This window comes from Ixodes scapularis, unplaced genomic scaffold, assembly GCF_016920785.2.
Source record: "Ixodes scapularis isolate PalLabHiFi unplaced genomic scaffold, ASM1692078v2 PGA_scaffold4__175_contigs__length_147842914, whole genome shotgun sequence".
Taxonomy (NCBI): Eukaryota; Metazoa; Arthropoda; class Arachnida; order Ixodida; family Ixodidae; genus Ixodes; species Ixodes scapularis.
Window position 1 is genome coordinate 76,068,885 of NW_024609879.1, and position 72,089 is coordinate 76,140,973.

General features: G+C 45.1%; 1 protein-coding gene across 1 annotated transcript; it reads left to right on the forward strand.

The window, feature by feature from the left end:
* The first annotated feature begins 1,653 nt into the window (after positions 1-1,653).
* Positions 1,654-59,398, forward strand: LOC120839979. The gene is given in 14 exon segments (XM_042293609.1): positions 1,654-1,792; positions 6,401-6,573; positions 13,019-13,121; positions 13,221-13,346; positions 14,566-14,604; positions 20,154-20,198; positions 25,612-25,721; positions 36,221-36,286; positions 38,326-38,474; positions 40,010-40,057; positions 42,301-42,408; positions 51,404-51,547; positions 55,588-55,720; positions 59,378-59,398. Coding segments are annotated over 14 exon segments (1,326 nt in total). The 5' UTR covers positions 1,654-1,731.
* The last annotated feature ends 12,691 nt before the right edge of the window (positions 59,399-72,089 follow it).

Genomic DNA, 72,089 nt, shown 5'->3' on the forward strand with positions numbered 1-72,089 from the left:
GGATCCGGGGAAATATAACTTATGAAAACTTGGAGAGTCAGCTACTACCAACGTTACTAAAACACTCAGTTGGGAAACTCCCATAGAGACAGCTTTAAAAAAGTGGCCCCAATCTGTCTCCGAGCACCGAGCTAGTGACGAACACAACGCCATCTCAACACCATCTCTCCCGCAGCGGCCACTCGAGGAACTGTACGTGACTACTACTTGGGCTTCAAGAACAGATACAGCGGATGAGGTTACAGGGGTGCCACCCCTATTTCCCCGGCGGTCGCGCCGCGTCGAACTACCGAAGTTAAAATGCACCTACGTCAGGACGCGCTACCTGAAAGGACCGGTGAGACATGGTTGTATAAAAACAATATTAATTGTTCCGCAAAACCCTGCAAACTAAAGATATTTAAAACATAACGCGCCCCTCTTTTTGTACTAAACTCCAATAAATTTAATACAAAAAGAATCTTTTCCGTTTGTTTTTACGCAAAAACAGGCTTTCAAAAAGCTCAAGGTGACCACAGTACAGACAAGCGATAAAGAGTGGCGCTGTTGTCGCATTTAGCTCGGTCTCGGTGGACGCCAGCGGCCCAGGTTTCGACGGCGAGTTTCCGGACTGAGTGTTTTAGTAACGTTGGCTACTGCTTAAGTGCAATGGCTATTGAGGAAAAAAAAATAAAGAAAGCATGAAAAAAAATTAGCTGCGCATTCGGTTGTCAAAATAACAAGAAAAGTAACTCAGTGCAAGTACCGCGTCTCTTTTGAGAATCGGTGACGAGTAACGTATTTAGCTACTTTCTTGGGTAACGTTCACATGTCTGCATTTTAACCAGATAGCGGTGAACTACGAAACTTTCTCCTCTGGTCCGGACCGCTAGCGCTACATTTAGGTTGAGTCTCAAAGCGTTATTTCGGCAAACAAAAAAAAAATATTAGATGTTTTTTGAGCACCCAAAAGTTTGAATCTATGAATCAGAAAACAAACATAAGAAATTTTACCTTAGGAATTACATAATTAATAACTTTCGATTCATACTCTCAATAGACAAACATTATACTTGCAAGCTCTCAGCAGTCTGACCAGTGACATTTTACGCATATTCGTTCATGTGCCTTAGAAATTATGTCGATACTTTCGAAATTACCAGTGAATGTTTTTTTTGTATGTGTGTTCAGCCCACATTTTAATAATAATAAATTCGTAATAATCTTTTTTTTCCTGTGCCCACAAACAACCTAACAATCAACTGATTGGTGCTAAACCCAAGTGAAAGACTATGTATGCAAAAACGATATACTGGTCATTAATTCAACTAGACAAGAAGCCCATAAGGATGATAACTAATGATACAAACGCATCATCATGCGCTTATAGGAAAGACACCCCTTCGCATGGATGCCAAATAAAATCGCAATTGCAGTTATAAATATCGAAGTTTGTTTCACAAAGGTGACGCATAGGACGTATACAAGCGGGGTAAAAAGTTGATACGTAGCGGCTGTCATGGGTCGGAACATGGCTGTTGTTAATAATACAGCAAGTGCCGCCTGCTGGACAAAGGGGACTGGCAACAGAAAGCAGAAAGAACTCAATACGAATCGATTAATGGGGCTATCGGTAAGGATACCGGGATAACACGACGAAGAATATATGCTTTCCGTCGCCTTCTCGAACGTAGAATTACACATAGTATCGCACGCCAGAAGCCAAGAAGGTTAGAAACTATTTGTGAAGGGATGAACGCATCTAAAGTTGTTCTCGTCGTTATTACATTGACGTTCGGAGTGGTTGCCGACGGTGAGTGTGACATTTCGCTCTGCATTTTCGCCTCAGAAGCGTGCCCCCTTACGTTATTTTCGAACGTACTGAAATATACTTGGCGTTTATGAAAAGAAATAAGCGTGTTTTCCGGCCGCGTCAACAAACTGCAAATCGTAGAAAGCTGGAATTCTATGGGAATAGGACGCTAGCGGTTGTTAGAAAGCTCGAAAATTTCAGAGTATGACGGTACATGAATCAAAAGATAATTGAGAAAGGCGGAATGCCTTAATGAGCCGCAGTTCACCTAAGCCTAGGCAACAACAATAAAATTGTTGTGTGTATGCTTATACAGCCAGAAGACAGTTTGCCTTAGTGAGCGTCTGATGTATACGTCACAGCTGTGGATTAGTAATTTAGCCAGTGCGATACAACCGCTACCCTGGATCTTTAATGTGCGCCACGCAGTAGGGATACACGACCGTGCGCTGGTATACGATGCCCATCCAGAACAAAACGGCCAGGGGTGGGGATTAAACCCAGGATCCCTGGGTTCTGCAGCGCGAGCTTCCGCTCCACGTGATCCCAGCTGGGTCCTAATCTGGACAGTCGGCGAAAAAGTCGGCGAGAAATCTGGCGTCCGTGATTGGCCAACGCCGCGCTTGACCTTGGCGCCGGCCAATTATAGCCAGCGAATTTCTCGCCGACTTTTTCACCGAGTGCCCAGATTAGGGCCCCTGGTGAGCGCTAGCCCACTCGGTCACCGATTCCCCTTATGTTCAAAATTTTAAAAAAAGGAATGACTTCGTGGCTGCATGTAACTGCCATTTTATCGGAAAAAAAACAAACTTGTGAGCATGAAAGAAAATATTATTTTCTACGTTGCTGAAGACCTTTGTTCACTGCAATAGTTCTTAAAGGAGCTGTGCAACGATATTCAGTTGGGATGTTTTTCTCTCCACACGAGCTTACTGGCACACCTGGGACTCAAGGATACCCACACGCAACGCCATTGGCCAAGAAACTCCTTTGTTGAGGTGTAATTTCAAGGACAAAAACGATCATTTTCATTCAATCTCTCCTTTGCAAAATTTGATGACGTAACTCGGGGATCGCAGTACACCCAAGTGACGATATTTGAATGCGGTTCAAAGATTGGACCCGAGCATTGCGTGGGCACTCGACGTGGGCTCGTGACAATTGCTAGCTCGAGAAGCATGTGGGTTGTGACCCGTGTCCAATCGCTGCAACGACGACAACAGCCGAGCCATAACAATGTCTGGAACTCAGCGCGTGTCCTGCGCTTTGCCAACCCCAGCGCGTGGCTATGATCAACACTGGCGGCATATAATCGGCTCCAGATCACGTGGCCGCTTGTTCTGGCTGCGAGTTGAGGGGGTGAACGCTGCTCGTTTTTCTTAAATTTTTTTCTGGGACTTCTATTGCGTGGATGGAAAAACGGACGCGTGTTTCATAGGTCATTAACGTTAGGGATCCGTTTTAAGCGGTATTTGTGCACAGTACAAAAATGGTTGCACAGCTCCTTTAAGAACGCCCAAAACGATGTAATTTTTTTTTGTTTTGATGATATTAGGCAAAGGTAAACGTCGGCTCATAAAAAGAAAAAAAATCTTTTTCTATCTAATTAACGCCATGTTCTCAAGTTTTTGCGCTCTATCCCAACCCCTATTTATAAAGCGCCACATTCTTACGGGGTTTGAGCTTTCTACAAAGCTTTGCCTATTTACGCTGGCCGAAAAACACGTTTTTTTTTTTCCTGATGAGTGCCCGGTACAACAAACTGTCTTTCACAAAAACGTAGTGTTCCGGGTTTTTCTTTTTTTTTTTTTTTTTTTTTTTTAGATATTGAAATTATAGGGGGCAGAAAAAATTTTAAAAAATATCCATCTCTTTCCTCAACGCAATGAATCCCACAAAACCTATATTTGTAATATACCCAGTTTTTACTCTTCCCGGCATCTCATTTATTATCGTTAAATTCAAAATCGCTATTGAGAAAACCGTGACCGAAACATATGCCTTAAACCAACATTGAAATTTCCCCGCACTTTCCAAAGGGTTGTCATCGCATTTTGTAAAACTTGCAGACCGAGCAGGTAGTCTATAGAAACTACACAGCATCGCGGCAAGGTGTTGGGCGAAAAAGGCTTGTTTCTGCGTGAAATGCTTGGTTGTGGCGTCGAGTCAGGCACGTAACCAGGGGGGGAGGGGGGGCCATATGACGCCGCTTTGCTGCGTATGCGCCTCTTTTGTGGTCGGAGGCATGCGGTTTAGAGAAGCTCGTTTTAGCGAACGCGATTTTACCGACCCCAGTTTATTGAATTCCTTTATGGAGGAACCCAGTTTAAAGAAAATGGCGATGAGCCCCCTTTTAGCGAATTCGGCCGCTCTAAATGCGGCGTGTACGGATGGGTGAGGTGAGTTAACATTTTTGTAATGAGCAGCCGCCAAGCGGCGTAAACAAAGGGGATTGGGGGGGTAACACGCGTCCCAGTGACACACGCGCGAAGTAGGAAAGCCTTTTTTAAACAGCGTCCCCTTTTTAATAAACGGCGTTTCTTTAAACTGAGGCTCCTCTTTCTTGAAACCGAGCATCGAGAAAACGTGTCCGTTCCTTAAAACGTGTTTCGATGAAATGGCGTTCGATCAACCGTGTATAGTGAACCCGTTGTGGTCGCGTCTCGCGGACGCCATGGCGCCCCTGACCAACAGAAAGAGGCCTATCCCACCTAGAAGCCGAGGCCTACACATGACGTCATCATTTCTGAATTCCCTATTCACGCCAGACGGAAAGCAGGCTGAAGCCCCACGAGTATCGTCGCACTCGTTGTGACACGTATGCGGAGCACTAGTTCGTCTGCTTCTTGCACACGGATTGAGATGATGTTAGAACGCCGAGCTCTTATTGACTGATGGGAAAAAAATACTGGCTAGACCTCGAGGCGTCTAGCATCGAGGTCTACCCACTATCTTTCCAGTCAAAGCCAATCAGAGCTCGGCATCGTTGTGACGTCACCGCAGCTTTGGCGCAAGAAGCAGACGACTTACTAACCGCATGCGAGACGCGCTGGCGGCGATGCTGACTCAAGCTATAGAAGCGTTGCGTGAATAAACCAGCGATGACGTTTGGGGAAAGACGGGGGAAGGAAGAGAAAAAAAAAAGGTAGGGGGGGGGGGGGCGAAGTCCTAGTCTTCTAGGTGGCATTGGCCTGATTCACTCGATGAATATTGATTACTTGATCTATACGCCTTGCTTCTTCTGCTGCTTTACAGACTCAGACAAACCCGTCGCATATCGTCGTCATCTATTACATTCTCTACCGCATTTTTTTTTCAGCCTCAGGGAGTTGCAAATTCTCCGTCCCTGAGCCGTAAAGTTCAGAACGTTAGGAGACTGATTGCAATAAGGTCGTATTTAATTACACTTCAGTGTCGATCCCATGCATGAAGCAGAAACTTTTTTTCTTTCTTGATGAAATCCTAGCGAACAACCCTAAAGGGGCGAAGCAACGATTTTTGTACTTCGCGCAAATACCAGTTAGAACGGATCCCTGATGTTAATGACCTATAAAACAGGCGTGCGTTCTTCACCCCACGCAATGGAAGTCCCAGAAAAAAATTAAAGAAAAACGAGCAGCGTTCACCCCCTCAATTCGGAGCCAGAACAAGCGGCCACGTGATCTGGAGCCGATTATATGCCGCCAATTTCGATCATAGCCACGCGCTGGGGTCGGCAGAGCACAAGACACGAGCTGAGTTCCAGACATTGTTATGGCTCGGCTCTTGTCGTCGTCATTGCAGCGATTGGACACGGCCACTACCCGAATGCTTCTCGAGCTAGTAATTATCACGAGCCCAGATCGAGTGCCCACGCAATGCTCGGTTCGAATCTATGAACCGCATTCAAATATCGTCATTGGGGTGTACTACGGTCCCCATGTTACGTCATCAAATTTTGCAAAGGAGAGGTTGCATGAAAATGATCGCTTTTGTCCTTGAATTTACACCGCAACAAAGGAGTTTCTTGGCCAGTGGCTTTGCGTGTGTGTATCCTTGAGTCCCACTAGTACCAGTAAGCTTGTGTAAAGTGAAAAACATTCCAAATGAATATCGTTGCACGGCTCCTTTAAAGCCTCGGTCACATATTCTACCGCATCATAAAAAAAACAGCCCAAAGACACAGTCTGAGGCCTGTTTATTCCTCGTATGAAGTCATAAAACAGAGCCTGTAGACAAGTTCGAAGCACTATTTATAAAGCAACACTGCTTCGACCATGCTCGCTTGTCCGCGGGTATTTCTGTCCTCATGTCTGCGGCAAAAACCCTGTCGTTTGTGTGGTGTTATGACCAGTACGTTTGATGCTTGAAGCGTTCGGGTTATGAGCGTGTACCAATACCATCATTGTTCGTTTGTTTGTTTTCTCTTCCTCTCGCGAACGCACTGTTTAGATGAGCTCGTACTAGTGAGCAGTTCACATGTGGATCCACGTCTCGAAGGGGGGAAGAAAACTCTCTTGAACCGATCCTTCTTCGATTTCCAAGAAAAGTCCCGACCGAACTGCTGTCGCGAACGCGACCAATGGATCCGATTCGTCCCTTAAATAAAAGCCGACACTCCCTTTGCAGCTTCCAAAGAAACCCGGATAGTGTATCCTATGCTCATTGAAGAAAGGTTGTTGGATGCCAGGAAAGTGGTCCGGGTCGACGAGCATTTAAGTCTACACCTCATGAAGAGTTCGGTCGTCTCCGATGAACTTTACGTGTCTTTGAATCGAAACAGAAGAAAAATAGAGCAATGGGTAACAACATCTCCACGACCTTCTAAAAGGGCGCAGCTCTTGGATGATTCTTCTGACATTACACGACGTAGATGATCTGATACTCAAATTGACACAATCAGAAAAGGACCTTTAGCTAAGGGATTTTTATGATCGTCGGCGATTCAGTTCACGATCCCCCGCGCGTGGCATGTGCTCGCGACCCAAGAGCCCAGGCTGATTCGCCGATCGCGAAGGGGCCTCCGTAAATTTTTACTCGGGGGAATGCACCCTTCTCCGCTCATTTGTATTAGATGGCGTGCCTACTGTATCAATTCTTCCCCTCGCAGTTTAAACGCCTCGCCACGCTGAAAAAAAAAAACTAAAAATGTTTCGAGAATATGCTACAGCACGTATTGTGCAAACACTTGCATCGACCGAACGGCCTGCGGCGCTCCCCTTGCCCACCGGTATCCTGATAAACCGACTTTTAAGGCGATAGGTGACGCCTCCCACCACCCCCAAATTCAATGCGGAAAAACCCTGGGGTTACTGGCCATCCAGCCATTCAAACTACACCAAACTACACCCAACGTGCCAAGGCCATTGTATTATCGGGCGGACGGGATGTATTCCCCCTAGTAAAATATATTTAGACGCTTTCACGTGTCCCTCGCGCGTTTGCTTTCCCACCTCGTGCACGCACGTGTCTTCGCTTCCACGACCCCAACAAATAATAAGGCACTCTTGGCTTACTCGTCATCGTGAGCTGTCTGCGCGTTCTCTCTGCTTACCTCTGATTCGCGTTCACTCCATGCACTACGATGCGCCGATGACGCACTGGCCAATGAGAGCGCTCCATCGGCCGATAATAATTCCAACGAGGCAAATCACGAAGCAATGGAGCGCAAGTTCGTCTGCTTCTTTTGCGAGAGTTGTGTCGGCGTCAGCACGCCGAGCTCTGACTAACTCTGACTGAAGGATAGTTGATAGACCTTAGGGCAGCTTACTTTGGGCTACACCCGGTATCCCTCAATCAGAGCCAACCCGGGCTCACCGTTTTCACGTCGTCGCAACCCCTGCAAAGAAAGCAGACGAACTTGCGCTCCGCATCTGCCTGAGCACATATAGTCGGTCAAGCCCCGCGTTTGTCAAGCGACTGGTGACTCTCGTTGTAATCTCGAGGATTTATCCTTGTGCTATTCAATTAGATGTCGTGCTACAAAGATAATATATTTGGCGCTGTTTTTATCAGGAAAAAGGTCATTCCAAACGAGTGGCTTGCATATAGTCATTTCTCCAGCTAAGCTGGAGTCACTAAATAAGCTACGCTTCAGAGTAACGGCCCTTCAGCTATCTTGGTCCTTAAAGTCACGGTTGCCAGTTATCTGAAAGTTTATCTGAAATCCTAGGAAATGCTTTTCTGTCCTTCAGAAATGTAAAAAAAAAATATTTGCAAAAGAGAGAAACAATAGCACCTGAGTTTTCTAACACCGCATCTAAAGCTGAGAAAGTCGCATTTGCGAATTGTGACGATCGACAGTTGCGTCTGCTCCGCAGCACCAGGATGGCAGTGCCCACGAGCAGATCGAGAAACGGAGTGCCAATACTCTAAGCGTAGCTCATTTGCTGCCTCTATAGGCTAAGCTATACTCGAAAGACAAAACTCTTAAGGCCGGTTCAGACACTTGCGTTTGAGTGCGTTTGACTGCGTTGCGTCGAGTGCGGAAAGCTAGTCACCGGCACATCTGTGCTTCGTGTGAAGCGTGGCATCCAATCCAAGGAATCATCTTGGCACGCGATATAAACAGCAGGGATGTCCTGGTTTCTCGCTGCCGCAACGCAGTCAAACGCAGTCAAACGCAAGTGTCTGAACCAGGCTTTAGCCTTCGAGTGTAGCCTCTCAGAATCGTTTCAAAATACTTTTCTTGGGTTCTTTCTGTGCGTGTTGGTAAAGGCGCTACAAAAGACCCCCTTTCAAAAGTGCTCGCCGTCTTAGTAGCCGCTTCACCAATTGTCCGAGTCCGCCATTGTTTGGGCACGTGTATTTCCGAGCATATGTGTGTTGGACACGAATAGGACGTCAGCGCATAGCGTAATATACACAAGGTAAAGAGCGGACACTGCCCTAGGCCCCAGCGGCCCACATAGACCAGTGACAGGTAGCGCTCCTAGCGGGCGGTATTAAGCATAATCTGATTCCGTTTCTGGTCAAATTAGTTTCGGTTTCGGTTTGGGCGTTTTTGCTCTGCTTCTCCGGTACCCTTCTCTCTCTCTTTCCTCCCCGCCTCGCTCGGCTCTAGCTCCTTAACTCCCGAAGCCGCTGTTTTTTTTTTGTTTTTTTTTTTAATATTGACGCACTTTTGCTTTATTTTTTACGATAGAGTCCGTGCAATATGTGTCAAACAATATTTCAACTTACTTCACAAAGCAGAAGTATATGTATGTCTTGTTCTTTTTCTATTTTAAAGCATTGAAGTTACACAATTGGCGCATTGAATCCTGGCTGGTGGAGCATTTTGGGGTCAACAACAGTAAGTGGTTCGAACACATTTTATTGGACCACATTCATGTATACATGATTTACTTCAGAAGCTGTGTATTTTTTATACGAAAGAGATCGATACTCACAAGAATAAATGAATATGAAGGACTTGGGCGTATCGTACACTTCGTAATAGATCCTTAGCGGAACCAAGTTAACAAAACCTTTCCACGGAGAACATGCTGTATGATGCATTCACCACATTCACTTTCACGCCGACTCGGGTACGGGAAGTAAGTCCAAAAATAAATAAGACATCGCTATCATTACCAGTCATAAGAGTATTATAACAGTGCGAAGCACATGCCGGATAGTACAAATTCCCGATTTCCGGCAAATATAAAAAAACACCAATTTGCATAGCCTCAAACTCACTGCGGGCGAGCCATTACCAAACAATGAGAATTGTATTCGAAATCTGACAAGGTTCAACCTCCCTAAACATTCCCCAAAATTGTTCAGAAAAAAATATGGCTTCATAAAAAAGCGGCTAAAAACAATGGACATGCAGTGGATACAAAAGTGGATATATTTTGTTTCAAATATTTTTAGCCTCTATACACTATTTTCTATCAAAATTTTGTAGAAAGTGGACAAATATTTTTGTTAGGGAGCCGTGATACACATTCGCTGGAAAAAGGGGAAACAAATATTGGGAGAGCAAGCTGCACCGCCCACTTAATAAGCGCTTTTTGTTTTTAGCTTGGCAACCGCCTCTGTTAATACACTATTAACAGTTAAACCCGTCTCGTTCTTACTAGCCACTGAAGAGTGCAACCGAACTTTGTCCAAATTCCGGTTAAGAAATCAAACATGTCAACACAAGCGTATTCTGGAAAACAAGTTTAAAAACCATTTGTGGTACTCCTCTGGGCAAAGGCTAAAACCACCCAGACCTCAAAGCGTGCTATTCAAGGCGGCACACACTCCTCGAACATGTGTCACACTCTTTATTATCGAAAGAAAGTGATTTCCTAGTTGCTGAATGAAATGAAAGGCAGCCTGTGATGGTGCTACTAAGTTCCCGAAGAAATTTCCCGACACCTGGTATGCTTTAGAAACAAGACAGTACTGGTGAGGCCTGGTCAAGTTATTAGATTCATCCGATAGCAGCTGAGAACAGCCACAGCTGTAAGTTGTCTGTTCAAGCAAAAGCTTGATCAAATAGCCGTAAACGTAATAAAAAAGTGGACGAGTCATCAATTATGTTTGACCTGATGTCTGATGCCAGCTCAGAAATATCCTCTAGTGGCGGGAAGTTATCAATTGGAAGACATTCCACAATGTCTGAAATTAAACTTTCATGGTGCGAAGATATTTGCAACTCCTTTAGGAGGTCAGCCTTGTCATCCTCTACGTTTTCATTGTCCGACAGTTTGAACAGTTTCTTTATCCAGAGGTGTTAGTCCTGAGGTGAACTGATGCACATTTGGGTTTGTGTTGCAGCCCAGCATTTGTCGTATATAGCTCCAAAAACGCTCTCAAGTGTGTCTTGCTACAGGCGTCGTGTAAGTAAGAACTTAAAGTCATGGCTGCTTGAAAGCTCATCCCAGAGCATGAGGACAGTTTTTATAGTAACTTGCCACCCAATGATGGCTTATGGCTGCCTCCTACTTTGGAACTGCCACGCTGAAATTCATCCGAGTTACTGGTGGAGAAAATAAAATATTTCAGATTCTCCCTTCAGAATGGCATGACACAAATTCTGCCCTGTCTTCTTGAATTTTTCAGCTATTTAAACAATCAAAAAGTATGCACATCCTATCACAGAAATAGGCTGTAGCCATGGCTGCCTCAGGAAGTTCCTTGGCATAAACAAGGGATATGATTGCAAGAAAGAGTGAGGCACTCAGTACCTGTGGGGCACAATTTTCTTCCATGTTACAGAAAGGTTCTTGAAACAATGTGTCTCTCAGTAAGCTTCGGAGCCAATTGCCAGCTCATCTCATGAATAGAACAATAAAGTTGAACAATAGAAGACCACTCAATGACCTCATTTCCAATGCAAAGTTTGTGGGCTTGGAGATTGCTCTTGGTTGTTTTGGGAAGGCGCGGAACATCAAAGACAAAGTAAACGTGTTCGTTGTCAACTTCAAAAAAATGACTTATTACCACATACACCAAGCTTACGTTTGAAGCCCCCAACCATAGACCACAGCCTTTACTGTGAAGCCAACAGTCTTAAAGGGGCGATGCACTGCTATTTGTATTTTGCACAAATACCGCTTAGAAAAAATCCCTGACGTTAATGATCTGTGAAATACCCGTTCATTTTCACCACACGCAATCGATGTCGCAGAAAAAAATAAAGAAAAACGAGCAGAGTTCACCCCCTCAACTCGCAGCCAGAACAAGCGGCCCCGTGATATGGAGCCAAATATATACCGCCAATGTTGATCATAGCCATGCGCTAAGGTTGGCAGGACACGCGCTGAGTTCCAGACATTGTTATGGTTTGACGTTCGGCTGTTGTCGTCATTGCAGCGATTGGACACAGGACACTACCCGAGTGTTTCTCGAGCTATCGATTATCACGAGCCCAAATCGAGTGTCCACGCCATGCTCGGGTCCAATCTATAAGCCGCATTCAAATATCGTCACTGGGCGGTACTGCTACCGCCCAGTTACGTCATCAGGTTTTTCGAAGGAGAGATTGAATGAAAACACTCGGTTTTGTCCTCGAAATTACAGCGCAACAAAAGAGTTTCTTGTTCAGTGGCGTTGTGTGCGAGTATCCTTGAGTCCCACTAGTGCCAGTAAGCTCGTGTAAAGTGAAAAACATTCCAATTGAATATCGTTGCACCGCCCCTTTAAGCTCCCGAATGAGAGAAATGAGGAGACTGCGTTAAACAGAAGACGTTGTTGGAGTGTGCACAACAGTGTATGCAAGGGGCTAAACGCACCCCCTGGAAATTTCAGACAGCATAACAACCAAGGCTCTATCTGCAATGTTAGAGGTTCGTTCAACACCGTCATCTGTAAACCCATGGACAATGTCGTGTGCAGGGTCGTAAGTTAAATTCTTTTTTTTAAAACAATCTCGTCGAAAATCAACATGCACACACCTTCAAGTGCAGCCAGACAGCCCGGCAGAAACAACAGCCCGAGAAGCTCGAACCGATCGGCTCCACGAATTCACGCCGAGCATGCGAGCACGCGGGCGGTCATGCGTCACCTTGATTGATGCAAAGTCGACCGAACATGATGCAGCAGAAAGCACAGATGGACGGCACGCACGGCACAGACGAACGACGCAGGGACAAGCAGAGGCCATGCAGAATGATGCGGAGGAGACGGCGTGCAAGGGGGCAGGCCATGACAGGCGCCATTCATCACGTGGTTTTTGTGACGTATTTGATTTAAACTATTTAGTCGTTTTAAGTACTTTAAACAATTTTAAAGCATTGCCATTTAAAAAATAAATACTTTTCACAGAAAGAGTTTTAATTAATTTCAACCAAATTGCAGAAAAGCGCCACGTAGCGGAGGGTATTAAACGCACTATCTGGGCCGCGAATCGGCTCCTGTGTCCTCTTTTTACGTTTACTATATTACTCTATGGTCAGCGTTCGGCGACGGCTCGGATCCAATCACACGCGCGGTGCTCAAAAAATGGCGGCCGCCAATGTTGCTTGATGGAATTGTCAAAAGGGACTATACTGTAACGTGGAAATATTTTATGTTATCGTCTCCTAAAAACGTAGAGCCCGAGTCACACTGCACATACGTTGTACAAACGACGCGGAGTCCTGTGCAGACATTTATGACAAAATGTTCTGCGGACTCTCCGAAAACAGGCTTGAAGCCTGCTTGCCTCATACATGCACGTATACTTGGAACATGCCTGCAATCTGTCTTGTATGATGTATTAACAGCGTGAATGCGGCTTAACGCTCTCGTTTTTGATTAGTGCAAAGTCATCTCTATTGCTTCACCCAACAGATGTCCGGAAGACTACTTTCAGAGCGGTTGTACGTTGACCGTAGGCACCTTGCCGCAGTATCCTTGGAGCAATCTGGCGGTTTCTATAAAAATGGTAAGATGAGTAATAAGAAAACTCAATATATCCTTTTTTTTTTGTTTTTTAGGCCGTAGTTATTAACATGGGCGCATTTCGTCTTTCTTACTTGTTAGAGTGGACTAGTGAGCTCAACGCACTCTATCCAGCCGCTGGTTGCGATGGCTCGGTCGCGGGCCGGCTCAATGCCTCACGCCGTACGTGCCATACAAAAGCCACGTATAGCTTCAAGGTCCGATGACATCCTAAACGGTTAGTAGTTACTATTGGTCTATTCATTACAAGCACAATAACTATGACAATATATCAAGATACGCGAGGTGGCTGTTGATAGACCCGGGATAAGCAAAATTAAGAGAACACTACGACCTTGTGAGAAATGACATCAGTCGGTTTTAGCTAGCGCTATCTCAAATAGAGGCATTGCTCAATGCGTTGCGCACGAGAGGTAATCACTATGCGCTACACTAGAATTATGAAATTACGCATCGAGTATCGGTACTTTACTGTCCGGTTATACCGGAAGCGCCGCTATTTTAATGCTTTCTGCAGCGCTGGCGTATTTTTTAGAGGCTGCGTGCATTGCACGTTCAAAAGTACAACTCCCATAGAAGGTAAGCATTCTTTTCCCTTGAGGTGGTCGAGATTATTATTTCTATCAGCTTGACGGGAATAAAAAGAAAAGAAATGGTACAGGTCAACCTCTACCATTATTCTAAGTAGCCCCTGAACTCGCGATGGCTACGATTGGAAAATGCGACTCCCACAGCTTCATAGATATGGTGTCAGGAGTTTGAAGCCACGTCGTTTCGCTTTGATGTGGGACTGTTTTAAATATTTATGAAGGATCCAAAATTTTTTCTTAAGACTTCAAATAATGCCCTCCTCCAAAAAAAAAATATATATTTGTCAATAAATATTTTAAGAACAAACAGCCAAAGAGTCTTTACTCAGAAGCATATCCTATATATTGTCTCTACGCTAATCTACATGTGAGCTAGTCAATTGCTAGGACTTATTTTCGGTTTATTTGAAAATGTCTTTAATAATAATAACAGATAAAAGAAACACCGGGGCCCGGTCAGCTGGGAATAAGGCGTAGATTAATTTATGCTTATTTTCGGTTGCGAATTGTTTCGAGTTTTAGTAGAAAATGGTAAAGGTTTCAATAATACGCATTAATTTTTTTTAATGAAACCAGTGAGTTCAGTATTCCGACCAAACATAAACCTCACAACCTGAAGGCCATTTGAGTAAGAAAATAACTACAACGACTCGACACAGCTGTGTGAAGTAAGCTAAGAATGGAAAAACTTGTCTGGAAAGGAAATAGGAAACATTTTTATTGGATTATCTCACAATTTTCTTAAAGAATTTTGTTTTCACGTTTATCTTGTGTTGTATAGTAAGTTTAACTTACTAACAATACTTCATTTATTTCACCTTGACCTTCTTTTAACAATTAACGTAGGAGGCGATTCATGGTTTGATGAAGTCGACATGACTAATGGTAAGACAATTCAAAGTTACTTTTAAAATATTCGTTTAATCAACGATATATTGGAGTAGTGAAGTGTCGACAGCGTGAAAGGCATAACGACACCTGTCTGAAACAAGAATAATTGTGTTGAGTGTATGTTTATACAGCCGGAGGTTAGTCAGTTCCAATGGGCGTCTGGTGTCTCGGATGTGGATAAGCAATTTAGCCAGTGCAGTACAACCGCTAACCTGGTGTCTTTAATGGGCATCACGCAGTAGTGATACACGACCGCACGTCGGTACAAAGCTCATCCAGATCGAAACGGGCAGGGGTGAACTGAACTCAGCATCCTTGGGTTCACCCAGTAAGGGGTATTCACACGAAAGAGAAATTCCTCCCTTTGGTTCCCGTGATGCGCATCACGTGACAAGAACGTCACGCTTTTGCGTGGAGCCGTGGTGGGTGTTAACATCCCAGGGGGATGGAGAGGCTTTTGTTTTAGCTGCACAAACATTACTCCGTCTCGGCATGGGTTATCTTCGAAATTGGAGGTACCTTGTACGCATGCCGGGAAACCTATAGGTTTTGCTTAGCGAAATACCGGTGGTGGTATAGAGATCGCCTGACTTGTTGTTTGCGGTGTCGGGCATCTCGTTTGAGGCATCTGAGCGAGTCTTCGATATTCATCAATGCCGTCCTCAAGCCCCTCCTCACACAACTGGTTTTTAATTCCACGTCCTCTGTTTTGCGTCTACCCATTCAAGGATCATCTTAATTTCTGCAGAAAGCAGTTTCTCCTCTTCCGCACTCAACAGCGCTGCCGCCATAATCGCGTATCGCCGCTTCATGAACGCTTTTCTACACTCGTCAGCGCGCACCGATCGCTGTTGCCTAGAGTGCTACCGCTAAATGCGTCTGATAACACTGACATCCCTCTCGGCTCCCCGCCATTCGTTCAAATTAGGGAGCCTTCATGTGCGCTTTGTTAGGGTGATGCCATTCTCTGTAATACCACTCGCCGACACACCACCAGCTATCTTGTTTCTCGGCAATGATCTGTGGGGCTTATAAAACTCCCGGAAACAAGCCCCTTATCACACAAGTTCGGAGCAGCGTTGTGGAACGCACGGAGGGAGGATTAGCGTTTTCCCCCTCGGATGGGAGGACCGATTGACACAATGGTCACTCTCCAGCGCACGGCGAAACAATGGAGAACCAAATTGGCGCCGGGAGAGGGACTGGGAAAGGGAAACGGGCAGTTGGCATCACCCTAAGCGAAGCGCACATGAAGGCACCCTAGTTTAAATGCTTGAGCCAGGGAGGGAGTGCCGCTGATTCCACCGATCACTAGCGTCACGCACATACGTCTCCAAAAAGCATATCCCTCGTGTGAATAACTCTGCTGGTTGCTTACGGGAGTGAGGTTGTCGTAAAACTCAATAATGCAAGATATTTACATATTTACAGACACTTGCACTGGAGGATGGTCCTCGGGTAGTTAGCCGTTTGGATCTCCTGTAGATGTCTCGTGCCGTGCCTCTTGAGTGTCTCAAAGATGTAGGAACTGCTTCTTCTCCTTCAGCACAGTCTCTGCAGATCCCCCCCCCCCCCCTCCTTAGCGAGGAGGTCGGGTGACGAGCTATGAAATATCCTGTGTGGTCTGGGAAATGAACTTCCTTTTGAACGGTCTTATTCATCGAAGGTGCAGTTAGGAGATTTGAGGATGACGAGCCTCGCGAACACTCCTGAAAGGCCGGCTTCAGTCGATTTATGAATACCGTGTCTGCGCGACCGTTGACGAGAAGAGTCATGTGCTTCGCTTCTCTGTGTGGCACTTCGTAGGGTGCGTCGTACGGAGGTTGAAGAAGTGGGTAGACTCCGCCAAAGCTGGTCTTACAAATATTGAAGGCGGTTGTGTGGCTCTTGGGGGCCAGGGTCCTAGTCATGCCATGTGTAGACGCACAGGGTTGGAGAAATCGAGTACATCGGGGATGGCAGGCTACGTAGGTGGTTCAATAAACTCAACAGGGAGTCGCTAGGTGGTGACATAAACCAGGCCAGTAAGAGTGCAGCGCAGGCCGAGCAATACTAATAGGAGTACTTCGGTCCAGGATGATGAATTCGTGGACTGTGCTCTCAGGGCTACCTAAGCTGGCGATGTAACGTTTCAACCATTCTGTTGGCTTGCGGGTACTACTGCCACGGTGTAAAGGTGGTTCATGCCAGGAATTATAAAAGATGACTGAGAAGAGACGATTCTAGGTGTCGACGAAAGTCAGTAGCGATAGTAGATAGCATACCGAAACGGCTAACCCACGTGGTGTTGAATGCATTGGCGACCTGTTCAGCTGTCATGCGGGCAATGGAAATTGTTTCGGGCTATCTCATTAACCGGTTTACGCATGTCGGTATGTACTGAAAACCCTGCAATGATGGTAATGGCCCCACCATGTCCAGATGTACATGGCTGAAGCGAGTGTCAAGCTGCTTAAAAACGCAGCGAGGTGTGATTGTGTGTCGATGAACTTTCACTGGTTACCATTGAAGGAACGATTGTGACCGACGCCTCACATCTGCTTTGATGCCCGGCCACACAAAGAGTGATGTCACTAAACGCCGGGTAGCACGTACACCAGGGTGTGGCAGCGTATGCCGTGCATCAGAGTGTGTACAAATTTCAGAGGGACGTATACGGTGTGCCCGTAGAGACGCCGCAAACGGTCGTTGTGTTACTGTCAAGAACGTTGACGTCTTCAAAGGTTAGTGATGTTTGAGATGTGCTCAGTCGACTCAACTCGTTGTCCGTCTGTTGAGCTCGAGCGAGAACTGCGAAGTCTAGCACTGGTCGAATTGAAGTGATCTCGTTTATGCGTACTCGAGAGAACTCGTCGGCGACGGGGTTGCCTTTCCCCGACATGAATTTTATGTTTGCTGTAAATTCAGATCCGAATGACATATGAAGGATCCTGCTCGAAGTATGGTTGAAGTTGCTAAATTAAAACTCGTACGCCAAAGGCTTATGATTGGTTCAAATACAAAGTTTTCTACTTTCCAGGAAGTGGCGGAAGTGTTTCACGGCAACTTACAATTGCAAGCATGGCGCCGCTACTGGTGCCCCAGCTATGCAAGCACGTACACCGTGCCCGTGAGCGTAGCTTTGGCAAGCTACCACAGGTCAAAAAACCTGTGGTATAAATGCCATATATTCATAAATTTTTGCACCGACTGAAAAAGATCGCCGAAACGCAGGAGGTCAAAGTAGCCCTATCCGCCCCATTTAAGCTTAAAGGACTGTGCAAAAAGTTAACGAAGAGGAAGGCGACACATCGGGTCAATCGTCGTGTCGGGTAAAGCACAAAAACAAGTTCGTCGAATGCGTAGAAGGGGTCGTCTACAAAATACCATTGACGTGCGGAAACTCATACATCGGGCAGACTGGGAGGTGCTTAAATGACAGACTCAGAGAACATAAACATTCATGCGGGCAATTTCAAGCACCTGGCAACTTAGCAGCGCATTGCGCGAGATGCAGCTGCGAACCGCTATTCGGAAATACAACAGTCATGGACAGATCGAAAAATAGAAACAAGCGAGAACTCATAGAAGCGTTCCACATGGCATCAGGGAAGCACGGCACGTGTGTCAGTGATCCTTCCATTGTACTGAACAAAAAGGAAATTGAACTGCTGAGACAACACATAGCATAACGAGGCGGACACCAGCACCAGCTTCAAGTGCCCCTCTCACACCACAAAAACCGAACGTTTATCAGAAAACGGGAAAAACACCATAAAAAACGAAAGTCCACACATCTTCATGAAGACATTTATCATTATTTCATACCGTTCGCTCCTTTTCAAACTCGCGCATTGGGAAACTCATGCATGAAAAGGAGGAAAAAGAAAAGAATAAACAGTTGTTAGTCTGCGCCCATTTGTGTTCGTTGTGTTTTCTCCTCATCTCAATGTAAACTCATTCTTTTCATTTCAATTTTATTCACGCGTTTGTTCTGTAGAACTTCGCAGCGCAGCACGTCTATCAGTGATGAAGGTGCTCTTTTTGATCAGTGCGGAAAACAAGAATATCGTCCAAATACGCAAAACACAAAGACAATTTACGATGTATCATGTCCATGAACCTCTGAAACGTTTGTGCCAAATTTCTTAGGCCGAAAGGCATTCTGGTATATGCGAACATGCTGAAAGGCGGTATGATAGCAGTTTGCGGTACGCCGCAGGGTTCCACACGAATATGGTGGCAAGCTTTTACCATAGCGATTTTCGTGAACACTCTAGATCCCTGCAAAGCACCTACGAAGTTTTGAATACCGGCCTTGTACTGTGGCGTTGTTTAGAGCTCTGTTGTCACCACATGGCCGCCAATTGCAACATTTGTTTTGGCATCATCTGTAATGCTCATGACCCAGCACCTGTTGAGGGACACACAATACCATGTTCGATCATGTGCTCGAACTCCTCTCGTGCGATTTTGAGTCGTTTAGGAGCAAAGCGTCGGGATCTTGCGAAGACCGGTGGACGGGTTGCTTCTATATGGTGCGTAGTACTGTATTTAATTGGTTCCGTCGCATTGCATGGTCGAAGCAGCTGAAGGAACTTGCCTACGAGAGATTTCAAGGGAGCCTCTAAAACTTTGAGTTGATATGGAGAGGTTGAGGGACTTCGTCTTGGACATCATACCGTGAACGTATGGTTGCGTTCCTGTGTCCAAAAGTACGTTGCAGCACCTGAGATCAATGAGGGCGCCGAAATGACGTAGAAAATCTTTTCTTAGGAAGGATTTTAAACATCTGCTACAATGAATACTGAGCGGAACGTGCTACGCAAACATAAGCCGAGTGTAATCGATCGCAATCAATATATATCTTGATGGAGGAGCCGTTGACAGCTCGTCAAGGAGGTATTTCGTTTGGACATCGCCGATCTTCTTTCGTTGGTGGAATGACGCGGGCTTCAGTGCCAATGTCAACCACGTATTGAAGCTTAGTAGCACGCGCAGTCTCAAAGAACAGACGTCTTGCGAGCCTAAGCTACCTAAAAGCGTAAAAAAAACGTTTTTTTTTTTTTCTGCGCACTGGGGAAAATGGTCGAAAACTGCCCGGTTGACGTATGCTACTCAGAGATGGCACAATATCGAGCAAAACGTAAAAGCTTCTTTGAGATGAAGGTCCGAAAGCAGATCATATAGATTCGATCGTGTGTGACACACTATCTGCGAGTAGCAGCGCCAACCAGATAATCGTTGCAGTTTTCTTCCCTGTCCATAGAAAGAAACAGGTTTGATCGGGCTTAACTTTCCTTTCATCAGGCCCACACTTCTAAAATTTTACTATAATAAATTCACATCCTAAAGACACATTTATTATTAGTTTTAATGCACTCCTTAATTAGTCTATAGAAACGATTTGTGTTTCTACGCCCGTGAAGCGCTCAGGAGCACACTGCGTTAGTACAGTCGTGTCCGTGCCTCCCACTACTCACTGAAGATTACTTGATATGAACTATGGAGAGCCTTCAAAAGGAGTCACTAAAACAAAACCTAATTTATATCGCTTTTTTTAGCTTGGAAACATAGAGGTGATAGCTGGCCCATGGATAAATATTCGGGTGAGTATTGTTTGGTTTGTGAACAACACGATTTATGTCCATTCGCGAGCTTTCACCTGGACATCCCAGAAACGAGCCGCGCGACGGAACACCATTGAAATGAATTTCAAATATTGGAAGTCACCCCTCTACGACATGCTCCTCTGTCTATCTATGCCCGCTCCACTATCCGCTATGGCCCGCTTATTGCTATTTCACGGTGCCCACTCCGATATCCGATGCGTCGCGCGCTGCTATGCGACGCGTCAATAGTGAGTAATAGGCTGGTTTGTGCATCCTTCCTTTCGACAAAAACGCCACAAGACAAGGACAGAGAGCAAGAAACACAGCACAAGCGCTACTCTCAACTGACTGTAGTAGAGTAGACAGTTGGGTGAGTTGGTAGATATTGAACAAAGTTACAGTTGCGCTTAAAGGACAAGGACAGAGAAGAGGAACACGTAGACGACAGACAAGCGCACTTGTCTGACAAGTGCGCTTGTCTGTTGCGCACTTGTCAGTTGCGCCTACACTTGCACACACAACGACAAGTGCACTGTAATGCACTTACAGTTGCGCACACAAGGAAAAGGACAGTGAAGAGGAACACGTAGATGACAGACAAGTGCGCTTGTCTGTCGTCTACGTGTTCCTCTTCCCTGTCCTTGCCCCTGTGTGCGCAACTGTAACTATGTTCAATTTCAACTGACTGTTTATTGAAACAACACAAACTATTTATAGACCCAATCGGGCTTTACAAAGAGGACTTTAAATTCTGTAAAATAAACTCTCGGCGCACTCATGCATCTCTCACCACCTTGCATTCTGATATTGAATGACTCATACAATTCTCTCGAGCTCTTGTTTCTTAAGTTCCCCAGAATTTTTGTTTCTTTCAGTTCAGGGGCGCAAGGGAATGTATCCCTATGAAGAGCCAAATTGTCCGAGGTGGAATTCTTTGCTGACAGCACGCGAATTCGTGCCCTCTCATCGACGCACCTGCTTGTTTGACCTACGTACGCCTTAAACCCGCTAACTAATAGCGAGTTTTAGTAGACCGTGTTCCCCCCTCCACTAAGCTGCTCCGCTACCCGGAACTCTACAGCCAAGGCCATCGGCACGCAGGCGTATAGCGGTTTCTTCTTAGCGGAGGGCTAGTGGAGGGGGAAACACGGTCTACTAAAACTCACTAATGCTTTCCGGGCTACAATCCGCTGCGGCCCGCTCATTTATGCGATGAGGTTCGTTCCGCTCGCTGTCAACTATCGCTTTAGTGCGCCTGATATGCATGGTGGCCCAGCGCTATTAGCATTTAATGAGCGGAAGTGAAGATTAGAATAGAGAGAAACAGTCAGAAAAGGAAGAACAGGGAGGTTCGAATAACGCACTCACTTTTCGTTTCGCTAAACCGTTTTCCAATCAACAGAAAAGCTGCATGAGATTTTTTTTTGTTTTTTTTTATTCTGCATCATTTGTAAATGTTCGATTTATAATTCCCTTTTGTTCTGGCTTGGTCAAAACTATGGTTTTGGTCCGGTCATTCACTCGGGTTTGCGTTCGGTTCGACGGCCTGACAAAAACGTCAAGTTACCTGTCTACGGTATCAAGAAGACTCACCCGCCATGTTCTTTTCGCTGATATTCAACTGCTAAATGACTTGCGGAACAAGCTGACAATTCAGGCATAACAAGAAAAAACTCGATTATTAAATTTTCATTAAACCAGCAAGTAGAGCCTTACCCGACGCACGGGATGAAGTTCTGTACTATTGCTGAACTCCGGTAAAGGGTTAAAGAGATGACTTAAGAATAATGAGGTGGTGAATCGGGCCGGTTGGTTGACGTTACACATGTGAAAAACAGCTAAGAAAACGCGGACTTCATGAATTAAGAGCTTGGGCAAATAGCCAAGTTTGATGCAATAGAACAATGATCAGACGAACAAGAACCTTGAAGGACGACAACAAAATAATAAAACAGGGCAAAAGAACCATGAGAACCATGCATCAACTCTCGAATATAAAGTTGCCTTGGTTTTAAGCCTCATAATTTATTATTTTATGCTTACACGCCTGCCTTATCGGGTGGGCTCACGGAAGAAATAGAGATAAGTTAGGTTTGGGGAGAAGGGGGGGGGGGGCGAGATAATGAAGGAGGATGAACGGTGAGAAAAGGACAATCCACGGTGCCAGGGCAAGACCCGCACAAAAAGGGTAGCCCGAAGACTGAGTACCTTCAGCGATTGATTTTGAACGCTCTTCTTTTGAGTGTGTTCCTATCGTGGTTAGACACAACTGTGAAATAGGCCTTTATAATGAATCTGGTTTCCCAAAAAAATTTGGATCTTTTTCGCGTCATCTTCTTCCTTTCTGTTTTGTTCCACGATGTTAGCGCGTATTGTGCGCAATTGGCGAATTATTTTTTTTTTATCGCTTCAGCACTTTTCACATATAACGCAGCACGCGACCGCAAAAGCAAGCGGACGGCGCAAGGAGAGAGCACCGGTATAACCAAATGCTTTGTAGAACCGTAGCAGGACGGTGAGGGAAGGGACGGGAAAGGAGGGCGGAGATTGGGATCGACGCGCGAGTCTACGCTTTGAAAATGCTTGGAGGTCGATACGCCACGTGTCGCTGAAATCTGGAACTGAAAACCGCTGCCTCCCCGGACCCTGGTCTTGCAACCGATAGCAAGGAAGCGATTCGACCGACTTGGTCTTCTTACTTCACCATCAATTCACCAAGTCGGGTGTGCTCGATTTAGACGATCTTGTCAAAACTATTCGAGCCTTTGAGACTGCAACCCGTTGAATCTGACTTTAAAAAACTGTCTATAGCGGTACTATAAGTCATTTTGTATTTACTTATTTTATATGGGTTATAACTGACGCACGAACAATAAAGGATTTAACCCTTCGTAATCGTTTGTGCGTCAGTAATGTTCTCTTTCGTTCGAGGGCGACCGCCTAGTGATTCCCGGTTGCAAGGCTGCCCTAGAGCAAGCGGCCTTTGATTATTTCTGAGTAATATCATCTGACATTTTCGATTTCGCTTTTTTTTTTATGACAAACGTTATAAATAAAAATTAAAAAAAAAAAAAAATTTTAGAGGTTAGCAGCTGCGGAAAGATCGGTGTCTGGTAGCGAATGGAGCCATCAGGTTGGAGACAATAAGAAAACTGCTGCTTAACCTTTTATATGGAGAAAGCGTGCGTCTTTAACGGCAGAACCGACCGCCAAAGCTGGGAGCGACGGAACAACATGACAGAAAAGGGATAGAAGAGCGGTGGCGACCTCAGAGATTCGTGGCCACATCCCAAAGCACTGTACTGCAAAAAAAAAAAAAAAAAGTGCTTGTTTTTTTTTGTTTTTCTTTTTGCTTTTATTTACGGCGTACTTACTTTCGCTTTTCAGTCCCTCAGCTTATCCTCATACTCGGTAAGCAGCCGGTAGGATTTTGTTTTGTTTTCTTTTTCTTTTCTTTTTCAAATTTTAAAAATGAAAGAGGCGTGGTTCGCCTTACGACACCTGTGTGGCGCTGCCTTCCAGACGCTTTCCATCTTGCCTGTCGCTTCTCCTCCCCCTTTTCCCTCAACCTATATGTATATTTCTTTCGCGCCGATTGCCCCAAAAGTCTGTAGACAAAACACTTCTCTTCATTAATTTTAAAACTAAGAATTTTATATCGCCGCATGCACCTTTTACCGAAACCCAATCAACCACCACCAAAATTTTCACGGTATACAAGAAATCTGCAAAGTGCAAGCAAAGGCTTGAATATTCGGGCGAAATAAGTTAACTGATCACTTAACATTTGAAATGGCCACTGAGCTGCGACACCACTCTGCATTGGGGAAGCTGCCTCGGTCTTAAGCAACAATGACTTCGCGAAAAGCGAAAGTATGCAGTGGACCTGGCTAAGAATTTCCCGAGCAATCTCGTTTTCTTGGGTCTTGAAGATATATAGGGTGACACAAAAGGATGCGACGCACTCAAACGAACCAGAAGCATATACGTCCGCACTTAGAAAGCTCGAACTTTCACCGGGTGCGCAATGGGAAAGTCAGTTTTTGGCCGTATGACATTACATAACGTAGTCCTCTGCATCTAAAAAAAAATTAAAGTAACAAATTTGGAAATGACAACTTGGAGCGCGTTTGCAGACGGTCAAGTAAACAACATTATTAACGAGTGGCGCCATCTTCCGAGAGGCGCCGCGAGCAGACTGCGCACCTCTCTTGTCTGCTTGCTGCGCAATACAAAAATGGGACCCGTTTTCGCCCGTTTTTCGTAACTTCCGCCATTCAGCTCCATGTATTCGAGAGCTCCGATGGCCGTGATTTTTGTATTAGAAGAAAAACAAAAACGCTTCTAACTTTTGAATAAAATACATAAAGGTTACTTTTTTAAAGTTTGGTATCTGCTTCGGGCTAAACTCTAGGTCAGACTGCTAGTGCTACATTTTGGCGTGGAGTGAGCGTTTAGCGACGCGTGGCTTATTTGGCTGTGAAAAAAAGACACCATATATATATATACTTATATATATAGGGTGTTTTGCGAAAGGTGGACAAATTCGATATTGCGAAAACTACGCGTCGCAACAAAAAAAGAGTTGTGTCGTTTTGGTCCTGGGCCAGGGGACTATTTACGAAATTATTAAAGCCCGGGATGATTAGATTGTTAATTATTCTTGCGTAATTAAGTTTACTATTGTGTTTAAGGGCATGGTTTCAATTAGAAAATTTCTCAGCATCGTCCAAAAGTACTAAATCAACAAATTGCAGAACGATAGAAGGCACGCGAAGCATTTTACGGCTTTCTGAGAAACCGCACAAATTCGACGGGTTTTTAAGTTTCGGATTGCTATCGGAGCGCATCTCGGCCATGATGGCACTGCGCCCCGTGGAGAAATAGTGCAACCAACCTCTGCTGCGCTGTCATCGTGCGACGCTGCAGAGGTTGGTTACACTATTTCTACACGGGGCGCCGTGCCGTCGGGGTCGAATTTGTGCGTTTTTTCAGAAAGCCGTAAAATGCTTGCTTCGCGTGCCTTCTATCGTTCTGAAATTTGTTGATTTAGTGTTTTTTGGTGATGTTGGAGCAATTTTCTAATTGAACCCATGCCAACACAATATTAAAAAGTTAATTACGCAAAAATAATTAACAACTTAATTATGTCCGACTTCAATCATTTTTCTAAATACGCCCATGGCCCAAGAGCGAAACGACACAAGTTTTTTTTTTTTTGTTGTTGTTGTTGCAACGCGTAGTTTTCGGAATATCGAATTTTAACACCTTTCATGAAACACCCCGTATATTTAAAACATATATGAGGGGGAAACTTAGTGGTTGACGGTGACTATAAACTGAAAACATTACCACTAAAGCGTGGAATCACTGTTTAATTATAAAAATACTTTTTGTTTTTCATGTATAGCTGTTGCCATGCAGACTATAACCCCCCGCCGAAGCTGATTTGCTCAATACAATTTTTAAAGCTCAGTCCCGGATGACCCGATGACGTACCTGCTGCTCCATGGGGCTTCTGTAAGTTCTCTCTCCTTGTTTGGTGTTAAAGAAAAATCCGGGGCATGATTTTCATGAAACACTTCTGGAAATGTTTTCTGCGTACTACAATAATGTGTTTTATTATTATTATTATTATTATTATTTGAAAGCCTGGGTGCCACACCTACCTGGACCGAAGCTTTCCGAGAATGCGTTACTTGTGACATATTTGCGACGACAACTTCCGGTCCTCGAGACGTCTTGAGATGCCTGCAGCAGACGACGAACGCATGCAGAATAACAGACGTAACGTCGTCTCTAACAGCTTGAGTGAATCCCACAATAGAAACGATTCTGATCTCGTATTTATTATGAGCATGGCAGGTATAACACAAACTAAACAGGTGCATGAAAACGAATCGTATTTCTGCGCGATAGGGATTCCACCTGATGAAAACGATCATACGCATAGTATGATCGTTTCATCGTTTTTCGTATGGTACTTCACCGGCGACAAAAGCATCTGTTTAATACATTTAGTTCGCGATATCAAAGTATTGTACTGACTCCAGGTGATTGATTAGATAGACTTGATGAGGACTCCAGATTGCAGATGCATATTCTACTTTTGGCCTTGCATAAGTTTCATATGCCAACTTTGGGACTTGGGGAGGGGCGTCTCGCAGGTTACGTCTGATGAATCCGAGGGTCTGGGAAGCCTCTGCAGAAACGGCTTCGATGTGAGGTTTCCATGAGAGGTCAGGCGTTAGTCTAAGGCCAAGATATTTATACATTGAAACTGATTCAATCACGTCTTTGTCTAGGGTATAATGGAAGGGTAATTGAGTTTTCTTGCGGGTAAAATGGATAAGCTTACACTTAGATTTGTTAAGCGACATGAGCCATTTTCCGCACCAGTCGTTAATTTTTATGAGATCATTTTGAAACAAAAGATGATCAGTGTCTGTTGAGATGGTATTATAGATGACGCAATCATCGGCGAAAAGTCGTATTTTGCAGGAGATGTCATGTGGGAGGTCGTTAATAAAAATTATAAAAAGCAGTGGACCAAGGACGGAACCCTGAGGTACACCTGAAGTGACGTTTGTTAGCTTTGAATCATACTCGTTAACAACCGTGTATTGCATACGAGACGCGATCCATGAATATGCAAGGGGATCTAAGTTTAGGGATGAGAGTTTAGAAAGCAGACGTTGGTGGGGAACACGGTCAAATGCCTTCGAAACGTCGAGAAATATGGCGTCGGTTCGTATATGGCGTTCTAGGTTAGTCTGCAGTTCATGAACAAATTCACATAGTTGGGTCTTGCAGGAGAACCCCCTACGAAAACCGTGCTGGTGGCTGAATAAAAAATTATTTGACGTTAGGTGAGTCATGATGTTAGAATACAGGTTAGAGAGACGGGACGACAGTTCGAGACGAAAGATCGAGTTCCCTGTTTGTGGACTGGGGCGATCCTCCCAATCTTCTAATCGGAAGGCGACAACTCTCGGAAAAAGATTGATTAAAGATGAGACTGAGAATTTCACCGGAAATATTGGCTGTATTTTTTAAGATCTTTGCATTAATATTGTCTGGGCCTGCTGAGGAAGTGAGCGGTAGTTTTTCTATTTGCGTAACAATACCGGATCAGTTAACAGTAATCAAAGACATGGGATCATAACACTCTTCAGGGACAGTTGGAACATTTTGTGGGGATTCAGTGGTAAACACAGAAGAAAAGTAATCGTTAAGCACTACAGGGCGCTCCCTCTCCGGTACAGGCTCACCAGCAGTATCCTTCAGATTGATATTTACGTGGCCACTTTTAGGTGACATAAGCTTCCATAATTTTTTTGGATTATTTTGCAAGACTGCGGGCAAGTCCTGGGAAAAAATTTAATTTTAGATAGCTTAATGGTTTTGGTATAGTTTTTGAGCGTAGTGTATTAAGCGTCCCAGACAACAGATAAGTTAGTTCGTTTTGCCCTTGCAAACAGTTGTTTTTTCCTATTGCACAATGACCGGAGTGCTTTATTATACCATGGGTTCGAAGAGTCAGTCCTAATACGTAAAGTAGGGACGTATACTCTAACCAGATCACTTATTTTATTCTTGTAAAGTACCCAGTTTTCCTCAACAGATCTTATCGAGAATTCAGATACGAACAAGCTATAAAAAATTTTATAAATCATTGTTCATTGCTACGTAATCGGCTTTTTTATAATCGTGAATAATTTTACAGATTGGATTTTTGACAAATGCCGGGAACGACAGGTCAACGTGAAGGATAGTAAGGTCGCTCAAACCGTTACAATGACTTACTGTTTTTACAATGTCCGGTGATGTAGTTAAAATGAGGTCGAGAATGTTACCAGAGCGTGTCGGTTGGTTAACCACCTGCGTCAGATTGAAGGTTTGACACATGTCAAGAAATTCTGTCGATCTGCGTGACCCATCAGATAATACATTGACCCAATCGATTAGTGGAAAATTTAAATCACCAAAAAGCAACAAGTCAGCTTTTGGGAAACGGTTTTTAATATTAACTAATATGGAGGAAAGAGTGATGGTGAACGATGAATCACAGTCAGGTGGTCTGTAACATACAGCCATAACGATTTCATTGGATGGCGTGCAAACACATACCGCAGAAAATTCGATGCTTCTATTTGAAATCGTAACATCAAAACAAGAAATACTTTTTTTATATAGCTACAAGTACACCGCCCCCTCTTCGAATGGCTCTGTCATGGCGAAAAATGTTCCAGTCATCTTTATGGGAGAAGACTTCTTTGTCATCAATACTAGGATGAAGCCATGTTGCTGTTAGGACTACGATATCGGATTCACTGTCCGCCATGACGGCACAAAGATCATCGCGCTTCGGTATGACACTTAGAATGTTGGTAAAAAGAACATAATGTAGTTGGTTTTTATCGCACGGTTCAATGTGGCGTGAACTGATTATCTTTCTCTTAGCTTTTTGCTTTGTTTGCTATGCATTTAGCTCGACAACAGACTGTGAATCTTGATCAAAGAAATAGCGTTTGTTACCGATGTGTAATTTATCAAAGCGCACCTTAAAAGATACGTTAAGGCTCTTTCCGTACTCTGTCCCTCGAGTAAGATTGTCATAGGAGTGTGCTATAAGCCACCTGACTGTGCTTCATCCTTCCATACCGATTTGTGCTCTCTTCTCGTTGATATTAAAGGTCGTTTTCCTAAAGCCGACATGCTGTTATTTGTCGACTTTATTTTTCCTTTCATTGACTGGTCAAAGTTATCCTCTGGTGGTACAGCAGCATCTAAGCAATTCCTGGAAATGTGTCTCACCTTAAACTTCACACAGTTAGTTGATCAACCGACCCGTGCAGATAATATCCTAGACTTGATACTAACCACGTTACCCGATATCGTAAAATATATTCACTACTGTGAAGGGCTAAGCGACCACAGGCTACTGCATATTACCTTATCACTTCCCGTTATCGTAAATCATCATATTTCTAAGATCATTCAGGATTATAATAAGGCAGACTATGTATCAATAAACCGCGAGTTGACAACTTTTTTTTACTCTTACGTTGATAATTTTTACCTCACATCGGTGGAGGAGAACTGGGTGCTATTTAAAACAAAAATGAATGAACTTGTGAAAATATTTGTTCCTACAATCCGTATTCGTACAGATTCGACTAACCCATGGTTTACAAAAACTTTGCTTTCATTACGAAATAGAAAAAAAGAGACTCTTTGAGAAGGCCAAACGTGTCGACACGATCGAAGTTTGGGAGGCTTACAGTTCTTGCCTCTGAGAGTACACCAGGAGCCTTAAGCTGTCCAAAAATAAATTCTTCCTCCATGACTTACCGACCATTATGCGGACTAACCCAAGGAAGTTCTGGAACTTAGTATCACCAAAAACGAATAACCCTATCGCACATCTTACCTATGAAAATGGCGACCTCATCCCTGAGAGTGAGTACCCTAAAGTACTAAACGACTATTTTTCTTCAAATTTCACAAAAGAGTGCTTAGCCACTATCCCTACTGTCACTGAAGAGCTTTACGAGCGAATGCCCCCAATCAGTATAGACCCTGCCGGTATCGTTAACCTAATAGATAAATTAAAACTCTCATCGTCCGCTGGTCCTGACAACATCAATTCGAAAATTCTCAAAAACACCAGCATTATTTCTAGTGAATATTTGTCGGTCATATATAATCAGTCCTTATCTGAAAGCGTCCTTCCTTCAGTCTGGAAAATTGGCAAGGTTGTCCCGATTTTTAAACAGGGAATTCGCTCTGCTGTCTCTAATGATCGTCCGATGTCTTTAACATCTGTCTCATCCAACCTACTTGAGCACATACTTTACTCTCACATCATGACTCACCTAAAAACAAACAGATTCTTCTTTAAGCATCAACATGGATTTCAAAAAGGACTATCCTGTGAGACGCAGCTCTGTGACTTCATTCATGATCTACACACTAACCTCGAGTGTCATGCCCAGACAGACGCCGTCTTTCTTGATTTCTCCAAAGCTTTCAACCGTGTACCCCATCAACGTCTCCTTTCCAAGCTGTCCTCTCTCCACCTTGATCCTTTAGGGTTTGCATGGATACGCGACTTCCTTTCCTCCCGCGTGCAGTTCACGGTCATCAATGATCACGAGTCCACCTTAGCAAATGTCTCCTCTGGTGTTCCGCAAGGCTCCGTTCTCGGGCCTCTGCTTTTTTTAATATTTATCAATGACCTTCCTTCCACCATTTCCTCTAAAATTCGCCTCTTCGCAGACGACTGCGTAGTCTATAACAAAGTAACATGTGTGCATGATCACAACCAGCTACAAGATGACCTTCTAAAAATTGACCAATGGTGCAACACCTGGTTGATGTCACTAAACAAATCCAAATGTAAATTAATCCGCTTCGCCAGAAAGAAATCTATCCTATATCATCAGTACTTCCTCGACTCCGACCTAATCGAAACCGTTTCAATGTATAAATATCTTGGTGTAAGACTAACATCGGACCTCTCATGGAATAACCACATTGAAGCCATAGATGCTGACTCATCGAGAACTCTAGGCTTCATCCGACGTAACCTGCGCAGTGCTCCTCCACTCGTCCGGAAAATGGCGTACGACACGTTCATCAAACCAAAATTAGAATATGCAGCTTCCATCTGGAGTCCCCATCAGGCCTAGCTCATCAACCACCTGGAAGCAGTGCAAAACCGAGCCGCTCGATTCACCTTGTCTACTTAAGATTTTTCTGTCAGTGTATCCGCGTTAAAAAATCAGCTAAGCTTGTCTTCTTTGCAGCTACGCAGAAAACTCTCTCGCCTCTTTCTTCTTCATAAAGTCTACTATCACTGCCCCGACCTCAAGAACTCTTTGTTATCACCTCCTGACAGAACATCTTCTCGTCTTAACAACTCCTGCACAATCAAACGTGCCTCCGGTTCCACAAACGAATTCAATCAGTCTTTCCTTCCTCAAGCCATCTCCGACTGGAACAGCCTACCATCCTCCATCGTAACCATCGTGGACCCAGAAGTATTTCTGTCAAGCTTACGGATTCATTTTTCTTGTTATTAGTATTTTTTGCCAGTCTGTACGATTAATAAGCTTGACCTGAATGTGTTAATTAGGTTGTGTTTCTTCCTTTTCTTGTTTGTATAACATGTATATACCCCCCCTTATGTAATGCCCTAACCGGGCCCTTAAGGTGAAAATAAATGAAATGAAATGAAAAAAGCTTAGCTCGAGATTGTCGCACTGAAGCGGAAAAATCGTCGCGGACAGCAAAATCGCTTCCTTTCAGCTTAACAACACTATAGATAAATTAACTGTTTAGAGTGTTGGTAAAGTCGGCTGGACACAGAAAGAATCCAACAAACTCGACACAGTGTTCGTCGTCTCATGTTGTGTATTCGTCTCTTGCCCAGAGTTTGTTTTATTATTTCTGTGTCAAGTCAACATCAGGGTAGTTTAAATATGTTGGGGACAGAGTGTGAAGCAACTGCATTCCTGCGTCATTATAACTATGTGAAACGCGCTCTGGCCTGCACTTCGACGTTGATACACTTCACGCACGTACGTGTTCATAAACAAAGGGAACGAAAGCTCGTTTCTCGATCATTCCTTATCTATGAAGGAGTTTATTTCCAGTGGCTCAAGAGGAACGCGTTTCTATTACTTATCTAAGATTAGAATGAGTCGTTACATTAACGTTACATTTGCATATTTTATTAACATAATGCGCTGGGTAATTCCTAGATGAAATGAAGCCAAAGAGTGAAACTATCCGCATCGAACTCCACGTGTCGTGTGGCCACGATCACATTTCTTCCGGTTCTTTGTTTTCTTTTATCTCTCGGACACTTTCCCAACTCTTGAAATCGAAAATCGAAAAAGTCGATAATAAAAAAAAAATGCCTACCAAATTTGGGTAAAATTGCAGATATATAAAACAAACGTAAGAAAGGGACACCTTTCCTCTTGCTGTTTCCTCGAAAGTGCAAAGAGTTGCCGTTCCGGTTCCACTGATGCAAAACGGAAGGGCGGCGTTCCTCTAGTCCTTTTAAAAGGAACGCGTTCCGGGAACGTCGTTCCGTGTAACACTGACTTGACGTCGTCATCGTAACATCTTATAATGGTTACGTGATGACACTTTGTTTTCAGCCTACAAATTGCAGTATCGAAGCCTTTCCAACAGGCGTCCGCGCGTTAGCTCCCGCACCTCGAGCGTCCATCAAGGCTGCGCACGGGCACTCTTCTCTTCTGAAATACTACAAAAAGCTGTCCCCGAAAATAGGTTTGGTCGCTTTTCAGCAACTTCATGCAACACACTCGCGTGCTCCATCAGGAAAGACCACTGAACCCACGAAGCCATTGTGTCGTCTGCAAGCCAACAAAAACAACTGTATTACGGACTTCTATCATCATCGCTATGTGGCACTGAAACTGCAGAAAAAGTGTTAATAAATTGATATTAAGAAAACACAAGGCTCAAAAAAAAATTATTAAATTCTTACAGACAAGTTTTTACCTCGCATCGAGCCCAGATGCATTTGTCCGTAGCAACGGCCCTAGCAAAAGGTTTGTTTGGAGCACACCGCCATGTTGTGATGTCATCACTTAAAGTGTTGCCAGCAATCTGAAGCTTTGTCTGACATCGCAAGAAACAGTTTTTCGTTCTCTAGGAATGCTAAAACAGTCCGTGACTGAGCAAACTTACATCACTTGAACGCCCTGACACCGTGTCCAAAGCTCAAGATGGATTTTTCAATCGCAACAATCACCAGTTGCGTTCCCTCTGCTTTAAGCACCAAAATGGCCGCGCCTGCGGGAAAATACAAGAATAGCTTATGCACTAGCACTAGACATCTAGCGTACCTACACGCTACGGTTGTGTTCCAAATCTTACTCGACTAGACCGAGGTTTTCCTGCTGATCATATAAAGTGACAATACTGATAAGTGGACGCTGAATGCGAGTAGGTTTTTGAACGCCAAGGTAGGAAACCTGCTTTACTCTGGGGTGAGATGGACTAAATTTTGGAAGCCGCCATAAGAAATTGTGCACCCTCAAGGGTGTAAAAGCCGTAAATACACACTTTCGGCAGCCTCATTTTGGCAATTATTACACTCCTTTAATTGTAAAGATTAAAGGGGACTTTTACACCTTCGTCTTGATTGGAGCAAAAAGGGAGCGGAAAAGGTTGCTGCGTTAAATTGTGGCGAACGACCTTTTAACGAGTGCTCGAACATTAGAAAAACCTTGAGCGGAGAATGTCATATTAACATGTCAAATAAGGATAGCCTGTATCAATAACGCTTGATATTGGCGTGAACAAAGCAACATACTCGTAGCCTTCGTAAGTTTGGAGGGTGTCATATGCGAAAAAAAAAATTAAAGAGTGTACAAAGCAGTACATGACTTATTGATACAACACATAGAAAAATACAAATATCTGGGAGTATGGTTAAGTGAAGGAAGACGGTATCTAAAAGACCATGAAGGTATTGTAATAGAGAAGGGGAAGCGAGATTCAGCTGTCATGAAACACAGAGCACTATGGAACTATAATAGATATGAAGTCGTTAGGGGTGTATGGAAGGGAGTCATGGTGCCAGGACTGTCATTTAGGAATGCGGTAATGTGTATGAAGTCAGAAATCCAGGCAGGTTTAGAGATACAGCAAAGGAGTGTGGGTAGGTTGGCCTAGGGGGCACATGGGAATACACCAAATGAGGGAGTACAAGGGGATATGGGTTGGGTATCTTTCGAGAGTTGAAAAGCGATCAGTAAAGTAAAATTTGGACAAAGACTAGCTGAAATTCAGGATACACGGTGGACAGCGAAAGTGTGCAAGTATCTATATATAAAAAAGTCTAAACACTAAGTGGACAAACCGAACCCGCAAGCTAAAATTTAAATACATTCAACGAGATGGAGCCGACCAGAGCATATGAGTAGAAAAGGGAGTAAAGGAAACAGAGAGGAAATTGTGGGAAGAGAGAATGCAGGGGAAATCAGTTTTAACAATATACAGGGCACAAAAACAAGAAACAAAGAGAGAACAGCTGTATGATAATTAAATGGAAAGCTCTTTGCTGTTTGAAGCTAGAACGGGGGTGCTAAGAACGGAAGCGTACAGGGCCGAATTCCAGGAAGTAGACACTCTGTGCGACGTCTGCAACCGCGGAAGGCAAACTATAGAACATGCAATTTTAAGGTGCACGGGGCTTTGTCCCACCCTCTTGGGGGGAATGACTGCGGATTCGGAGGGGGCACTGGGTTTTCCGGACATGGATGGACGAATGAATAGGGAAAGAATTGCGGTAACTAAGAGGAGATTGGAAGATTGATGGAAGAGATCTAGGGAATGACAAAAAAATACAGATAAAAATAAGCAATACAATTTTATTTAAAAGGGGGGGGGCCTGTTATAGCAAAATTCAAACAAAATAAAAAAAGAAAGAAGGAATGACGAAACGTTAGGCTAGGTGGCACAAGCTGCCGCCCGTTACAAAGGATATAGCGATTACCATACATTTATCCAGTTGAGCAGTCAACGAGGTCGTGATTCTTCTCTCCTGCGTGAAACACTGAGTCTGTATTTGCCTGATCTGTTCCTCTGAGAACCGCATGCGGTGTTTACGGCTTGTAAACTTGTTCGTAAGAATATCCCTAAAATATTTTTGTAGAGTGGTCGCATTTCTACGCGTCGCCGAGTCGGCAATTCAGAGCGCAGCTCTTAGGCGCCTGTTTCCGGCTTGAACGGCGTCGGCGTCGCCGTCGGCGTAACCGCGCGGTGCATTATTTTCCGCTAAATCTAGCGGAAAAATTTCCCCGCTAAATTTACCGGAAAAACTTCCCTGCTAAATCTAGCGGGAAAATTTTCCCGCTTAATCTAACGGAAACATTTTCCCGCTAAATCTAGCAGAAAAACTTCCCCGCTAAATCTAGCGTGAAAATGTTCCCGGTAATTCTAGCGGAAAAATTTCCCCGCTAAATCTAGCGGAAACATTTCCCAGCTAAATCTAGCGGAAAACATTTCCCCGCTAAATCTAGCGGAAAACATTCTCTGGGGTCACGTGACCCCTCGAGGTCACGTGACCCCCCGAGGTTACGTGACCCTTGTGGTCACGTGACACTCCCAAGTCACGTGACCCCCACGTGACCTTGGATGTGACCCTACCAAGGTCACGTGACCACGCCCCCCCCCCCCCCCCCCCCCGAGAACACGTGAACCTCGGTACCTTCCCCTCCTCCTCCTCCTCAAGAGGTCCGCTCTAATTCGGCGTTACAGGGAGTTGTAAACGGCTTTCATTTTTTGTTTAAAGAATTTGTTTATATGCCGCAGTACGAGCCGAATCTTGTTTCTCCACCTAAGAAGAGTCGTGCGCACAGATTTTCTCCCGAACCGAGGGCGCAGGTTCCCAGACACGTGAATCCACGCGGCCAGCAAGTCCCCGAAGTGCTCCTGCCAACGACGGCAGGCCGTTTTTATAAACTATACACCCTTGTACCGCCTATCATCCCGAACATGCAACCCCTTCTACACCGTTCACGCATCATATGAAAGACAAGGTGTTCGCTTCAACCATGGTGACAAAATTATCCGTAGACACGCTTCAAGGGTGTGCATGTTTGCTTTATACATGTATAGGCTTCGAAAATGCCTAAAGAGGGTTTCTGCGTGACCGATATGTGGCGAGACCGCCTTACAAAGAAGAAGCAGACAGTGGATAGTGTCTGCGGTTTTTCTTTTGTGTGATGCAGTAGCAGATGTAACCGCAGCTTAAAGGTGCTGCAGTAACACCCTGAGGCATTATAGCTCTCTAGAACTAGAACACGATGATTTACTTTCTTAAAAGTGTACCATTTCTTGGTGTGTACCTCTGAGCCAGAACCTTTTTGTGTTTCAACGAGTATTATTTCTTATTTGGTCCTGGGACGACCTGAATTCTTCACCCTCCAAAGTGTAGATCTTGCATACCCGTGAGCTTTATTTGTTTGCAGGTTGCCCTCCGACTTCAGGCCCTGGAATACCCAGGAATCAACATGATTCTGACTGGCGTCTTCAGCGTGAGTGACTTCATTAGCTCGACTATCTCGAAGGGTGTAGCACGCCTGTGCCATATGCAGTATGGTTGTCTCTAAAGTCTTACGTCATTAGCCCTACACGTTTCGAAAACAACGCGTTCCATTACCCCGTCTCGTGTCCTCCGCGTGCCAAAAGCCCCGTCCTCGCTCTCCCCGTCCCACCCTTTTCGGCCTTCAACCAACATTGCTTCATGTCTTTACACAGCCTGTTGAGGGTCTACAAAGGCTCTTTTAATTTAAAGGAACAATATAAGGTTAATTTGAACCGCCGTAAAACTTAGAATGATGTAGAATTGGCCTATTGCACAAATCTGCATTACCATGCGATGCACTCCGCTGTCATCGAGAGAGTTCAGGCACAGAATTACACACTTCGTCTCTCTAGATGGATACATATATTTTAGAGCGCAGCTCTTAGGGGCCCGTTCCCGGCTTGAGCGGCGTCGGCGTCGGCGTTGCCGTTGGCGTCGGCGTAACCAAGGTCACCTCAAGGTCATCCCAAGGTCACCCCAAGGTCACGTGACCCCCCCCCCCGAGGTCACGTGACCCCCTCCTTCGAGGTCACGTGACCCCCCCAGGGTCACGTGACCCCACCCGCCGAGGTCACGTGACCTCCCCGATGACGTCATCCTCACTGATGACGTCACCGGCATCCGCATCGTCATCGTCATCATCATTGATGACGTCATCAGTGAATCGTCATCGCCATCATCACTGATGACGTCATCAGTGACGTCACTGATGACGTCACCGGCATCCGCATCGTCATCGTTATCATCACGGATGTCGTCATCAGTGACGTCACTGATGACGTCCCCGGCATCCGCATCGTCATCATCACGGATGACGTCATCAGTGACGTCACTGATGACGTCACTGACATCCGCATCGTCATCGTCATCATCGCTGATGACGTCATCAGTGACGTCAATGATGACGTCATCGGAATCCGCATCGTCATCGTCACTGATGACGTCATCAGTGACGTCACTGATGGCATCATCGGCATCGTCACGTGACCCCCCAAGGTCACGTGACCCCCCAGGTCACTTGACCCCCCCCCAGTACCCTTCCCTCCTCCTCCTCAAGAGCTGCGCTCTAATTCGGTGTTACAGGGAGTTGTAAACGGCTTCCACTTTTTTGGAAAAGTGTATAGACCTTTTTAGCACGACATAAGAAGGATGAAACTGCGTGTTTGGAGCTGTGATAAGTATGGAGGGAGCCATAAGCTGCGGGTTAACAAACAGTTTGGACACAATCCACTTCGTTCGACCAGTGAATTCGCACGTGCTTCAGAGCTGACGAAATCATTGGTTCAATGATTATTGATAAACGCCGTATACTTTTAAAAGGTTCGACAGTAACTAATATTTTCTGCTTGTTTTCACTTTTAACGTCGCACGACGGGAATGTGTTTAGCGCACGCCTGAAGAAAGGGAAGGTTTCTTCCTGTGAGAGATGAGACAAACGGAAGCAATCAATGACACAATACACTATACAACAATCGATTCAAAATAGCCATTAGCATTTTGAAAATTCAGGAAAGACCGCACCCGTAAGGCTATCATTAAAATATATTGTAACACATCGTGGTGCCATATCCCTGCGGGCGCAGCAAGCGGACGATGCAGTCTGTCGTCTACATATCGTTTACCTATCGAGGAGGACCCCGGGCAGCTTTCTTTTTTCAGAACAGAGTTTTTTTTTTATTGTTGTTGTTATTGTTGTTTTTATGGGCGGAGTATACTGTACAATCCTGACTTGACCTTGCGTGTACGTCGGCGGTTGTTGTTTTGCCGAGAGTGTCAGTTTGCTATCAAATTTGAACACGTGCATGGCTGTTCAGTAACTGTCCTTCCTGCCCTTCTGAGAATCCTACTAAAAATGAATGTTTAGATTCTTCACTTCCATCGCGATTCACGCCTGGGGGGCAGTATATTTACCCGTTGCTTTATTTGACGCTTTGCTATTAAAATCATACAGTGTTGTCTTTTTTTTTTATGGGCATTATATTTTTACAGGCACCTCAATCTGTTGAGGAACTTATAAGACGTGAAAGTCCGCGAACGGTGCCCGTAATACAAACCACTGATGTACTAGCGTCAATGCTTACGCGGCGTGGGACCCCGCGCAGCATTGCTGATGTGGTCCCGTTTTTCTCACAATGTGAGTATGATTCCGTCGTATTGTGTATCACCATCGTCGTCGGGCAACGCGAGACTCAGCCCGGAGCTTTGGAATCTGCCGTGCGTCTCAAGCGTTCACAGTAATAAATTATTCTGACTACAGACAAAAAAATATAATTTATCTTACAATATGATTAAATTGCGAGAACGTTTCTAGATACAAAGACGCACGTGAAGTTTGACCTCGAGTATGCCACGAACTGACGATTAACATCCGAGCACAACGGTCGTGCCAGCATGATAATAGACAGTTCCAGCCAGAAAAGTAATGGCTCACTCACTCTTGCAGAAAACGTTTTTGCCGCCGACCACATTTGCTTGGTAAAAATAGATCGCGCCGTTTCCATGCCGACGGCCGCGTCCGCGCTACTCCGGCCTGTCGGATGTCGGAGAAGGCAGCCTCTAGCCGGCTCGTACCGCTCCTTCGCACTGGAAGCGGATCCGCGTTCGCAAAGCGGTTGGGAACGCGGTTGTATAAAGATTTAGTACAATTGCACGCGCACTCGATGTCATCGAGTGCGCATGCAATTGCACTGGATTTTTATACAACCGCGTTCGCAACCGCTTTGCGAACGCGGATCCGCTTCCAGTGTGAATGAGCGGGTACGGTGCTCGAAGAACTGAGGTTAACGCTTCACCGCCACGCGATATAAAATAGCTAACAGCCCAGTGCCGAGAGAGTACCCAACAATCTCTTGGCAATCGTCAAAAGACGAAATAGTCGTAAAGATGGGGGCTGACCATGTAGATCGTGCCCTCCCAAAATGGCAACAGCGGAAAGCAAGCTCACGGGAGAGGGCGCACGCGTGCGCAGTGGCTTATTAGAAAAGGGTTCATTAATTGTCGTACTTCGTTTAAAGAAAGTGCCCTTTTTGTATATCCCAAAGACGCTCGAAATCCATAGCACAATGGAAGAAGCGAGAGGTCTGAACGACGCCACCTCGCCGCGGAGCAAGTGTGTCGAAGGTCCGCTCTCATTTCTGACAAACGCCGTGAGATGGCGCAGCATGACAGGAGCTCGAGGAAGCGTCCTGATTCGCGCCCACGCCTTTAAGGGCGCGTGGCGCGCGACCGCGCACGGAGGGGCCCCTAGAGTAACTGCATGCGCTCCGCTTGCAGTTTCTCTCCGCACGGAGGGTAACTGCAAGCGGAACACTACGTTGTTCCGGTATCTCTCACTTCTTCCACCGTTGTGCAGAGCGCTCATATATACCCGCTGTGACAATGTGGTGCTTCCTGACGTTACGGTGCTGCATGATCGCCGGTGACATGACACGATGATTTCACAATGCCATGCGACTTCATGTTGTCCCTTGACGCCAAAGGGGCACGGCACGTCTCGATGTCACGTGACGGCCATCATGCTGACGGCTTTACGTGAACATTGTGACGTCATTATCGTGATGTCACCATGAAGGCTACACGCTCGGGCTTAAGGACTTGACAGCTTTAAATACATATCGAGTTACAATATTGTTATTCACCGGTATCTAACATTTCCTTTGTAACATTCACTTAGGTATGATCTAACTGAATCACAAACTCGTTATACTGACAACGATAAAATTGGTGTTAAAAATTTTTTTTACCCAGTTAATATACGGACCAATGCGCCAAGAAAATGAGAGAGAGAGCAGGAAACGAGAGAGAGCAGGTACGCGAGAACGCCGAGCTCTGATTGTAAGGATTAGTGGGTAGACGTAAAGCTAGCTGCCTTTGTCTCCACTGCAATCGTCGAACGCGTTTGAGTGCGAGAGTCAAACACTGGACACAGGCGTTCCGCGCACTAACGCCTTCCGCGAGCGCACTGGAGGAATGCAGAAAGCGTAAGGTCTACCCACTAATCCTTCCAATCAGAGCTCGGCATCCTGGCGTCCCCTCTCGTCTTTTCCTCTCCCTCACTTTGTCGGCGCAAAGTCTCTTTTCAAAATGTCCGCGCCAACACCTGTCCGCCATTGCTTGCACACAGGGATGTGCAGTATTTCAAATACAAGTATTTGAAATACGAATTTCAAATACTTTGTGTATTTTGCACTTGTATTTATTTACAAATTGGGTAATGTATTTGACGTGTGTATTTATGTACTAAAACGTGGGTGTTTCAGATACAATTGTAATTAAATACAATTTTGTGGGCGAAAATATATGCCTCAAATTTATTTTCACTGTCCAGAGCAGGAAGACAACTACGTTCTGCACCGAATGCAGTGTCTCTCAATCAAGCACAAGCGTTTAGTGACTTTGTGATTACGGTGCTAGTCCAGGGCAAGAGTAGTGACGAAATCGACGTTCACAGGCAGACTGGCTAAATAAGTGCCTGTGACAACTTGTGATGCTTTCCAGCCTGATTTCCATCCATATTTTTGCCTGGAACATTCTAAATGCGCGGGTCGTCCAGATTTTCGCAACTGGTGCGAGTTGCAACAATAAAAAATTCTCTAGCTAGTGCTGCGCCTCTTGGTCGTCTCGGTTGTTTGTTGGTCGATACCAAAATGTAATTCACAAAAAAAAAAAGCTGCTTGAAGCTCTGTACTTTTTTCACCTATTACGTCCAAGCTGATTACATTTTTTTTGTGATTATATTTCTATTACATTACTAGAGCCTCGCACACTAACTCCCGAGTGTGCGATGCAAAATTAAAATGAGATGCCCAGAAACCCTGTGCAGGTGCCCTGAAGTCGCTGATGCAAATTTTGAGGAATTTATTTGGAAAAGTATTTGGAGGAGACCAAATATATTTGTTGTATTCGTATCTTGTACTTAAATGTTTTTTTGGAAATGTAATTAGATTTGTAACTATACATTTTCGACGAAGTATTTTGTATTTGTATTTCGATACATATTTGCATGTATTTTGCCCTTCCCTGCTTGCACACATCCTCTGAGCAAGGTATTGGACACGAGGTCTGCTTCAGCGTTCGGCGTGAACTCGGCTCAGCTCGTATTAAAAAGATGTAATTACGTCATCGCTCGGCGCAGACTCGAATCCAATCACGCGCTTCGTGCCCAAGCAATGGCGACCGCCAATGTTGCTCGATGGACTTTTAAAAAGAGTCTACTTCAGCTGTAGTCACTGCAAACTAAAGAAGCCAGCTGTGTGGCGCACTACCCGCCCGCCTCCCGCCTTTTAAATATTTTGAAAAGAAATAGCTGTTTTCATTTGTTTGGTTTGAACTGATTTTGTATTTTCTGATGCCAATGGTTGTTTAATCGGTGTTTTGTTGTTGTTGTTGTCTTTCACATCCTAATTTGTATTTTTTGCACCGACGAATGTTAATCGGTGGTCTTGGGTTAAAAGCTAAAAGTCTATGGTCTATATAAATAATCCGACGTTTCGAACGGGAGAATAGTATAGCCTGGCCTTCAATCTCTTCTCACATCATCCGACATTGAAACTGACAGTTTGGTGGTCGTTGCATGGGATCACAATAAGCAACATTCGCAACGTCGTGTACTTTGTTTCATTAAGTGCTTGCCCTGTTAACACTTGTTTGGAGCTTCGTGTAGTGTTGTCGCTCCAAAGGTATAGCCCAAGACGCGCGTGACTATCAGTTATCGTGCTCTACTGTCTGCTTCGAGATGACTAGCCGTAGGGGTGCTGCGCACGGCTACCGTCATGTGCCCTGACATGTGTGTATATATGTTGGTGTGGCAATAAACGGGACACTTCTTGGTCTGGGCCACAAGCTGCAAGTATTGCGTTCCTTCCGGCAGCAAACGCGACAGTTTCTTCGACTTTCAGTTTTTTAAGCACTTTTGGTTAGATGTTCGTGACGTTTGTTTTCACGGTTCTGTCTACTTCGACCCACTGGGTATGCTCAACTAGGAGGCGTGTGCATCAAATATAAGCACGCCTTTGTAAAGGATGGCGGCTGCTACGAAGGAGTGGAAGTGGCAGCAGTACTTTCTGCAAGACTGTGAGTGATTTGAACCTGCTTTCCATAGTATCACATAGAACAAACGTTACTGGTAGAAACATCAAGTACCTCTTATCCCCTAGTTTTCAGAGTCACCAGCTTAGGCCACAGCAGAACGTGTTAATGAACAAGCAGCCCCGCCTATCATTGCATGCAGCTGTTGTTGCGGTGCTTCTCTACGTACTACGTCGAAACGCAATACCATTTCGACATTTTTATTGATATGACGGCCACATTAAGACGATATAATTGAAACCAGCCTCGTCTCTTCCTTTAGCCCATGATTGTAGCAGAAAGAGCCCACCACGTTTTTCTGTACATAGCCAAACACTGTTCCCTTGTCTTGGGAGGCATTGCGAAGATGATCAGAAGACTTTTAGCAAACTTGAGTATTCTATCATAGCATGGATGAATGGAATTGACAGCACCTTTCGTATCAAGCTGCAGCTTGCGCCATCTAGCTTAGAATTATGTACAGCCTTCCCCTTCAAGCTTTTTTTATAAATTACGTATCGTGTTAAGTTATCTACCCCACCAATTTTGAGTATTATCACGCTTCTCTAGGCCTTCTCCGCCAATATTATGACCTACTTTCTTTTTGTAATTATGATCCTTTGTTTTTGTTTTCTTCCATTCTCGCTAACACAACCACTACACTCATCAGAGCCGGCACACCTTTAGAAAGGGCAGGACAAAGTCCCGTGCACATCAAAAGCATATGTCCATGCGTCTCGCTGTTACTATGGCAGACGGCACATCTCTTGAAATTGAGCCCTATACGGCTTTGTGCTTGACTCACGGTCTCGCCTCAAACAGTGAAGAGAATCCCTGTGAATTATCAAACACCTGTTCCTTTCTTATGTCCTTTTTTGTGTCTTGTACATCGCACATTGATGAGGTTAATTCTTTTTTTGCATTCTTTCCTCTCACATTTTTCTTTTTACTTTCTTTTTCACTCTCTCTTCCGGTGAACTAATCTTTTCAGCTCCATCACTAGTGCGTAGGTATTTAAATGTCAGCTTCCGCGATATCATTTAATATCGTATCAAAAAGAATCCCGTACTTTAAGCAATTGACATTGAACGAGGGAAGCAATCAAGCTTCAAATTGAGATCTGGATGCCGTGGGCGGAAAACGGTCTGTTGGGGAACCAGCCAAACAACCATGGACATACCGCAGCGAGGTGATGGTGGGTGGGAAGAGTGTATAAGCATTTACATATGCCAAGTCTGACCACTAATATGGACACACTAAACCCGAAAGCTAAAATTTAAGCACTACCTACAAGTAAGTGTTGGGTTAGGACTGACAACCTCTGTGGAAAAGGATATAAAAGACACTGAGAGTAAGATGTGAGATGCAAGAATGCAGAAAAAATCAGCTTTGACCGTGTAAAGTCATGGCTTCTTTTATAACGACGATGCCTGCCCGCGTTATGACTTCCTCGTGCGTGCTTCGGCGCCGTTGCGCCTGCTTCACATAATCACCGCCAGGAGCAGCACCTCTATAAAAATGAGGACAATGCCTGTCCGCAGCGCACTGCTATTACCTCCAACGTACGTGATTCCAATACCTCCAGAACTCATATTTCTACGCGCGTCACCAAGCGAGGGCGTGCGTGCGTGTGGCCGAATGAAAAAGAACAAAGAAAAAAATGAAAAAAGAAAGTGCCTGGCCGAATGGTTACCGCGCTTAACTGTCGCGCGGAACGTCTAAGTTCAAATCCAGTTAGCGGAATGTTTTTATTTATTCTTTCAACTTGGTTTTCTCGTAAGTTCCAGAACATTCTCGTCTGATCGAGTTCCGAATGTACTGCGCGCCGAAAGTTCTACGCGGAATGTTCCAGAAACCCACGCGGGTTTACATAGGGGACCTTCCATGGCGCGCGGAGTCAGTCTCGCCCCAGCGCTCGATCCCGCTGTTTCGCCGACATCGACGCCTCCGATGCTAGCCTTTCTCTATTTTGTTTCGGGCACAAGTTCACCCCATTAAACGTTTAGCTTCCTCAGCTATTCGCCCCCCCCCCCCTCCTCCCTCATTTGTCCTTCGCGATATTTTGGTGGAGCTGCGGCATATTGCATTCTATGCCCGTAAAGCGTACCCCTCTGAAGGCACCCCGTCCGAGCGACGTGCTCAGCCCCGGAAGGCTACCCTTCGCCGTAGACGCCGAAGCCCGAACAAGCCGCCGTACTAGACGTCAGTCCCCAGACCTTGGTCTCTTGTCCGAGAACCGGAAAAAGAAGATCCTGACCATGATCACCTTGCCTGCCGTCGTGCTGCCCGTCGATCCGCGGACACTTGGGGGCTATGTTTGGCTTTTTGCACTCCTTGGAGACTAGGGTGAACGAAGTGACGTCAACAACGCAGCAAATGCAGATTGGATGTTGATTTTGTTTTCTTCTGTCAACATCCAACCTGCGTTTGCTCTAGTCGTTGACGTCACTTCCTTCTTCCAAGTCTCCTGGGAGTTCAAAAAGCGCAACATAGCACCCCTGCTCCCTTCCTCGGCGAGATCTACGAGGACGTCGAAGTCTGGATCAACCAGTACCAATCTCACTCGGAGGAACTGCAAGGCGCTGCTTCAAAAACCATGGCTTCGTTGATCTCGTGGGACATTTGCAAGAACGAGCTCACGCGTACATTCGCCAGTCAACACCGAAGAAAGAGGGCCGAATAAATGCTGCAGTTGAGGACCCGGGGCCCCAATAAGAGCGTCACGAGCTTTGTGGAAGACGTCCTTCGCCTGAGCTCCCGCGCCGACCCTCAGAGCACCGAGGAAAAGAAGCTGCGTATTCTGATGCATGGCGTGAAGGACGACATCTTTGGTGGAGTCGTACGCAACCCACCGACGACTGTTCAAGAATTTGTCGCGGAGGCGACGAACATTGAGCGTGCTCTGCAAGCCCGAGCCAGCCACTACCAGAGGCTACGCGCCGTCAACGCGGTTCCGCAGTCCTTTTGCGACTTTACCCACAGCATCCCGGGCATTTAAGAGCTTATTCGCGACGTCGTCCGGGAGGAGCTTTTTGTCGACTGCTGAGCACCCGGCCTCAATCTCCATTGCCGAGGTCGTTCGGGACGAGGTTTGGCGAGCGTTCCTTCCGCATGCCCCTGTCACCGTGGGCGCAGCCAATAAGCCGACGCTGAACTACGCCTCAGTGGCCCAACGACCACCGCGAGCTGCTCAACAATACCCGGTGGCGCCACGACGAGACTCACCAACACAGGCGTACTCCCGACGCAACGACGGAGGACGTCAGTACGACCGCCGAGACCAGAAGCGCCAAGGAAAACCACGTTTGGAGAACAGCTGGATCGAGCGCTGGGGCGAGACTGACTCCGCTTGCCATAGAAAGTCCCCTATGTATACACGCGTGGGTGTCTGGAACATTCGACGTGGAACGTTCGGCGCATAGAATGGTTTGAACTCGATCAGACGAGAATTTTCTCGGACTTACGAGAACGCAAAGTTGAAAGCATAAATAAAAGAACATTCCGCTGACGGGAATCGAACTTAGACCTTTCGCACAACAGTCAAGCGCGGTAACGCTCGTTTGGCAACGCGCGTGGCAATATTTCATAGCGGACGAGCTGCAACATATGTGGTTTCCAATAGTGAATAAATGTAATGGACGATGACCCAGCACGAATTATAGATAGATGACCGAGCTGGTAAACTTTTACAATGTCGAAGCAGCGAACACTGAAAGTTGTATTGCTGAGGCCAAAGATCAAGCGCCAAGATCAGAAGGGGAACGGAAATCACAACGGCCAGGTTCTTCAGGGGTTGCAACCGCTACGAGGCACCCTAAGCCGTGTGGAAGGTGTTAGCTGTGCCGGAGCTTACGTTTCGTACTGACGTTCTGTGCCTGCTGTCAGGCAACCGTCACCCTCTCGAGGTGCGCCAAAGAGAGATGAGCAGTCAAGCAGCACCTAAGAAAGCCGTGGATATAGGCTGAGAGGCTGATCCAGCTTTGAACCAAGCTGTGCTTTGAGGGAAGATTAGCATCCTGCTGAGGCTTCACTCAAAAAGCCATTAATCCAGGCAGGCTTTCCTTAAAGGGAAGCTGAAGATGCTCATGAAAAAAAAAATGAGTTGGAGGTGAATCCTAGAGTATTTTTATCTCGTGAATCTGAAGGCCCGTTCACACTCTTGCGACCGAGTGCGACTGAGAGAGACGATATCTCTTACAACTTCTTAAATGTTTTTAGAATGAGGGAACATACTGACATTGTGGCGCCATCTATGTGGTGACCCTGGAACTGCATTTCACAAGAGCGAAGGTTTTGCCGGATTTTCGAGGTCAAATGTGCGTAATACCCATAGAAAGGCTCGTTTATAACATTGTCAAAAGTTTTTCGAGCCAAGAAAGAAAGGATAATTCTCGAGAAATAAAAAAATATATGCCGGACCGCCGAGTTTACACTGCTTCCCAATAGATGGCGCCAGTGTGTTTTCTTGTTTAACAAGTTTTAAGGAACCCAGGTTTAAGAGGCCGCAAGAGTGTGAACGGGCCTTGAGTATCACGTCAATATTCCCTCGGACTGACACCAGTCGTGACGTCTTTTTTTTTTTTTTTTTTCTTTTTTTTAATCTTTCCGAAAACAAGAAAAGAGTGCGCGTGCTTAGCTTTGGTAGGCGCTGAAGATGCGCAAGAGTGGAGATTCCGAAAACTCCTTTTTTGACGTAACGCTCCGGGGAGGAGGGGCTTCGGCGGTGATTTCAAAAAACATTTTTCTACAACCTCCGCGCAGCAGATAAAAAAAAATCTATATTCGGGTTCCTGGAAGCCAAACGAAGACGATTTAAGTGTTTTTATTTGAGTACAGAACCGCTTCAACTTCCCTTTAATGTCCGTCGGAAAAACGTGTCCACTGCATACTCTTGACTAGACGTACCGGCGTGCGGTCGTGTATCACGATGCACGTTAACGACCCCAGGCTAGCTTTTCTACTGACCTGGCTAAATTTCTTATTTACAGCTAAGACACCAGACGCCCATTGAGGCTGACAAGCTTCGGGTTGTATAAACATACACACAATATATTTAGTAGCAGAAGGTAAACTTTAATACGCAGTCTTTCCATTTTTTTTTTTTTTTTAACGGGTTTTAGTATTTTCTATGGTCCCGAATGTTGCTTGGAGTCTCGGGAAATGACATCCCCGGCACCTTCGTTTGCGAGTCTACCTAAACTGTTGCAAAAAGCGTAATAAAAAAAAAAAATATACATACTAAGTTCGATTTACAGACGCCGTGCCAAATGCCCAAAACAGCACCAAGGATGCAAGAACGCACTAAAGAGGCCTAATCATGTCGTTCACAATTTCTGCCTTGTGTTGGAAAGTGGCGCGCCCTTGTTGTGATAGCTGGCAACCGGCGAATGGGCAGGAATTATCAGTATACAGGAACCTATGGTATAGATATTTGTCGCATAACTAGCAGCGCGCAACTGACGCACCCCCGACCCAGTGCATTTTTGGATGGCCCGCTGGCATAGTGTATGCAACCGCCAAGGGTAAGGGCGAAGAAGCTTAGAGAGGTACACATCGCGACACTGTTAGCGCGAACACGACATCGGCGCATTTTTGCATTTCACTTCTAAATGGTATTAGCAAACACGAAATTTCATCGCTTACATTATAGAACTAAATGAGCTCTTTCCGTAGCGATGATGACTTGGATGACATCCCTTGGTTTCAAAAAGAAAAACTGGAAAAACCGGCGATCGCTTGTTCGCGCTAACAGTGTCGCGCTGTGTACGTAACACGTAAATCAGGTCATAATGTTTTCTATTCTTTTTCTTTTTTTTTTGCTTTGTTTTTGCTGCTTTAGAATTTTTGAAAGTCAACGGTTGTCTGTATTTCACTGCGTCGTCGTCGGATGCAGGAATGATACTACTAAGCATAAGAACAATTGCGGAAAGTGTGCGATGAGGACAAAAAGCTGCTGCGCGAGTGTGGCTGCAATGTCATTAACCTTCACATTAAAAATTAAAACAGCACAAGTACACGGACAAGAACAAGAAGGTAGACAAACATGGCGCTGGACAAGAACAAAAAGGTAGACGAACAACCTTCCTGTTCTTGTCCATGTGCTTGCGCTGTTTTAATTTTTAATCATGAAATACCAACTAGCCCAAACTTATACGTTAGACAACCTTCACATGTTCCCCAAGCATCCTTATTCATGAAGTCAGTCGATTGTGAGCATGAATTGGGAGGTCTTTGCATGTTACTCATTACACGTTTTTGCTCACGACTACTTAGTCCAAGGCAAGGAAACTGATTCCAACCAGGTGCCGGTGCTCCGATTAGGTTATCGCTGCAGTGTATATTTTTACGCCATGGCACGTGAAGGGTATGAAAACGTCTGCGTTCCACCACTCAAAATGAAGCTATCAAATGCCGAGAGCTTGCCAGCATAAACTATATTTAACTGCTCATATAGTTCTTTCTTTGTGGAAATTCAATTAAAACACTTCGCCACCATCGTCCTCGTTCTTTCGAGGAGATAAAGTGATAATCTGTCAATAGGCAGCTCGATTCAGCCGGCCAAGTTCCGGCCGATTTCCAGCCAAGTTATTGTAGACCACTATAGCCAAGTCTAGCCACGTTCCTCCCTACCCAAACCGTTCCCTACCCAGATAGCTGTGCCACCACAACCAACAGGTATTTGCAGAAGTGTTGTAAGTTGGCCGAACTGGTATGATGACGTAGTGAACAGAACAGCGCACAAAAAGAAAACGACAGAGATGAGGAACATGGACGTTCCTTCTTTCTGTCGTCTTTTTGTGCGCTGTTCAGTTCACTGTTTCAACGGGTATTTCAAGTTTTAGGCCGCTAGGCGGTGTCGTCGGTGAAGGGATTGTCAAGATGGCGGCGTGCTTAAAAAAGGTCTGTAAAAGACACAACCAGGACATAAGAAAATATTATTGTTATGATTATTCAGGGGGGAGTTCGTTATTACTTGATGCTGGAACAGGAGCATTGAGGACTAGTAAAAGTAATTATGCTGTGTGTATGTTTGTACGACCGGAAGTCGGTCAGCCCCAGTGAGCGTACTGGTGCAGTTGTAAATGAGACATTTAGCGGATGTTGCTCCCGCCCTCTGGTAGGGTCACGGATTTGGCTGGAAGGTTTGCATACTAGACTGGAGTTTAACAAACCGGAGCTTAAAAATCTGCTAGTAATTATGAAAAGAAATTTGAATGACGTACAGCCAACTAGAACATCTGAGGACAGGCGGGCAGAAAAAACTTTAAACTCCCTCCCACGTGGCTCCGGTCACAAAGTCTCAAGCCTGTCTCCCAGCGGGCCTAGGGTTTGGGTAAAGCCAATAAGGTTTGGCAAGCTGAAAATTGGGGACTCCCTCGCGAGGGGGGGGAGGGGGGGGGTTATGTTTGTAGTTTTTTGCCCTATTCACCAAAGATTATTCTTGCAATATCCCACACTGCCTGGGGATAGCTAGAGAAATATAGAGGGGTTTGGGGGGAGTTGGCTTAGAAGGACAAGGGGAGGGATCATGCTTTTTTTTTAGGCTATGTGGCGCAATCTATCGCCCGTTAGAAAGGCTGCAACCGTTCGCCAAAGTTTAGTTAACCTTTCTTCCATCCAAAGTTTAGTTAACCTTTCTTCCAATAGAAATCTAAAGAAAGGTTCACTTAAATGGGGGATAACCGGTAGGCGAGGGAAGTATTCGAGTATTTATATATAAACAGTTTGAACACAAAGCGGGCAAAATAAACCCGAAAGCTGACATTGAAACACTAGTGATGATACTAAGCAGACGAGTTCAGCGGAAAAGGTAGTGAAATAGGCAGAAAAAAATGTGGGAGGAAGGAGTGCAAGAAGAATAAGCTTTAACAATAGACAGGTCACGAAAACAGTACGTAAGAAAAGAAAACGTGTTTGATAATCCAGGTGGAAAAACTTTGCTGTTCGAGTTGAGAACGGGAATGTTAATGAAAAAGTCATACTAGGCTAAATTTGAAGTGATACACATTATGATCCCATAGTGACACCGAGATGCTAGAACACTTGATATTGAAATGCGCGGGGTTTCGCCCCTCCATTTCACAAGGAGTGACGGAATTGGCGGGGGTGTTGAGTTTTGCTGGCGGGGGTGGAAGAACTGACGATAAATTTGTTACAGTCACAAAGAGGAAGTTAGAAGATTGGTGAAAATTATCGAGGGAAAATTGGATAACGTAAAACTAAACAGCGCAGGTATAGGGCACGGTCGGGAGAGTGGAAAATGGGAACTCTCTCCCGCGTGGCTCCGGCACACCAAAGGCTTAATCCGGTCCCCCAGTGGGTCCGGTGTTGGGGTGACGCGGACAAAGTTTGACCAGAGCAAATTTGGCGACTCCATCGCCGGGGGGGGGGGGGGGGGGGGGGTATTGTTTTAGTTATTTTATCCGATCCTTCAAAGGTCATCATGGCCATCACCCTCATGGCCTCCTGGTAGTAGCAGAAATGCTTTGGCATAGGAGGGAATCATTTATGTTTTCTTTTTAGTTTCTAGGCTTGGTAGAGCAAGCTAGTGCCCCAGAGGCCTTGCAAACATGTATGAAACAAGACAACAGAAGACGTATCTTGCTTTTCCTTCATCAGTGAGTATCGAAGAGAAGAAAAAGGATGTTTCCTGTTGTCTTGTTTCGTCCTCGACCTTTGTTTTTATTTGTTATTGCATATTCCAACACACTCTCGATCTTGGGGTAGTATATATGCAGAGATTTACAAATTACTAAAACAGCGTTTCGTTGTTAAAAGTAAAGCGAGTATAGCAAGCTCACATAGCCGCATTAGTAATTGAGTAAATTGCTAACTAAGGCATAAAGCGAGCTATTACTTCCAAAATTTGCTCTTATTTTTGTGACGGGACAGAATTCAGTACGAGGCTAGCAAATCTTTTGATGAAGAATTTTTCTAGTCGGCAGATTTATTGCAGATAGTTGAAGCTGCGCACAAACTCAAAAGCGTCTTCGTCTCGCAGGCTAGGTGCAGAGTATGACGGAAGATTGGATGCTGTACCGTGCCCTAACTTCGCCGGGTTCTTCATGGGCACTGGACAAATTTTTGTGCCGTTCACATTTTCTAATTGTTCAAGAGATTTGATCGTCGAGACTCTTAAAAAACGGTAAATGCATGTAAGAATTTTATTAAACGGGTGATGTGCAAATAGGTGACACGCAGAAGGAAGTGTTTTTTCAGACCTTTTCCACGAGGGCGCAGCCATCTTGAATGTAGTCCCTTCTGGTGCGCGTTAAAACATTGTTTTCATCCCTCCACGCCGCTGGAAGGTTTAAAAAAAAATATTCGCCAGAGTGCCACACATTCTTGTTTTGCCTCACCGATATTTTCACGGATATTTTAGGTTGAAAGGCTTCATAATTTCTTCGTCTTCCGTACCAGATAAGGAACCTACGTGACTAAGAACGAAAGAAAACGAAAGACAAAAATGTTTTGCGGGCATTTACACGCAGGTGATCCACCTGCATGTGGATCACTTGCGCTTTCATTTTTAGTTTTTGCCAGATAACTGTCCATCTATTAATATTTACTTTTTTTTTCAATGCTGCGACCACGGGGTGCTTCAAACAGGACGAAATTTCTGCAGTCACAACATCTGCAACAGAAGTGGAGGTCCTCCATTTTCGATCCACTTTTGTCTTTTTCTTTCAATTTTTTTTTTCTGTGTGTGTTTTGTTGGAAACTTATTTTTTATCGTGTGTGTCCAGGCAGCCAGTCTCAAGCTTTGCTGGCTGTCGTCGATGCTTCCGCTGTTGTTGGCGGTCCCCAACCATCCGAAAAAACGAAAGGGGAAGAGACGAATGCGAGGAGATGAGGAAAAAGCCGCGCTGTTTGTGTGGTTAATGTTCATACCGAAAACGGACGCGCGCTCCGCAACTTTTCAAGTTTTAAAAAAGAAAAAAAAAGCTTTGCTTTTTGTTTTCTTTTTGCGACAGTATTTTTCGTGTACTGTGTGTACAGCTCTTAAGCGGGTACAGAAACGAAAATTTAAATATACGGAAACCTTTCCGAAATGGGTGAAATATGACCTATATGATATCCGTAAATGACAGTCGCACGTTCGTATTTTGAGCGGATGGCTATAGTTTTCGTTTCAAGCGTCCGATTCTAGCCAGCGCTTCGGAATCGGCCATCGAGGCGTGCGATACGTCACGGGAACTCCGTTGCAATCCCGACGTCAGGCTCCTCAGCACAGCCAAAGGCTGGCGTGGTTATGAGCGCCGCCACTCGTTGGCCTTTGCGTGATACAATCTCGCGTTTTCGGAGTGGCAGAGGACTGACGACCGTCTTGACGCATTAATTTCGGCTCTTGCAGTCCTCGATGTGTTTTGCCATGATCTATGATAGGGGTGGCCAAGTTGCGGCTCTTCGCGTGTTAGAGTGCGGCTCGCGGCTCCCTACCCTACCCCCCCCCCCCCCCCCCCACACACACACACACACACAAACACTTCCCCCAAAAGAGAAATAGAACGCGTTTTAAATCGAAAGACAGATTGCGGTGTGGTCGGCTTATGCTACTGCTACCTTACGTACTGTTGGACGGCTTTTGACTCGGATAGATTGAAAGTAGCTCAAGTTTTGTTTATTGATTTGGACAAAAGTTTGCCCCCCCCCCCCCCCCCCCCCCCCCCCCCCGCGGCTCTTGGAAGTTTCGTGGCTGTGTTTGCGGCTCTTAGGCCGGGTCAGCCTGACCACCCCTGATCTATGAACTCGAGAGGATGAGGATTTTGACTGCCAGGGGGACTCGAAAAATGCAAGCGAGGACGAGTAGTCACTCTCGCACACGGTTACGGACAGGCGATTCGGGCTAGAACCGTACGAACCACCCGACAGACCGACCGTCCGCCCGACAAAATCTGAAGGGGGTCGATGTCACCAAGAAAGGCCCCACTTTTATTAACGATTGTCGAACTTGGAGGTGTGCGCTATTATGTGTTTTATTACTAGCCTGTTCACTTAACAGGTTGCTTCACTTTTTGTGCGGTTCATTTTCTTTTTATAAGAAAAAAAAAGTAGTCGGCACAACCCCTGGCAGCAAACGAATATTCTTGGTAGAAAGACCTTCAGATACGCGATGACAGTGTGTCGCCTTTCATAGTTCTCATCGCGACAATGGTCACTTTAGATGCGATCGGTTTTCACTGGCGCCCGAGAGACGACGAACACGCGAGGCGGATCCACACGCTTCGGAATTTCTCATCGTCTGGAAACCCGTGGGTCGGCGCCTCGCTGTTCAGCACGCTGTTGCTGCAGCCCTCTGCTGCGCAATAGCGCGTTATGATTCCTGTCCGCAAACGTGATAAATAAAAGCAGAAATATCTGTGCTGTACCCAAACTACGGTGCCTGGAACGCTGTTGGAGGAAATTGAAAATCTTTTTTTAGAGTGTGCTGGCTGATGAGGGTCATTGGAAAACCCATGCAGCCTTCTTTAGCAGACCGAATAAATGGCTAAAAGCACCAAAGAAAAAGCTATAGGCAGCTATAGCATGCTGGCTACAGAGAGCCAGACATTAGAAAAGCCGAAAAGCGCTTTGACTGGACAGTGATAGGGCCATAAACAAAGCTAAGGAGGCCTATAAAGACGACCATAAAAAATATGCTAAAGACAGCCTTAGAAAATTCTTTAGCTAATTGGGCCAAACAGCTAAAGGCGACCATACAAAGAATTTTCTATAGCCGACCATGACAGTTTTGTATGGGATAGCTTTTAAGGTTGCGCACATGATCGTCTTGCTGATACCATGTTTGAAATAAACATTAGTATCTCGAATGGTACGCGATGTTTTTCAAGAAAAGAAAACGAGTTTCTGAGTTTTATTTTTTACCGACCGCGCAGTCGGGTGAAAAGCGGTTGTAGCAGGTTGCCACAAAAAGTGCTCCCTTATCTCTTCATAGCAGAACCTCCTGAGACGAACATTTACTGAAATGGACCGTTATTCGAGTCCGCCGTTGTTTGGGAACATCCTCTAGGCGTGCATTGGACACGAGGGCTGCTTCGGCGTTAGGAGTGAACTCGGCCCACTTCGTATCGAGAGCGAGTGCGTTCGGCAAGGACTCTGATATTATCAGGCGCTCCCCTGCCCGAGAAATGGGGAGCGCCAGTGTTGCTTGATAGGATATTTCAAAGGCACCTATTTGACGAGGTTTTGGAGGCCTTATGTTTTTGTCGTCTCGCTTTTCAGTTTCCGTTTGACGTTTTTCTTAGCAAAATACCCTTGACAGTGCAATACACTGAAAGTATACTAATTTGACACTTCTTTAGAACAGTTTGCAAAGTATACATGAAGCATGATTTTAGATCATAAATCACCTTAGTTACCAGGCTGGGCCGACGCCTGGGCCGCAACGCCAAAATACGAAGTATACTAAAATAATTTGAGAAGTTTATACTTCACTGATCTCTACTTAGAAGGCTGGATGGCGCTCCGAGCCTGGCGCGAGTAAAGTCACCGGACGTGCGATGCTTGTCCCGAAAGTTGAGTGCCTGCTGGGGTTTACGGTGCATTTAGTCGATGTTTTAGTTCACGCTTTCTTAAATTCTTGCCTCGGTTTTAATAACACCTTTCACCATTTAATCCCGAGAATGAGGCATTTGAACGTGGGGCATGCACACTTGCTCAACTAGAATCTCGAAATTCACACTCATCGAATTACTTCCCAGAAGATTTTTTGGGGCCTGCATGAGCTGTTATTGCGCAACAAGCAGTCACTTGGCGAGAGCACAAGCAAATCCAGCGCCTTGGACACTGTTTGTACAAACGATTGATAGAGTTGGAAAGCTTGACAAACGCTCACTTCCGGGACAAGCCGCTTACCTCCGGCGTTTTCATAACTGTTTACTCAATGCTCCATTCAGCCCCCTAGTGCAGATCAGCAGTATATACTTCAGCTTATGAAGGCATGCTTGACATATACTTTAAGTGTACTCATTTGTTTCATAAAAATACAATATCGGTACGCGTTTTTGTATTTCTTTTTTTACCAAAAGTACTGTCGCCATAGACGTAGCCTAACCTAAAAGACATTCGGATTGAAATATCTTATCAGCGTGCAGCTTGCTTTTCTTGCGCATGGCAAGGTTGCTGAGGTATTGGCAATCGGAACTGATTTTTCTATTTGTAACATTATATGTCGACTTCGCGCAGCATGGGCGACACCTGTCTTAACCCTAATTACGCGAGGCCACCAATCTTCGGGAGAAAAAAATTAATTGGTGTGGGACTAACGCCGGATGAAGTCTGCTCGTACCATAATTCGGCATGGACATACTGTCATAAGGTAAGTGTTTCCATATCTTCAATATCCTAAGACGGCCAGGGAACAGAAAGTAGTTGCGATGAGTGTGCATGTTCAGACAGCCGGAAGTTAGTCAGCCCCAATGTACGCCTAGTGTCTCAGCTATTGCGAAATTTAGCGAATGCTATTCGAAGAACAAGTCGTCTGCTTCATGCGCGGGAGTTGCAGTGGCATCAGAACCAAGCCGAGTTCTGCTTGGCGTTGATTGTGAGGATAGTGGGTCCCTAGTGAAAAAGCCATTTTCATGAAAAATTTCTTGTGCCGGATAAACACATATGAAATATGCAAGATACATAATAACATATAAGAGCCATATAAGACCTATATAAGGTACAGGGATGGGCAGTATCTCCAATACAAGTATTTGAACAGGGATGGGCAAAATACATGCAAATATATATCGGAATACAAAATAATTCGTCAAAAATTTATTGAATGACAAATCTAATTACATTTCCAAAAAACATTTAAATACAAGATACAAATACAACCAAATGTATTTGGTCTCCTCTAAATACTTTTCCAAATACATTCCTCAAAATTTGCGTCGCGACATCAGGGCACCTGCAACAAGTTTCTGGGTATCTCATTTTAATTTTGTATTACACACTCGGGAGTTAGTATGCGAGGCTCTTGTAACGTAATAGAAATATAATCCCAAAAAAAATGTAATCAGCTTGGACGTAATAGGTGAAAAAAGTACAGAGGTTTAAGCAGCTTTTTTGTCGATTACATTTTGGTATAGGCCAATTAAGAACCGAGACGACCAAGACGCTCAGCACTAGCTAGAGAATTTTTTACTGTTGCAACTCGCACCAGTTACAAAAATCTGGACGACCCGCGCATTTAGAATGTTCCAGGCAGAAATATGGATGGAAATCAGGCTGGAAAGCATCACAAGTTGTCATAGGCACTTATTTAGCCAGTCTGCCTGTGAACGTCGATTTTGTCACTATTCTTGTCCTGGACTAGCACGGTCGTAATCACAAAGTCAATGAACGCTTGTGCTTGATTGAGAGACACTGCATTCGGTGCAGAACGTAGTTTTCTTCCTGCTCTGGACAATGACAATAAATTTGAGGGATGTATTTTAGCCCCAAAAATTGTATTTAATTACAATTGTATTTGGAATACCACGTTTATTATTTAAATACACACGTCATAATCATTACCCAATTCGTAATTAGATACAAATGCGAAATACACAAAGTATTTGAAATACTGCCCATCCCTGTATTTGAAATACGTATATCAAATACTTTGTGTATTTTGCATTTGTATTTAATTACAAATTGGGTAACGTATTTGACGTGTGTATTTAAATACTAAAACATGGGTATTTCATTTACAATTGTAATTAAATACAATTTTGTGGGCGAAAATGCATCCCTCAAATTTATTGTCACTGTCCAGAGCAGGAAGAAAACTACGTTCTGCACCGAACGCAGTGTCTCTCAATCAAGCACAAGCGTTCATTGACTTTGTGATTACGACCGTGCTAGTCCAGGACAAGAATAACGACGAAATCGACGTTCACAGGCAGACTGGCTAAATAAGTGCCTGTGACAACTTGTGATGCTTTCCAGCCTGATATCCATCCATATTTTGCCTGGAACGTTCTAAATGTGCGGGTCGTCCAGATTTCCGTAAATGGTGCGAGTTACAACAATAAAAAATTCACTAGCTAGTGCTGCGCGTCTTGGTCGTCTCGGTTCTTTGTTGGTCTATACAAAAATGTAATCGACAAAAAAAGCTGCTTGAAGCTCTGTACTTTTTCACCTATTACGTCCAAGCTGATTACATTTTTTGTGATTATATTTCTATTACGTTACTAGAGCCTCGCACACTAACTCCCGAGTGTGCAATGCAAAATTAAAATGAGATACCCAGAAACCCGTTGCAGGTGCCCTGAAGTCGCTGACGCAAATTTTGAGGAACATATTTGGAAAAGTATTTGGAGGAGACCAAATACATTTGGTTATATTTCTATCTTGTACTTAAATGCTTTTTTTTTATGTAATTAGATTTGTAATGAAATACATTTTTGACGAAATATTTTGTATGTGTATTTCGATACATATTTGCCTGTTTTTTTCCCATCCCTGAGTATAACTAATGCGTGGCGCACATTAAGGACCCCAGGCTAGCGGTTGTGCTGCACTGGCTAAATCACTCATCTACAGCTGAAACACCGAAATCCCTTTGGGGCTGACTAACTTCCGGCTGTCTAAACCTAAACACAACACAACTTATTTTAAGTCCTTCAACAATATAAATTTTTGTTGTTTCAAAAATATATTAAGAAACCTATGTGACGTACCAAATGACGTTCATACCCTTGACTTAAATAAGAACTATCATGTGAAATCTAATCGATGTCATGTTTAAAAAAAGTGTTAGACCATCTATATCCAGAGTATTTATACAAAGTATATTTAAATACTTGGGTAGTGAGAGCCATAATTCTCCAACTGTCTGTCCTCCATTACTCTGTTTTACGGGTAGGGTATGGTTATAACTTTACCCTCAGACGCAAGGTTTTCGAAAAGACTCACATGTTTTGTTTTGTTTTTTTAATTTGCATGTTAGTGCGAATTTATTTTAAGTATTTCTAAGCGTATGATTCATGTTGCTTGCCTGTTTTTTAAACTTTTTTTTTCGTTTAGTGTGTATGTTTTGTTGTTGTTGTTGTTGTTGTTGTTGCTTTTAATCTGTGTTCTCTCCCCAAACTGATACTGCTCATTGTGGGGGCAGGAGGACTTGTCAAGCTGTATATTACAGCTTTAGTGCTTGGGTCCCCCACAGTGATCGATGGAAATAACCTTATTGTTATGTGTATCACTATATTTTAAATTTTCTCTTAGAAAGTTATCGTAGACCGTGTTTCCACCTCCGCTACGCCCTCCGCAACGAAGACGCCGCTAGTGCGCGTTCGTTCGCTAGCCTTGCGAGCGGCCTGGCCAGCTCCAGGTCTCGACTTGGATTGCAGAGATTGACAAACAAATGACGTCACACAAGCCGGAGTGTCGTTCTGTCGGATGTCGCGAACCTGGCGGTCGGACGTAAAAGAACAGGAAAAAAAAAAAGAAAAGCACGAGGAAACGCGAGTGTCGCCGTCGTCGCCGACGTTGATCTATAGTAACGTTGGTCGTCGCGGCGTCCCAACGCGTGGCTGCCCAAGATTCTGTGGACTGGCGAGCGGCCGAGCAGGCGTCTGCAGCATCCTCCACCGCTGATCCTACACCGCCAAGATCGCGGATCGCGACGGAGAGCGTGACGCTGTTATGATATCATAAGGTGGTAATAGAGGGAGCCCTTTTTGTACGCAGTAAGCACAGCGGTCGGAGACGTGTGCCCGGCACCTTTGTGGAGGGTCGTGGCGCTCCACCGATCAGCGTGTAAAGGTTTCCCGCTCTATTGAGCAGGTAAATCTTCCCAGTAACTTTAGTGGGGAAATGCAAGAATGCAGGACTGCAGTTTGTGTGTAGTAGAGTGTGCAGCGCTTCAACAGTCAACGCAGTTTATTTGAGGAGACGGCAAGAAACCGAGAGTTTGTTTGTGAGCCGATTTATTTTGAGTGCATGCCGTCTCTATATTATATGCAGCTGGAGATGAATCTCTACGTCATTGGTGAAACAGATATACTGCACCAAGGGTTGATTGAAGGGAGGATGGAGGCGACCGCGGTTCCAAAGCCCCTAATAACAACGTTCCTTATGAAAAAATAAAATAAAACGACAAACAACAGTTTTGTTTAAACACAAGTGTTTAGTTTAAAATGAAATGGCAAAATATTATCTAAACAAAGTAGATGTCAAGGTATCGCCCGTGACGCCACATCTGTCCTTGACGTCACGCAGACATCTCTGCAGATCCGCGATGTCATGTTCGCATACTCGAGAAGGTTACTTGTTCGTACAGACACTTCAGGGGTATTCACACGAAGGAGAAATCCCGGGGATTTCTCCCCGGCACGCGCGCATCACGAGATGAAAACGCGAGACTTTTGCACATCGCAAAACCTGACGTTTTCGTTGTGGGATGCGCGTGCCGGGGAGAAATCCCCGGGATTTCTCCCTCGTGTGAATACCCCTTTAGGTCATGAAACTATTTTCCTACTTCTTCTTCCTTAGCATTAATCCTCAACTCAAATGCGAATTGTGAAATCACGTGGTCGTGACATTCCTTCGGCACCGGTGCGATGACACCTAGCTATTACCGTGCTTTTTATGCACACCATAAAACTTGTCATTCCCCAGTGACAATAAGTTCTGTCAGGGCACTCATTGGCCACGAACGCGAGTCCAAATATTCGTCGACGGATTGATTGTTTGCGGGTGCATACGTCCGAGTGACGCAGTTCTCGTGCCCAATGCGTGAGCTGGGCTCTGCTGACGTCAGTTTGGCGCAGGTGACGCCCTTTTGAAACCGCGGATGTATCATGCTGAAAAGGCGGAGAGCTTTCGAAGGGAACAAGGTACAAAATAGTCCGCTATGTTTTCAAATGTTCGTACCGAAAAGCTGGCTTTTGACTTTCTAGCCTCTTTCTTATGGCCAACTAAACGATATGCGATTAGTAAAGTCCCAATTTCAAATCATTCATCCCAACCCAAAATTCGTTTCATGGCCCTTAAGGCGCAACCCCACCGTGCATGACGTTTTGGTGCTGTTTTGACGGCTTATAACATTCTTTCTATATATCTTACAATTATAAAGTGAATGTCCAATGAAAGAGCTGTTTTCCAACAATGCTTTAATGTCTCGATATTTCGATTATTTCTAGTTGTTAGCTACGTATTCACCTTTTAATAGACCACAGTCTCTAATATTAAAGAAACGTATTTCTCGAGTTTTAACGTCCCATCGTCCACGATATTTTACGTGAACGTTCGATTGGATGTAATAAATTAAAAACGTAAGCAAGTAACTGTACAAATAATGTATATTTGAAAATAAAAATAAAGTTTAAAATGGTATTATTTTATGCCGCTATAAAAACGGAATCACGTCAGCTAATCAAAATAACGAGACATTAAATTATGAAGCATGCTTCGATATTACATTTTCCAGAACTTCCATATTGATATATTACACGTTAAGAATATTATAAGACCTCAAACTTTTCTCATTCAGTTACGACAAATTGTAGTTTCTTAATATAAAGTACAGATGGCGACACGTGTTCAAGAACCGCTTGATGTGCATTTTCCGTCGTGCGCCACTTGGAACGTTACGTGAAAGACGGAAAAAGCTCGAGATGTCGGGGTGTCAGATGCTTGGATGCCCGCAGTGAGCGAGCCAGAGATGTCAGAAAAACAAGCGCGAGGCTGCGAGTGCACCACAGCTACATTTGCACGCGTTCTACTGTGTGTCGGTTCCACCGTGGTCGGTACACACGCCCGACGCGATCCAAATAAAATGGGTGCCATGAAATTCATTCTGCCATTTCAGATTCTGCCACGTATGCGAAAACATTTTAATGTTTTTATCACTTGCAAAAATCATTTCCGCAATCAAACTATGCTTGTCGGCATGGTTTGACTATATTTTGTTTAAAACCCTCCTCGGTGGCTTTCAAGTGGCAATAATATTAAAACTAAACACAAAACATTAAATCGTCTCAGTGTCTCTGAGCCAACGCGCTGACCCATGAATTCATAATTGTCGGGTTTAAATATCGGCCGAGATGCCCGCAATCCGACGGAGGCCAATCTGAGATTTCGGTTGTATGTCAAAAGATCTCCAGTTAGTCAAACTGAACCCGCAATTTCTTTTTTCTTGGGCATGTTAAGTGATTTTTGTTGGGTTGGGCTTGTGAAAACCTAAGATCTGTGTATTTGCTTTGCTTTACCTAAGTTCGGAGCACAGCCAACGCTACAGGCTGATGAAACCACTGAAGCAGCGCCAAGAGCGCGAGGTCAAGCTGTTCGTTCTCTTTCTGTGCCTATGTGGTCGGGCTAAACTAGAGTCACTTAATAAGCTACGCTTCATACACACCTTGGTGCTTAAAATAATGGTTGTCAGTTATCTGAAGCTTTATTCGAAATCACAGGAAACGCTTTTCTGTGCTCCACAAATGTCTAAACAGTTCGCGACAAAGCAAAGCAATATTACGTGAGCTTTCTGAATCTTGGCGATCGGCAGTTGCGTTTGTTTCTTTACTCACCATCAAGATGGCGGCGCCTACAACAATATCGGAGGGAGAAGCGCCGATACTCTAAGCGCAGCTCATTTGGTTTAGCTCAGAAGCTAAACGAAGTGCGGTGACGGATCTTTCGCCGAGTGTGTTGTGGCACCACAGATCAGAGCACGTGGAGAAATTCTCGAGCGCGAGCTCCGTTCAAAGCACGGAACTCACGTTGCAGAGCCTGTAGGGACTAAATCCCCTCGATGTGTTCGCGATGGTTTTTCAAATAACCTCAAAGGTGCCATTGCACGAGGAACGTATCTCGAGTGGCCCTTGGAGGCAAATGGCGGCGCAGCACTAAACTGACTGGGCCTTGAAAGCCAATGGCGGCGGCACGTGTGTTGCGCGTTTCCACAGCAATGGTTGGCGCAACTTGTAAAAAACGCCTTTATCAAGGGGCTTTAGCAAGGACCCTGGGTTCAGTCGCCCATCTGCATCCTACCCTCGTGCGATCCTGCACCACATATACTGCGTAATGCACGTTAAAGACCCCGAGCTAACAGTTTTACTGCACTTTTTATAACCTTCAATGGGTAACAATGTCGCCCTACGAAACTGCTGCACTCTAAGAAACTAACTACTAATTTTGAATGCGCCGTTGCACTGCATTTTTAATGTGTGTTCGCGTGTTCGCGTTTTTCTTTTTTGTATACATCTTTGGTTATGCGGCTCTTACTTATGATGAAACAGACTGTAGTTGTCGGACTTCTGGAAAAATGTTATATAACTAAGAAAATGGCACGTGAACACAAAAGTAAAAAAACACACACACACACAAACACACACACACACACACACACACACACACGCGCGCGCGCGCACACACACGCACACACACAGATGTAGGCGCACCTAATAAAATAATTGAAATAATAGAATTTATTATGATTGTGTCTTGAGAGGTTTAAGCGTACCAAGAGCTATAAAAGCGAGCTCGATGCCTTGGATGGTGCGCTTGTTCACTGGAAGTTTAGTTTAGGGTAGTATGCTCGCACTTTTATGTACCGCTTCGCTCGCAGGATAGAACCAAATGCTTTACTGGTAATGTATTTAGTGAAACAAAGCTTACTTCTATATATGTGCAGTGCCCTCAGTTTTCGCGAGATTAAATGCTTCTTTACCATTATTGTTCTCCTTTCCCATTGCAATTCAGTTCGTGCTCTTCTGTGTGCTACATGCGCTAGAGACCAAGGGAATTCAGGAGCATTCTATTTCGCGGATTGTTGAAAAAAACAAAAAAACCTATGCAACTTGCCATGTGTGCCACAATCAATACAAAATATTCTAAGCTTCACATCTGACCGCTTGCCTGAGTTGATATAGCCGTTTGTCAAGAACAATTGCGATTGTATGAAATAACATGGGAAAAACTCGTTCTAAGCACGCGACCGTTGGCATGAGTAAATACTGATAATCGGCGCCGAGATGATTGGTAGCTGTCAGAAGGTGGCGATTATCTATCAACCCAGAGTTAGAATGTTTCCTTCTTTCTCTTGTAAGCAATCCGGACAGATGTTATACTAAATCTGAGGGTAATAGAGTACAATGATCATTGAAACATAATGGGCCTGAGCAGTATATGTGTACATGCTTTAGCTTTTGATACACCCTTAACTTTCGATACGCTCACCCCTAGTGTAAAATGTAGAGCTGTTTCATTCTTAATCAGCGTACCTGTGCGTGCTTACACAATATTTTATACAACGTCAAACTCAACCCGTTTGCATCTTTTGCATTTTCGCACACCACTACTTCCGCGCATAAATCACAAAATTAAGATGTACAGGGTGTCGCAAAATAAATTTACATATTTGTTTGTTTCTTTACCGCAAAAGTCAACTACGCCTCGCCTAACGCTCATTCTCCGCTTAAAGGGATACTACAACGAAATTTCGGCGCTCATTTTTTGGTCTAAATGTGTTCAAAAGAGCAGTATCACATGGAACATACCAATATCTTGTTAAAAAAGTCTCGAAAGGGAATTTTAAAACGAATTAAACGATTAGCGAAGAGCACCTGGTGGATGTCGCTAACGCCTCGTTTGTAATGCTCGTCTAGGAACCTTGACAGCTAGTGACGGAGGTTGTCTCGTCTCCGGCCCCGACGAGAGAAGGGGAGAAGGAGGAACTCCCCTCTTCCCGAGAATCCCTTTTGTGTGTCGCACTAGTCGCTATTGTCCCCCTAGAAGATTATAAAAGATTAACCCGTCACTCAAAATTCTTACAAAAGCAGCCGCTTCGGTGGCTGGAACGACTAGGCCATCCTCTCAACATCAGCCTCGCCGTAGCTTTGCTCGTCTTGAGACGACCTACGTCACGATTGCGTTGGATGTCACGTGCTCTAAGCTGGGCCTTCTCCGAGCGCTTGCCAGAGTGGGCCGTTTATAACGAAAAATACAGCCACCAGGATCAAAATACAAACGTGCGATTGTCATTTACGGATATTGTGGATCATATTCAACCTATTTTTGAACACGACGGGAATATTTCAAATTTCGTTGAAGTATCCCTTTAAAGGTAGCACTAGGTCACAACCAGATGCCAAAGTTTCATCCCAAACGGACACCTTATTCAAAAGTTATAAGTGATTATCTGAAAAATTCAATGGGAAAATGGAGCCCATTTTTGCCCGTTTTCGGTTTCTAGCGCCACAGAGATCCATGTATTCGAAAACTCCGTCGGCCGCCATTTACCCATTGAACTTTTTAAAAAAATCACTCATAACTTTTGAATAAGGTATCGGATCAAGATGAAACTTTGACATCTTAGCACTACAGTGGGTGGAGAATGAGCGTTCGGCGATAACTAAATTATTCTTGCGGTAGAAAAAAAAATGCTGTATTTTTTTTATTATTTTGTGACACCCTGTACATTGCTCAAATTATGTGCAAACGCTACCCACAGACCCAGAATCTTTGCCTGGCCAGTCGCTGCATTTATCACTGAATTCGTATTAAAAGTTATTCATATCATTTATTGCTGAGTTAATTTTTAACCTCGGCATTTTTTTTTTTTTTGTATTATGACTCCCGCGCCACACTTTGGGTTTACCAAACTCAACATCTAAACCTGAGTGCCATTTTTTGTGTTTTCTAGTCTCGTGGTTTTGGTCAAAATAAACACCCAGCAACCTAAATAAGACACCTGACCGCCCCCCCCCCCCCCCTCCCCAAAGAAAAATATAGATATATATATATTTTGTTACTTTCTATAGTCGGATGCAACCTGAGAACATTCTTTTAGCTCCACCCACAAGCGCATTGCGCCCATCTGAAGTGCCTCCGCCGTCGAGAAAGTAGCTCGCTAGCAACGTGGCTTTTTCTTCCTCCAGGAAACGTGTCTTAAACTACTGCAATATTTATTTAATTCATTCAGGACATTTAAATAAGTTAGAATACGTTTTTGTCAACGAAATAGCTGTTTAGTAAAGAAAGAAAGTCATGTCCAATGTACCGTCTTCCCAATTCATTTTCTGTCCAAGATACTGTCTAACATAATGTCTTCCAGTGCGCTGGGACTCCCGGTATACAAATCTGACCTGCGACTGATAAGCACGGCAATCTCAGCTCACCCCGCGGAAACCACAGCGAATCGAAGCAGCGGTGCCGGTACTATGTTGAGTAGCAACGTGGGGCAGAGGCGACAGAAATCCAACGAAGCAGACGACGTCCGGCGTAGCTTCTCACCTCTCAGCAGTACTAAGCCTCGCGCATGCTTCGAAATTTTCGTTGGCGATAGCGTCGCTGGATTCTCACGTTGTCACGCAAAAACTGCTGCAAACGCAAGCCGATACCATTAAGATTTCGTGGCGTAACCTCGGGCACGTAAAACACGGTGCAAAAAAGCAGAATAATTGTCACGAGAAACTAGCGTCGCGTTGCTAAGGCCAGCAGCCATGTTGAGCTTTTTTTTTTTCAAAGAGATCGCGATTGATCCACAGAATCGTGACGTCATGAATACGATTGGCTGGGGTTCCTCGGCGTAGGATTATAGTTTCCTCTCAGAGGCCTTTCCGGTTTTTTCTTAGCTTGCAACCGACTATAGGTAGTTAATTTTTCAAGCTAGAACTTTGGAAACCCAAGCCTATCACGTCATCACGTTTTTCTGGACATCCACAAAGAGCCAAACACACGCACGACAAAAGGGCCGGCCCGTCATATTGCCGCCCGCAGAGCCGAAAAAGCAACGCTCGGTCACGGACTTCTGGAAGATTCGCGTTCATTCTTGCACCAGACGTAACTTTCGCCCGGGTTTCTTGTTCTCGGTAATGCAGTTCATCCTCGGCCCGCAGGCGCGACGCTCGAACCTTCTTTGCCGAACTTTCGAGTTGGTGACGCACTGTCGAATAGATAAGCAGCTGCCAGCGACCTTGTCGAGTCAGTCTCGCTCGCGCTCTCTGTTCCGCTTCCGAATCGCCGCCTGCTTTTCTGATGCCTCGACAATCTTCCTTTATTACTTTTTTTTTGGCACAAGTTCGCCGATTAAACCTTTATTTTAGAGCGCAGCTCTTAGGGGCCCGTTTCCGGCTTGAGCGGCGTCGGCGTCCCCGTCGCCGTCGGCGTAGCCGCGAGGTCACGTGACCCCCCGAGGTCACGTGACCCACCCAGGTCACGCGACACCCCTAGGTCACGTGACCCCCCGAGGTCACGTGACCCATTTAGGTCACGTGACCCCCTAAGGTCATGTGACCCCTTAGGTCACGTGACCCCCAAGGTCACGTGACCCCCTGAAGTCACGTGACCCCCTTGAGGTCACGTGACGTCAATGAGTCACCTATCCCTCAGTACGCTTCCATCTTACTCCTCTAGAGCTGCGCGGTCTAACCGGCGTTACAGGGAATTGTTGTTGTTGTTTATTGTTGTTTATTCTTATTTTCAGTGACCCACCAACAGCTTGACGCCTCCTTAGTGGTGCACTTATTCCTTCAGAAATACAACGCTAAACAGGATAAAAGCGAAACGTTAGGAAAGAACAATAGCCTCAACACACTGTCGAAATTTACGCTTTTCATCAAATATATCAAGGCTAGCATTCGCACAAATCTGTTCTAAATGGTTATAAGTCAATTGTAGGCGTGTTATGGGTGCAGCATGATAAAAGTCTATAGGATAAAACAAAGTATGAAGTCTACAAGACTCACGAGGAACGTGCAAATAGATGTGGCCGAGTAGCTCTGGGGGTCAATCATACCATTTACAATCTTATACAAGTATGTCAGTTCACGAATTGTTTTCCTGTTGTGCAACGAGTCTAACTTCACGAGTTCACAAATCCTCTCATAACTATAGAAATAATTCGGTTGAAAATAACGATCAAACAAAACAGGAACAAACCTACGTTGAACACTCTCAATTAAACCTGAATTTGTCACTCCAATACAGTTCCAGACAACTGAGGCATATTCAACACGACTACGGCTTTCGTTTTTTCAGTTCACTGTTCGTCTTCTCGTCACCTTCATTTGTGTCAATATAAATCTAACCACAATGAAATATGTCTAACTGACCTCTGAAATCTCCGATAACGGCTCACAGGCAATTTTATATATTTTAACGCGTCGGTGGTTTTGTTTTGCGTGTCTCTCGCGATTTGGCTCAGGATTATTTCCGCGTTTTGTTCTGCCCACATTTGCTGGAGACGTGAGCTCGGAGCGTAGGCAACTCGGCTCCTTGCACGAGGTCTGGCGCAGCCATGCGCGTTCCAAATAAAGCTCGTGCAGAGAAAACAAGCAAGGGACCAGGGATGTCAAATTCAGGATATAGAAAAATATCCCACTGTATCGAAGCGCCACCACACACAATATCTCGCCTTGATGTACAGGCGTGGAAGGCGATCCCACCGCCATCTGTTGGTTTAGAATCACACTAACCAATGGTGGGGTTGCACCTTAATACTCCTTCCTCCACCACCTCCTCTTCTTAGTCCCTTCGAGAATTCCACGAATGCGAGATAAGATGCACTTTTTAGAATTTTTTAAAAAGAACAAGGCATAATAAGGAGTATATATATATAAAAAAATAAACCATACACGAAAAGAAAAGACTATACTACATGAACGGAAATTGAAAAACTATCCGCAAATGCCCAAGCTGACCCTATACATTTCCACTTCCAGTCACTGACATCAGTATCCCGTGGATGTTTTGAGAACTTCTTCCCATGACTGTCCTCACGAGTCACTGGCCCAAAGCCGTAAAACACCGTAGCTATTGTTTTTCTTTGCTGTGCAGCGTGATGGACGGACGGATGGCAATCGGGGAATTCTCGAAGGGACTAAGAAGAGGAGGAGGCGGAGGAAGAATAAGTATTAAATAGTTGATAGTCGTCTCTATGTATGTGCTGTCCTGTCTATGTGTAAGTGTTTAGTGTTCAAGGTGTTTCTTACAGACTTGTACCTACTAGCTCAACTCAAACCAGTTATTCGAAAATGGAGATCGTAACACACAAGACGTACTTTGCAGCGAATATCCAGCGCTTCAAAGTGCCCAATCAACGGAAACAACCCACCAGGGGCATTCCAAGGAGCGCCTTCGCCGGCACACTGGTATCGCGCAGGAGTTTGCGATTCAGCCCTATTGAAAAATATTTTTTACCGGAATGTCATTTCCAGTGAAAGTATATTTTACTGGGTTATGGGACTGTTTTCACTTCCAGTAAAGCCGTAGTTTACCGGAATGTCACCGGGTTCTTTACTGGAATGTTACCGGTTGTTTTACAGGAATATTACCGGATTTTTATCGGAATGGCACCAGATTTTTTACCAGAATGTCACCGGATTTGTACCGGAAGTATATTTCCAGTAAAAATCTATTTTACTGGATTATGGGACTCTTTTCACTTCCAGTAAAGCCACAATTTAGCAGAAGATCACCAGATTGGCCGGGATTTACCGTGTTTTTTTTTTATTTTTTCGGACGTCAACGGAAGGCACTTAGGAGGAAGCTGGTGAACTGTGGTTGGTGTACCCTACCTAAAAATCCGGTATAACTTTTCGCTATCCGGATTATGGAACCGGAAAGCTATCTGGACTCTATCCGGATTCTATCTGGAGTTTAGGTTTTCAGAAATCATTCCTTTGTCTACAATCTGGATTTTGGGTTTCCAGAAACAAATTTCCGGTTCCATAATCTGGATAGGGAAAAGTTATACCGGATTTTTCGGTAGGGTATGTTTACCAGATGCTGGACGATTCGCTAACAATTAAAGTGGTTAGTCCATATAGACCTGAGGGTTCTATGCATTTATTTAACAGGGTCGATACCAGTGAAACAATTTGCAGAGCTGTAGGCAAAAGCAATCAGACCAAATAGGAACAACCAAGTCCTTTGCCGCAAAAGATATCTTTCAAGGTACTCACAATGCCGCTGGGTAAATTCCTAGACGCACGGTAGTTCAACTAATAAAACCGCGCAGGTGCACCACACGGACACACACACGTATACTGTCAGTAGCACGCCTAGCGAAAACCACGACCGCGCGGAACGAACATCCGCCGCCGTAGAGAAATCCCGGGCACACTCACGATGTCGTCCCTGATGCCGTCGCCGCGGGTGCGCCAGGCGTCAGTAGCACGCTTAGCGAAAACCACGACCGCGCGGAAAGAACATCCCCTGCCGTAGAGAAATCCCGGGCACAACACTCACGATGTCGTCCCTGATGCCGTCGCCACCCACAGGTGCAGCAGGCGTCAGTTGCACGCTTAGCGAAAACCACGACCGCGCGGAGCGAACACCGGCCGCCGTAGAAAGATCCCGGGCACACTCACGATGTCGTCCCTGCTGCCGTCGCCGCTGGTGCACCAGGCGTCAGTAGCACGCTTAGCGAAAACCACGACCGCGCGTAGCGAACATCCGCCTCCCTTGAAAAATCCTGGGCACACTCACGATGTCGTCCCTGATGCCGTCGCCGCGGGTGCACCAGGCGTCAGTAGCGCGCTTCGCGAAAACCACGAAATCGCGAAACGAACATCCGCCGACGTTGAGAAATCTTGTGCAGTCTTTTTCGCTCGCTGGATGCTTCTTAAGGTGGACGGACAGAGGCGTAAGAAGCAGGTCACTGAAAAATATATTCTTTCCATCTGCACACCCAGCTGCTTTGGAAGATATAGGCCCCCCACATACAGTAAAAGCTCGTTAATGCGAACCGCAAGAAGAAGCCGCCTCAGTTCGAATTAACGGAAGTTGGAACAAACGAAAGTGAAGTAACGGCCTTTCCTTCCCCCGACACAGCACGGAAAACAAAGTCGTAACGCTCGTGGAATCGGTGCAGCCACCCATCTGAAGCAGCAAAGTCGTCGTAACCCAGCTGCTGGGCGAAGTCCGCTGCCTCGCCAGCATGACAGGGCCGCTCAGTGGAATATCGTGTGCACGCATGTCCTTAATCCAAAGCAGAAGCGTTTTCTCGAGGTCGGGATACTTTCCGGGCCGCATCCTCTTCCTTTCGTTGGCAACTTCTGCCGCCATAGCGTGCTTTTCGGTATTGCACGCTTCTTCGCAATTTCTTGCTTGGACAAGATTCCGGCGTCCGCTTCCCGCAGGATGTCACTCTTGTTTTGGCACGGTATTTGCCGCGGGCACACGCCATCGTCAAGTCGCAGCTCTGGGTCCGGCGCCACACCACCGATGTCCGCCGAAACAAACTTTAGCCGAGGCTTAACAACACCACAAGGAATCGCGACGGCCGCTACCCCCAAAGCTGAAAACAAACACGTCCGACGGAGACTGCCGAGACAGACGTGCGTGTGTGTGTGTGTGTGTGTAGGTGTTCTAAAAGAGGGGGGGGGGGGGAGGGGGAGGGGAGGAGAGGGCCAATTGCGTGTGCGCACCGGAGACTTTTTTTTTTTTTTTTTTTTTTTATCGGCGGGTCGGCGCACGCAAGGAGTCTCGGACGTCACGTGCACGTAGCACGGAGAGGAGGCAGCCGCCGCTGCCTTCTGGCCGCCTCCGCGCCGGTCCTTCTCTCGCCGTTCTCTCCGTTTCGGAGGCGACGCAGCCTCCCGTGTAGGGTAAGTTTCTAGGAAATCCGGGTCGTCTGGTATATGCAAGTGGCTGCCGGGGACATCCCAGCGAAATCTGTTTGCCGGCAAATAATCTACCAAAGACATGGTAAATTGGTTTCGGATGAAAACGGGTGAAAGTGCCCACTTTTTTGGATCGTCAAATCAGTTCACTGCACGTACTTTTTGAGGATTGCAACGTCGTCCCGAGCTAAAACTCGCACTCACGAGAATGCCGCTCGAGTGGTCTCGTACCTGCTCCGGCCCAGACTTTTGCCTGTCACAAATATCAAGTTGCCGGTGATCGCTGCCCACCGTTTTGGGTCGTCAAAACAGTTCGCTGCACGCACTTCTTGCAGAATTGCAACGTCGTTTCGAGCTAAAACACGCACTCACGAGAATGCCGCTGCATTGGCGGCCGCCATTACAAACTCTGTCCCCTTGCTCGTCTTGGCCTCCTTGACTTAAGCGGTTCCCCTTGCGTCGGCTTCCAGTGATGCTTGGTGTCCGGCAAACGAGAGTGGCTTCCGGTAGGATTCCAGCGGCGGGTAATCGAAAGTGGTTCTGGTAAGCTTCCAGCGAAAGTGGCTACACTGGTTTCTGATGAAAATGAGTGGAAATTAACCCGTTCCCGCCGAATGTTACTGGAAGTTTTTGCCGGATTTTAACCGTCAGCGGCTCCGGCAAACGGTCCAGCGAAATCTGGTCACTGGAAGTGGCGGCCGGTAATGTTTCCACCAAAAAAGTGGTCAACTACGCTGGTTTCTGGTGAAAGTGAGTGGAAATTAGCCCGTTTCCACCGAATGTCACTGGAAGTTTTTGCCGGAATTTTCAATAGGGAGGAAAACCGATAAAACTAACTTTTCAACAATTTCCGGCCACACCCGGCGGCTGAAATGAGCCTTCAACTAAGTGTTGTAGATAATAAAATCGAGCCAATGTCACCACTGCAAAATGTCAATATTAAGATAAATTCAGTTACAAAATTTTACAAGCTGAAACAGCAATTATCACAAGAAAACTCGCACGCATCTTTCGAGTGTACCCCATGTTCATCGGCGGTACAGCTTTCGGTGCGCGCTCCATTCCCAAAATGTTCCGAGCACAGTCGAAAGAATGACGTTGAGGATACGTCTTTCCGGTTTATGGACGCAATCCACTGCCACCAGA